The sequence below is a fragment of the Clarias gariepinus genome, chromosome 11 (assembly GCF_024256425.1).
Source record: "Clarias gariepinus isolate MV-2021 ecotype Netherlands chromosome 11, CGAR_prim_01v2, whole genome shotgun sequence".
Lineage (NCBI taxonomy): Eukaryota > Metazoa > Chordata > Actinopteri > Siluriformes > Clariidae > Clarias > Clarias gariepinus.
Genome location: NC_071110.1, coordinates 810,001 through 868,144, shown reverse-complemented (window position 1 = coordinate 868,144; position 58,144 = coordinate 810,001). Strand labels below are relative to the sequence as shown.

Genomic DNA, 58,144 nt, shown 5'->3' with positions numbered 1-58,144 from the left:
GTTCCAGCACCTTGCACTTTAATCTTTTATGAGCTGCCATGCTTGTGTTCTTGATCAGGAACCAAAACAATGACTATGTCTATGTGTACAAAAACAAGACATTTTATACACAAATTTGGTCAAATTGTGTTCTTTTGTTTATAACAAGTTTATCTTTAATAATAATAATAATAATAATAATAATAATAATAATAATACATACTATGATGACATACAAAAACAAAAAGTAGGAATTTTTCATTGGGAATTTTTTTTTGGCCCCAATTTTGGTCACCTGCTACTGTAAGTCCCACCCACCAGCCAGCTTTCACTCCCGAATGCCTCAGACCAACAGGTCAGTCCTGCAGGCATTCTGATGTTTACAGGTCAGTGTAACTCATGTACACAAATGTACAGACAAACACTCAGACACTCAGACAGCAGAGACACATTTGCTCCTTATATGTGTTCCTTATATAGCTTGTATCCAGCTACAGATGAGATTTAATAATTTGAACACTTTGAACATTACACAGTCAAACCCAATAACCACCTGGACAACAGCAAGCACCTGTCAGTCATGCTCTACCTACAAATTTGTTGATCTGCTTTCAGAATTGAAATTGTTTAACAAAAAACCAAAGCGGAAATTTGGTTCTGCTGTCTCGTATTCATCTTTGATTTTGACCTTTTCTCAGTAGTATGATTGAGCCAAAATGAAAGAACTGCTCACGTGAGTGACAAGATCATAAAGCAGAACCACCAGCAGGAGGTGAGAGTCAAACCCCGACGGACAGGAGGTGAGAGTCGGACCCCCACCTGCACGAGGCGAGACTCGAACCCCCACCAGCAGGAGGTAAGAGTCGGACCCCCACCTGCACGAGGCGAGACTCGAACCCCCACCAGCAGGAGGTGAGAGTCGGACCCCCACCTGCACGAGGCGAGACTCGAACCCCCACCAGCAGGAGGTGAGAGTCGGACCCCCACCTGCACGAGGCGAGACTCGAACCCCCACCAGCAGGAGGTGAGAGTCGGACCCCCACCTGCACGAGGCGAGACTCGAACCCCCACCAGCAGGAGGCGAATATGTAACTCGTTTACTTATCAACACCCAAGGAAACAGCTCTTAAACAATTCATAAACATTGTATGTTTTGTGAGATATTACCATGACCTGCTCCGGTAGAATATATAAGGCACTGTGTGATGGGGTGGGGGTGGGGGGGGGTTGTTACCTCTCCCTTGCAGATCCTTTCTCAGTGTGTGTAACAAAGATGTTCAGTGCTGTTTAAATAAACCTCTACTCTTGTTGTGATACCATTTGAAGTCTCCAGAGTTGTTAATCTAATTTTCACCACAAGGAAAGAATGGATTCCACGAAATACCAGCAAATTCTGGAAGAAAACATCACACCATCTGTAAAATAGCTGAAGCTGAAAAGATGCCAAGATGGCGCTGGTGAGGTCGGCTGCTGTCATGACTCCTCCGACTTACTTTTCTTTATTTTTCTTTTTTAAGGTATTTTCCAGTAACTTTAAACTGTCACGTCAACACCGTGGTGAAAAAGGCCCGGCAGCGTCTTTACCACCTCGGGCGCTTGAGAGACTTCAGACGGCCCTCCAAGGAGCTCAGGAACTTTTACTCCTGCACCATAGAGAACATCCTGACGGGAAACATCTCAACCTGGTTGGGGAACAGCACCATGCAGGACAGACGAGCTCTACAGAGGGTGGTGTGATCAGCTGAGCGCATCATCCGCACCGAGCTCCCTGACCTGCACTCGATCTACAGCAAGCGGTGCTGGACCAAGGCCAGGAAGATGGTGAAGGACCTCAGCCACCCCAACAATGGACTGTTCACTTTGTTGCGGTCAGGAAATCGCTTCCGCTCCCTGAAGGCCAACACAGAGAGACTGAGGAGGAGCTTCTTCCCGCAGGTGATATGGTCTCTCAATCACAATCACACCACAATACAGGACTAATCTTTTTTTTTTTTTGCAACATTGCACAGAAATAGACACTCATGGACATTATTCATCTGTGAACACACACCAATACACTGTAGACCAGACAATCATGAACATAACACATTTGCATATTGCAACATTTGCCCACACGATGCTCATTTGCACACTTCTGGACATTTTTCATTCATTCCACTTTTTATTTGCATTTAAATTAATTTAGCCTTGTACAGATTATTACCTATAATAAGTTTTATATTTCTTATATATTTTTGTTTTATATTTCTTATATATTTAAAAAAATATATATTTTGGTCTACCTTCTTATAGTTAAGATATTTATTTATTTATTGCTTCTTTTCTATTTCTCTCTTATTTCTTGTTAATTGTTGTTTTTTTTTTTTTAAGGTCACCGGCGGTCTTATAAGCATTTCACTACATATCGTACTGTGTAAGTGATAAATAAAATTTGAATTTGAATTTAAAAGAGAATGGCTTCTACAACAGGACAAGAATCCCAAACATACGTCAAAATCCACTATGGGATACCCTTAAGAGACGTAAGCTAAAGGTTTTGGAACAAATATCATTGAAAATTTAAGGGGAAGATTTTAAAAGAGCTGTGCATGCAAGACGGCCAAAGAATATTACAGAACTAGAAGTCTTTTGTAAGGAAGAATGGAAGAAAATCCCAACTACAAATTTTGAAAGACTTTTAGCTGGATATAAAAAGCATTTGCAAGCTGCGATATCTGCCTGAGGAATCTGAGTTCAGAGGAAAGCTGTCAGGGACAAGAGAAACCAGTTTTGTCTATTTCCTTTAAGGAGAACTTTTCATTATTTTTTTTTTATTAGCTCATTACACTCTTTTTCCACACTCTCTTTTGTGTACGTCCTTGAACATTCCTTTAGAGTTAAAGTAAATCTAATAATAGCATATGTCTCACCAGCAGGGGAGTCAAACCCCAACCAGCAGGAGGTGAGAGTCGAACCCCAATCAGCGGGGGATGAGAGTCCAGTAGGAGGCGAGAGTCAAACCCCAACCAGTAGGAGGTAAGAGTCGAACACCCACCAGCAGGAGGCGAGAGTCCAGTAGGAGGTGAGAGTCATACCCCAACCAGTAGGAGGTGAGAGTCCAGTAGGAGGTGAGAGTCATACCCCAACCAGCAGGAGGCGAGAGTCCAGTAGGAGGTGAGAGTCATACCCCAACCAGTAGGAGGTGAGAGTCCAGTAGGAGGCGAGAGTCAAACCCCAACCAGCAGAAGGTAAGAGTCGAACACCCACCAGCAGGAGGTGAGAGTCCAGTAGGAGGTAAGAGTCATACCCCAACCAGTAGGAGGTGAGAGTCATACCCCAACCAGTAGGAGGTGAGAGTCCAGTAGGAGGTGAGAGTCATACCCCAACCAGCAGGAGGCGAGAGTCCAGTAGGAGGTGAGAGTCATACCCCAACCAGTAGGAGGTGAGAGTCCAGTAGGAGGCGAGAGTCAAACCCCAACCAGCAGAAGGTAAGAGTCGAACACCCACCAGCAGGAGGTGAGAGTCCAGTAGGAGGTAAGAGTCATACCCCAACCAGTAGGAGGTGAGAGTCATACCCCAACCAGTAGGAGGTGAGAGTCCAGTAGGAGGTGAGAGTCATACCCCAACCAGTAGGAGGTGAGAGTCGAACACCCACCAGCAGGAGGTGAGAGTCCAGTAGGAGGTGAGAGTCATACCCCAACCAGTAGGAGGTGAGAGTCCAGTAGCACTCGTGAAGGTTCAAGTTTAAGTAGTTCAAGTCGGCTTTATTGTTACTTCAACCATATACAGTTAGTACACAGGGAAACGAAACAACGTTCCTCCAGGACCAAGGTGCTACATGCAACATAAACTGACAACATAAATTAACAGAAACACTGAAATAGCTAACTAAGAGGCCTAGTTAGCTGGCTAGCGGAGACAAGACAGATTGACCTGACAACATAAATTAACAGCATACTAACTAACTCAGAGAGGAAGACTATCTAGGTTTTTTTTTTTTTACAGACAACGTTAAGTGCTTGTGCAAATGTGAAAACAAGAGCAACAAAGGTGAGATGTGACGGAGCTAACCACTACGCCAACATGTCACATGGTGCGATCGCTTTAAAAAAAAAAAAACTTTCCTCAATCATTAAATCTAGACTGAACATGTACTTGATTGAGGTTTTATTAGACTCTCTTTTAGATAAAACTCTGTGGAATTGAGGGTCATAAAGTTATATAATCTTGACGTTATCACACCTGACAATTTAAAATAATCTTTTTACACTTATACAGAAGTTTGATTTATTTTATTATTCCTAAATGATTTGAGGTGGTTTGGACATGTTCAGAGGAGAGATGGTGAATATATCTGTAGAAGGATGCTGAGGTTGGAACTGCCAGGCAGGAGGTCTAGAGGAAGACCAAAGAGGAGATTTATGGATGCAGTGAGAGAGGACATGAAGTTAGTTGGTGTGAGAGAAGAGGATGCAGAGGATAGGGTTAGATGGAGGCAGATGATTCAAAGATTCAGGCAGAAGACAAAGAAGAAGAATTAATTCTTTTTTTATCCGTCCACGCTAATAGTCCAGGCTTCAGTAATGTACAGTGGGTTTGTGCTTCCTGGTAAAAGTAAGTCATTGTTTTGACTATATGTTTAAAAGGATTTCATTGTGCTGTAGAAAAAGAGGCGGTGACTGGCTTCAGGTGAATTTCCCTCAGTTCAGAGGAAAGCTGGCAGAGAGAAAATCAGATTTGCCTTTTTGTTTAAACAGAATATGATTTTTGTTTAATCAGTCAGACGTCCATTACACTTTTTCCATAATTTTTTTTTTTGTTTTGTGGACGTAATTGAACATTCCTAAAGTTAATCTGATAACAGCACACTCAATACTTTTTGGATCTTTACTCCACTTAAAGCACGTGCCTTACTGTATATACTGTACAGCAAATTCATTTTTTCACCCATTTTGCTGGCTAATAAATGTACGCCTCTTCAATATGAACTGTACATGTAAAACAAAAATTATAATGTGTTTGTTTATGACATCAGTGTAGGCGCTTCTTATTGACGCTGTTTTCCTTCTCTCATGGGTAATCATTAATTAATACATCAGGTATATCTTTGTTTTTACAGTTAATCAAGATGCTAATGATTATTAATAGATTAATGTTTATCACAGTCTTGAGACTCAGATATGTTTAATAAGGTAGGAGGGGCTCCACAGATCAGTCTCTTGACTACCGATCAATAGTTCCCATTTGAGCGAGGCCCTTAACCCTCTACGAGGTGCTGTATCATCTGACCACTGTACAAAAGACAATTAAAGATAATAAGGACAATAATAAGATAATAAGGATGTGATCTGAGTGTTAAAAACAGATGTGCAGGTTAACCTGGTCAGTCAGGTATTCTGATACAGGATTATAACAACACGTTCCACCTGTAGAGTCATACATTTCTTTATATTAATCATCTGAACCCAATACTGCAACGTATGTTAATAAAAGGTACTTTCACACAAAGGTCCAGGATTTCATCACGTGCACATGTGATAGCATGAGTAAAAATGTCGGCACCCATAAATCAAAGTTTAAATAGGATTTTATAGAAATTTTCTTTCATTCCATAGAACTCAAATTAAAATTTTATTTGTCACATACACAGTCATACAGTCCAAAGTACGACATGCAGTGAAATGCTTTAAGTTCTGATGATACTGTTTAAACATCTTTATGGCTGAAACACATGTTCAGGCACCAGGTGGCTTATTTATATAACGTGGTGTGTGTGTGTGTGTGTGTGTGTGTGTGTATTCACGTACACAAAAACCAAGTAGACAAACAGAAGCGGTCTCTCACCTGAAGTCCTGAGGGGTCGGCCCTCCTGATGCACTGTACAGGACAAAACCTTTAGGTGCCCGTGTTTTTTCAGGGTTTTTGTTTTTTAATGACCTTTTGTTATACATGTTTATTTTATAAGTTCATTATGAAGTCAGTACAAAAAAAACTGATATTTAAACATCAGGAGTCCTGGAGGTGAGAAATAGACTGATATCACACACTGGTGTCTCTGTACCTGGGATTATATCAGCACAAACTTCTAACAGAAATCTAAATGAGCTCATTAGCCAGACGTCATGGCAACGGTCCTGTTCAGTTGGATTGTTCTTCTAACACGATAAGGTTGAGTGCCTGAGCGGTATATTCCTGCTCTCTGGTTGGTTCCTTCACGTCATATTACATCTCAGTAATCTCTTATTTCTGTGTTTTTGATTTTGAAAGTAAAGTTGTTACAATTTCAACAGAAGCAACAACATGAATGTTTACATGGATGCCACAAAATCGCTTTGTCTCGGATATATTAAAGACAACTCAATTCGAATTAAAGACATTTGTTTTCCTGCTGCTTTAAACATCACTACATTCTCTGAAACGTCATGTTGTGGAGTTCTAATTAAAAAAACAAACACTTCCATTTAAAATTAAATGGCCTGCAACGTAAACAATTCTTGTTATTTTTTTTTTATCAAAAACTGAGGATAACAAACAGGCTTGCTTGCTAGCACACATTCAGCGGTTATCTGATCATCTTTGCTGTGCGTGTCCTGGCTTGTGTTCGCTAATCTCGACAAACAAGAACTCTCTTCTCGTAACCCCACCGAGTTTATGAATGTAAAACACATAGCAGCACAGGAACTGGGACTGATCACTAAAGCACAGCGAACAACAACAGCAAGTGAGCGCATTAAACATCACAGATCCGAACAAAGACTGAGTGAAACCCCAGAAACACACAGGGGGTGTAATGTATAAAATAAGCAGCGGGGGCTGATGGGACGTACATCATGGATCGGTGTACACGCCGGTCTCAACACCCGGGACCCTTCACTTGTTTTATACTTGATTTACACTTTTGTTTATTAAACGATCAGTGGCTAAAACATACACAAACCTTTTATTATTCTCATAGCGCTCCACAAATAAAATAAACATCTTTATACACATTTTAACTTATTGGCTTTTTTGTATTCTAGTTTATTTAAAAAAAAAAAAAATTATATTTATTATTTTATTATTTATTTATTTTACACCTATATTATTTTTACTTGCAATGCATTTTTGTATTTTTTTTAAAACATATATCATGTGTGTTATATCTTTTTGTTTTAAATGTTGTGTAGCACTTTGGTCAACTTTTGTAGCTGTTTTATGTCCTTTAATAAAGTTTCAGTTTTACAATGACTCTGTGGCGTAACCCACCTCGTGCGCATTACTGTACCTTATTCAGTTTCTGTTTGAGGGAGTTGTTGGGTCATTTTGTTTTGGCTTTTTTTACATGATGTAATCGTGACTGCATCTCTAAGCTAATTCTAACCAGCACAACTCTTCATCCAGACAGAAGAGAACTCATTAATGACCTCATCTGTTCTGTGCAGCAGGAGAACTATGGTACATGGTATAATCTGTCCGAATACTTTTGGCCAACATTGTCTTCTCTCTCAATCTGTCATTTGTCTTTTTCCTAATACTGTAAAATATGTGAATAAAAGGTACTTTTACAAAAAGGTCTAGGATTTCATCAGATGCACATGTGATAGCATGAGTAATAATGTCGACACCAATAAATCAGAGATTTAAGTAGATTTAAGAAACGTTTAATTCATTCCATAGAACTAATGATGCTGTTTGAAGATCTTCGTGACTGAAACACCAGCTCAGGCATGAAGAGGCACATTTATACAACTTGGTGTGAAAAGTGTGTGTGTGTGTGTGTGTGTGTGCGCGTGCAGCCCTGAAGCAGCACAACTTTTAGGCGCCGTGTGTTTCTGTGTGTTTTTGTACAACCTTCATTATACATGTTGAGTTTATGACCTTATTATTAGGTTCATTATTAATAGAAAATATTTTTAAACATTAATATTCCGGCAAAAAATTCTTTGTGCAGCGGGTTAGCAATTAACGCACCAAATCTCTGTAATGTTTCACTACGGGATGGGGACGGTCAGTATAGTTACTGTTCAAATAGACTTTATGACACTACTGTTCCCATAACTCAAGATAAGTTCCAAGTGCAATATCTGATCAGCAGTACATTTGTGCAATATTCTTTCTTTTTATTTACACAACATTTCAAGTGCAGTCCTCTCCTTGGTCTTTCGGCTGTTCCCTTTCAGGGGTCGCCACAGCGAATGGTGGGAATCTTCAATCAGTTGAAGTAATAATATCTTAAACATATCAAGTATCAGCTTTTTTTTACAATTTTAAAGCTAACGTTGTTACAATTTCACCAGAAGCAACAACATGACTTTTTACATGGATGCCATAAAAACATTTTTCTTAGACGGATTAAAGAAAACTCAATAAAAAAATCAAGAAAAATAAAGTTGACTGTCGCTTTAAACACCAACACATCCTCAGAAACATCATGTTTTGGAGTTCTAATTTATTATTTTAAAAAAAAGTTTAATTAAAATAATTTTAAACATTTAAAACAACATACGTGATTTAATGGATTGCAACATTAACACTTTTCTTTTTTGTAAAGAGTCCTGGCGTGTGTTCACTAATCTAATCCCGACATGTCTAATTAAGAAATGTGATTATATATATACAGTATATATATATATATATATATATATATATATATATATATATTATATATATTTTAAAAAACAAGACCAAAAAAAAAAAAAACACCTGTGTTGCTCACGGTGAGGTAATAAAGCAGATGAAAGCTTGACATTAATAAGCTTCTTGTTTTTTTTTGTTTTTTTATGTAAATCACATAGCTTTCCAGAAACTAGGACTAATCACCAGCGTACAGCGAACAACAACAGCACGCGCAGTAAACATGACTAATCTAGAAGAGAGACTGAGTGAATAAATGGGGGTGTAATGAGCTGTAAACAGGAGACAGGTGAGAGACCATGAATCAAAGCTGTTTTAATAAACCATCAGTGACGAACCTTTTATTCTCTTTTATTCTCTTTTATCTTGTGTGCATTGTGTGTCTTTCTTGTAGGTGATTTTCAATATCTTTTACTTTTTTCCCCTTTCATAAACTCAGAATTCTGCACAATGAATGGTTTTTTGATGGACTCTCTCAGTAATTCTGATGAATGATTGTGAAATAAAATGATGTTGAACAATAAGGTAAAGTTAGAGCGTGCTCATTCCTGAACTTGAATCCTTTAGTTTGTTGACGGTGAGGTGGCTTTGCTTCCCATCGAGCCATCCAGGTGTCCCTGAGTTATCAGTGAGATCATCTGCCCTCCAGACCTGCTCATTAGCGAGAAATTCACAAATGTTTATATTTGCAGTGAATAGATTTCTTTAAAGCTGCTTTGTGATCATGTTCATACAATACAAATAAAATACACATCTTTATACACATTTTAACTTTTTATGAATTTTTTTTTTTACAAATATATTGATTTATTTTACAACTATATTATTTTTGCTTGCTCTGCATTTTTGTGATTTTTCTTTTGATATTATTTTCCTCTTGTTTTAATTGTTGTACAGCATTTTGGTCAACTTTTGTAGCTTTTCTTTATGTCCTTTAATAAAGTTCATCATAAAAATTTAATTGAGTTGAGAACTTTTAGTTTCACAATGAAGAATGAATAAAATTTCTCTGTCACACACACCGTTATTACTTTATGCAAAGTTATTTTTTACAATACAGTCAGAAATCATAACATGACATAAAGAACAGCTTTTACTAACCAAAAGTCCAGATGCCATCATTAGGTTGTTAACATTAGGCAGATATTTTTTAGCTAATCAGGTTATTTATGTAACATTTTATTAACACTGTGTTGATCTCAGTACAATATTTATTCTTAATTATCCAGCAATGCTACCGAAGTTACTTGAGTTTCAAATTCACGAGTTAAAAAGTGACTAATCAGGCTGCCGGTAAAATAATGGAGTTAATCAATTTTTCTTTTTTGTACAGTAGGAAGTTCAGCATCAGTAGGTGGTTGAGGTAATGTCTACCTTTCATGATCAATAAATACAATAATGTACAAAAGTATTGAGACAAAAGAAATTTAATATTTTTATTTAATGACATTGTTTTTTTAAATGTATTACAACCATTTAATATAAATCGCTTAAAGCTCAGAGCATTTTAGCTCTGATTTGTTTTGCTGTTTTTTTTAATTAACATGTATAGAGCTCAGGATTGTGTGTGTATGGAGTGTAATATCCTTTTTTCAGCAAAACCTGGGCAATATGATGAACTGAGTTTTAGTTTATTTTAACTAACTATACAAACATGACTGGGCAAAAAAATTAAGAAATTGCACAGATAAACATAATGAGTTTTTATGGTTGTTTTCAGTTCTTTCTATTATCTAATAATAATAATAATAATAATAATAATAATATGCTAATTTTGTGAGTTCTACATGTTTGAGACATTATTCCTATATTGCTCTAGTAAACTTTACACATTTCTGTGTCATTACTGAGCACAGGTGAACGCCCAAACTGCCACATATATTTATTACATCCATTAACTAAACCAGCTGATTCTAATTGCCACAACATTCAGACAGGAGAGAATTAAACATGTAATGCATGTTATATTCTGTCTGAATACTTTTGTTCACCACTGTCTTCTCTCGCTCTCTCTCTCTCTCTCTCTCTCTCTCTTTATATATATATATATATATATATATATATATATATAGGCTATAAATTGTTATATATATATATATATATATATATATATATATATATATATAGGCTATAAATTGTTATATATATATATATATATATATATATATATATATATATATATATATATATTCAATTTTATTTGTATAGCACGTTTAGCAATTTTCATTGCTGCAAAGCAGCTTTACACAATCAAAAGAATTATTTAAATTGTTATATATATATATATATATGTTTTTATTGTCATCATTATTGTATTTATCTTGAAATAACCCAGAAGGACATACCAGTTTTTATAATTATAGGTTTTCTTCATGTCTATCCCACGTGTCTTCCAGCTTTGTGGCAATGCTGAATTCCTTCCCCTCCCCTTCCTCCAACACAATTGCACATAAAATTCCACTCTGTAATTCCACTCTGTCTAAACCCATCTGATCTTTCCTTATTTAGGAATAACAGGAGTAGCTCACTGGGTAAAGTATTTGACTAAGGGTTAAACCCCTCCTGACCTCAATCTAATAGAACACCTTTGGGATTAATTAGGGGCGGAGACTGCGAGCCATGCCTTCTCTTCCAACATCAGTCTTTGACCTCACAAATGCGCTTCTAGAAGAACAGTCAAAAATTCCCATAAACACACTCCTAAACTTTTTTTTTCAACTTAATTAAATTTATTATATATATATAGTGCTTTTAACAATGGTCATTGTCTCAAAGCAGCTTCTTTAAAGAAAATTTATGTAAGTGTGTATAAGTGAGAAACAATGTGTTTAGATAATAATGAGATTGTGAGATGGTCCCTGATGAACGAGCCGAGGGTGACGGTGCTGAGGGAAAAACTCCCTGAGATGGTAATAGGAAGAAACCTTGAGAGGAACCAGACTCAACAGGGGCCACTAGAAGCTTGGTGGATTTTGAAAAAACACCTTGTAGAAAGCCTTCCCAGAAGAGTGGAGCTGTTAGAGCTGCAAAGGGGGCCGGGCAAACATCTTATTAAACCCTATGGATTAGAAATGGAATTTTTCTCAAGAAAGATTTTTAAGTCAGGTCTGTCTTAAGAGGAACACCTCTATACCTGTACTGTACTGTACATTCACGACACAGCTTTACATCAAACTGAGGATAAACTCTGATCTCTGTGACTCCATGACATGGATCTTAGTGCCAAACAGGCTGGTTTGAGTTGTTCTGGTGATCTTCTGGGATTTTCACATTAAAGGGCTAACTTTAATAAATAAATGAATATAAAAATATATCTACATATAAATCCTAGTATTATATCCTTCGTGGCAGCTCAAAGCCATCCGTTTGTGTACCTCTGAGAAAAAGAGGCTTGTGTAAAAATTCCTGCAGCAGATCAACAGTTTCTGAAATACACAACCAGCTCATCTGATACTAAGATCCATGCCGTGGGTAAAGTCAGAAAGATCACAGTTTATCGTCCTATCAGCAACACGTACAGTAATGCGTCGCACATCTACCACGTGATTAGCGGATTGGAGACTTGAGAATGTCTCCTTAATGAAGTGGAGGTGAGGATATGGATAACAAGAGCATGTGTTCTACAACACATTTAATAGCTGTCTAGAGCGCCATCTAGAGGAGGTCACAGAGTTTATTCCTTAATTGTCACATGATTTTACCTTGTTAGCTTATCAAAACTGTGACTCGTCTCAGAGTTATGGAAATGACGCAATTTCATAACTGAGCACATATGCCCGTTTGCTTTTTTTTTAACGTAGAGGAAACAGAATTCATTTGAATAGCGTGTGATGTTTCTGTGAAAATAGAAATTTCCTTACAATTTTCATGATAAACACACCTGATGAGGAAATAGTCCGAAAAACTATGGGTTGGATCACTGAAAGGTAATAGTGACAAGAGAAAGAGATGACAAAACATTACTGGATTAGAATACCAGAATTGTTTATAAGCTATATTGGTTAAATTAAATAGTTATTTAAAAATACCGGATAAGTAAAAAACTAACGAATAAGCCACTACAGTCCTGTAAATGCTGTAATCTTATTGAAATAGTCAGAAATAGTTAATTAAGTAATAAGCATTGTGTGTGGCGCTCCAACAGGAAAATCTATCTATCTATCTATCTATCTATCTATCTATCTATCTATCTAATCAGTAATATTGTGGTGGGATGACTTGGCCTACATGTAACTAATAAACCATGAATATGTGATAAATATGATCACATTGGGAAGCGTGAGTAATCATCCCACACATTCTCAGTTGCTCATGCTTGTTCATGGTCATTTTTACACAAACATCCCCAGGCTTCTTTTTACAACCTTCCCTTTGAAAAGTCCAGTCCTGAAGTGTGGCAAATGTCCAAGAGGATGAACTTAACAGACAATTATGTAGGGAAAAAATTACATTTTCCGCTATTTCTGTATTTTTTAAGATAATTCAGATGTTTTAATTTGTTGCTAATAGATGGTTTGCTGGGCAAATACAGACAACATGGCTACTTTTGTAAGACATCACGTATCTGAGTGATTGACAATAGCGGTGATAATGATTTATTCTAATATTGCTTAAAATTACACATAATACAACAATTTCCCACGAAAATCTATTCCTCCTGTTTAAATTACAAAGACAATGTTTTTAAAACATTTCTTCTCGCTGTATTACCTTTGCTTCAGGTACACATTGGATTTCAGACATCCCTGATACTTCCACAGCCAGCAGGGAAGGGGAAACTAATTTTTTTGATGTCCAGAAATGTTCTCCATAATTAATCTTAAAAACATTGTCTCTCAGAAGATTTTATAGGATCTAGTTTTCTATTTGTGTCATGCAGGCCCAAGACCCTGCTCTTTCTTCTGTGTTATTTTGTCTCTTGTTGTTTGTGTGTGTGTGTATATATATATATATCTTTGTCCTAAATACCTGGTCCTGGATTTTAAGAGCAGAAGTAATGATTTCTTCCTCCAAAACTTGCTCCACTGTTTAATTTATTTTTGCAATAATAACATTGAATAAAATTACTACTGTAATTCATCATCTGACATAATAATCAGATTATTATAAAAATAAAGATTATCATTCTCTCTAAATTTTAATGTAAATTGAAAATAGGAGACAATGTTCTAAAAAATATAAGTTGGATATACAGTGGAACCTTGGATTACGAACATAATTTGTTAGCATAATAAGTTCTGGAAGTGGGCTCGTATTCCAAAACACTCATAAACCAAATTACATTTTTCCATAAGAAATAATGTAAACTCAAATTATTCGTTCCACAGCCCCAAAAAATCAATACGTAAAAATAATTAACATGAAATATAAAGTAAAAATAAAACAAATTACCCCAGCACTTTACCTTTTAAAAAAAGTATGGGAATATACAGTAAAAATAAATCCTGACAGATTAGTGTTTCCGTTTATGCGCGCAGGCGCTGTGTGTGTGTGTGTGTTTGAAGCCCCTCCCACCCCGAGAGAGAGTGTGTGAACCGGCACTGTGTAAAATTTTGCGCATGCACGCATAAGAAAGGCTTAGGGAGAAAATGGATAAACACAAATTAACGGAAACACTTTTGTCGGAAAAATGTAGGAACATCGCTAATGAAACTCGAGTGAGCGCATACTAACGGAATCACCGCTGTAAGAAAAAAACACACACATGAACCTGCACTAAAGCAGTGTTTCTGTGAGGAGCAGAGAGTGTGTTTGTGTGTGAAGCAGAGAGGGGGTGCTTCACACACACAAACACACAAACACACACACACTCTAAAGCCAAAAGAGTGTGTAACCTGCAAGGTATCAAATTATGCGCGCACACACACAATAGAGACGAAGAAATTGTTTGTTTTTTTTTACTTCTAATGAGACTTTATTTTGCTTTACACGCGCACACGTGTGTTATAAGAAACAGTACACGCACAGTGTACACACGCACTTAAAAACGAAATAAATTATGTTTTACACACACATAAACGTGGTCACAGTGTTATAGTAAACAGTACACGCGTGCACGAATGTTGATTATACCAGTAAGAGACTACTGGTCCCAGCACTAAGACCCAGCAGGGGAGACCATTACCCCCAATTCCGCAGCGCAAGAGAAAGAAAAACTGTTGACTTAGTTGTGATCATGTGACGCTCGGCGTCAAAACAAGAAGCGCATGCATGATACATGATACTCGGTATTTGTAAATAAAGACTTGTTTGTTTTTTTTAAGTCAAAATTCATTAAAAATCTTTGCTTGTCTCGCGTTAACCACGTTACTCGCAATCCGAGGTTTCATTGTACTTTTAAGCATAAGAATGTACAGATTTTGGACAGAGATCATAAAAGCTCTTTTATCTATTCCCAGGAAGATCAAGAGCTCTCTAAAGGTCCACCAAGAAAGCCTGTGATCAGTTGGATCATTTCTTATGGAACTGTCCATTAAAAGGCCAGGCCACTCTGTAATTTTGGGGCCCCCAGATGTTAAAACGTCCCCAAACATCGATTCTGTTTCTCAGTGTGACGGCAGGCTTAAATCTAGTGTAACACACAAACCAATAGCTTTCAGCTCTAAGGGAAGAAAGCCCACTTGACCGTGGCTAGCAGCAAATATTCAACTTACCTCCTGGATTGGGAGAAAGTGCTGTGGTCAGATAAAACACATCAACTCAACGTGCCGTGCTTAAAGGAGGAATATTGTTGAATATAAACCTAAGGACACCATTCCTACAGTCAAGCACAGAGGTGGAAACATCATCTGTAGTGCATAATGTCAATAGATTCAGGAAACCGGACAAACCTCTGTGCATAAGGGACAAGGCCGAAGACCTTTGTTGGATGCCGGTGGTATTCTGGCACTCGGACGACACTGCATCACTCATCTGTATGATTGTGACAACCAAAACTCTTTAGCAGCTGGAAACCTATGGGACCAGATTTTAATGTCTTTAATCTGTTTTGAAAAGAAGAGGAGATGCTACACCATGGTTAACATGTCCCCGTCCCAATTATTTTGAGACCTGTAGCAAGCAGCCATTTGAAATAAGCTCATTTTTTGCATACCATTGTAAAATTTCTCAGTTTAAACATTTGTTATCTATGATCTATACTCTATTGTGAATAAAATATTGGCTCATGTGATTTTAAATTCTTTTGGTTTTTATTTTATTAAAATTTAAAAAACATCACATTAATAGAGCATTGTCCCCTAACACCTCCAGGGTCCCGGTTCGATTCCCACCTTGGGGTCAGTGTGCTAGGAGTTTGCATGTTCTCACCGTGCTTGGTGGGTTTCCTCCCATAGTCTAAAGACAGACAGATAGGCTGATTGGTTTATCCAAATTGCCCATATTGTGAGAATGGGCATGTGTATGTATGCACCCTGTGATGGATTGGCACCCTGTCAGCGCACAAATATTTACGCACAAATATTTTTGACAGTGATCTTATTTCATAATAACATGCAGAAAGTAGTGAAGAAGGCTACAAGAGGAAATTAGAGTTACGACTCCAACAGAGTGACTCTAGGAGCCTGTGGCAGAGACTGAGGACAATAACGGACTATAAAGCACCAACATCCGGTATGATGAACGCAGACGTGTCTTAAGCAGAAAAGCTGAACACCTTCTATGCTCACTTCGAGGCCGCAGCTAAAGACACTGGCGATGCTAATGCTAGCGGTGCTTGCGGCGCTAAAGGCTGCAGGCAGACACTGCCAGCACCGGAAATGCATTTATCATCTCCAAGCAGGATGTGAGGAGAGCCTTCAGGAGAGTGAACACCAGGAAAGCAGCAGGACCAGACGGCATCTCAGGTCGAGTCCTCAGAGCCTGCGCAGACCAGCTAGCACCTGTGTTCACTGAGATATTCAACATCTCTTTATCTCAGTCGGTGATCCCCACATGCTTCAAAGAGTCCATCATTGTTCCTGTTCCAAAAAACAACTCATCCTGCTTCCCTCAATGACTATCGCCCTGTAGCCCTCACCTCAGTAGTGATGAAGTGCTTTGAATGGCTGATCAGAGCCTTCATCATCTCTTCACTACCCAAAACACTGGACCCATTACAGTTTGTTTACCGTTCAAACCCGTTCTACAGATCTCCGTGCTAGTGGATCTCCAATTTCCTGACGGGCAGACCACAGGCAGTAAGGATTGGTTGACATGTCTTATCCTCCCTCACTCTCAGCAGTGAAGCCCCCAGGATTGTGCTCTGAGCCCCCTGCTGTACTTATTGTACACAAAGCTGGTGAGGAACTACCAGACCCTCGTCATAAACGGGATCCCAGTTGAACAAGTGGACAGCTTCAGATACCTCGGTGTCCACATCACGCAGGACCTGACAGGGTCCTGTCACATCAACACCGTGGTGAATAAGGCCCGGCAGCGTCTGTACCACCTCAGACGCTTGAGAGACTTGAGACTGTCCTCCAAGGTGCTCAGGAATTTCTACTCCTGCACCATAGAGAGCATCCTGACGGGAAATATCACGACCTGGTTCGGGAACAGCACCATGCAGGACAGACGAGCTCTACAGAGGGTGGTGAGATCAGCTGAGTGCATCATCCACACCGAGCTCCCTGACCTGCACTCAATCTACAGCAAGCGGTGCTGGACCAAGGCCAGGAAGATCGTGAAGGACCTCAGCCACTCCAATAACGGACTGTTTACTCTGTTGAGGTCAGGAAAGTGATTCTGCTCCCTGAAGGCCAACACAGAGAGACTGAAGAGGAGCTTCTACCCGCAGGCAATACTGTCTCTTAATCAGTACACCACACATCCATTTTGCACATTCACACATATCGTTATTCAATTCAATTCAATTTTATTTGTATAGCGCTTTTAACGATTTACATCATCACAAAGCAGCTTTACACAATCAAAAGAATTAAGTTTGTATGAAATGTGAATGTGTATGAATCAAAATTATATGATTGTTATTGCACTCACTCTGAACATTCATTGACACTCACTCTCTTATATTGTATATTGTGTACTGTACAGTTATTCTACGCTTTCTATTTTCGTTTTCTTTTTGCTTTAAAAAAAAAGTGCTTGCACACACTACACACACACAATGCGGTTCTTGAAGACAAAAAGACCTGAGGATGTTTCTGGTTTAGTCCTATTTATAACCTGCAGGTGCACCTTATCAGATGACGTCACCTGACCGAGGTTATATAAGTCAAAGTTTTGGTGTGTTCGACACACACGTGCTTCACAACCGGGCAACAAAGAGACATTCCCATAGAGTTTTCACGCAGCATCGAGTGTAGCTTTTGAAAGGGAACTGCGTTTAACACCATTGTTCCTCAGACACTGGCCAATAAACTGCTGTTGCTGGAGTTGAAGCCTTATCCCTGTAACTGTTTATTGAACTTCTTGAACAATAGAACCAATAGGACAAGATCCATGGTGTTTCATCCCTCCCCCCCCCCCCCCCCCATCATACTCAGCATTGGCTCCTCACAGAACATTTAAACTTGAAAAGTCCTAAGTCCCTACAAGGTACCCTGAAAATTATATTGTAAAGTTTGCAGATGACATGGTCGTGGTTAGATTGGTCTCCCTCAACGATGAGTCAGCACACAGGTGGGAGGTGCAAGAGCTGGTGGACCAACAAAAGAAGATGGGGAGAAGCTGTGAGCAGGTGGAGGTGGTGACCAGGTATAGATACCTGGGTCTGCATATCTTTACTGTAGCAACCTCACGTGGGCACCAAACACAGCCAGCATCATTAAGAAGGCTCACCAAAAGCCTTTATTTCTTGAGGAGGGTTAAGGAGGCTGGCCTCAGCTCAACAGTGCTGACTTTGTTTTATCGATGTGTAGTGGAGAGCGTCCTGACATCCTCAATTACTGTCTGGTATAGAAACTGCTGTGTGTCTGACAAGAATGTGTTGAAAAGAGTAGTTAAATCTGCTCATAAAATAACCAGCAACAGCTTTCTTTCCCTGGAGAATATTTACACCAGCTGAAGATATCATGCTAGAGCTCATTTTTCATATTCTATACACATTTCCATAGAACTTCTGTAAATCTGCTTTGCAACAATCACCATTGTTAAATGTGCCATACAAATAAAATAAAATTGAATTGAATAGACCTCACCCACCCAGCACACTATTCCTGTGAAGTCTTAAAACCAAAACAACAAAACTAAGGTGCAGCTTTTCCCCTGAGGTTGTGGGGTTGTGTAATGGACTCAATGAACTCAATAACTTAAGTACCTTTTGCACTCAAAATGACTAATGTAACTCGGATCATGTTTTTTTTTTAACATTCTATGTGTTTATTTACTTATTATTCCTAATTATTATATGTTTAGATTTTATGTGTGCGTAGCTTTCTGTAGAATTAAACCAGACTCAACAGGGAACCCATCCTCATCTGGGTGATAACGGACAGTAGGGATTGATCTGCACTCATACTGTGTGTTAGGAGGCTGGAGGTTCAGTAGAACAGGAGATGTGGAGAAGTTCATATGGAGTCCAGTTGGTTGTTGGAGACTCAGGTAGACTGTAGGAAACTCCAGTCCTGAACTATCGAGTGACTGCAGTCACGAGTCCTCAGAGAACATCTGTCTGTATCAGCCGAGGACAGGACCGTCTTCATGGTGAAGTGGAACCGTCCCCAGTAACCAAACGCATCCCAGACAGACCACACGGGGCGTCCATGTGACGAGATCTCCAACCAAGTTCAAGTTCAAGTAGGCTTTATTGTCATTACACCCATATACAGTTAGTACACAGTGAAACGTAACGACGTTCCTCCGGGACCAAGGTGCTACATGCAACATAAATTTACAACATAAATTAACAGAGACACTAAACTAGCTAACCAAGAGGCCTAGTTAACTGGCTAGCAGAGACAGGACAGAGAGACCTAACATAAATTACAACATAAATGAACAAAAACTAACTAACTAAGTAACATTTTTATAGACAACATAAAGTGCACGTGCAAATGTGCAAACAAGAGCAACAACAAAGTGACAGTGCGCAACCACGACATAACAGAACATAAAATATGGTGTTGAGGTAGTGGGTAAACATAAACATTCCTTAAAACAGCAGCAAGAATTGAGGAATTAGTGCAAAAATTAGTCCAGTAATGATCATTGTGCAAAAGATAAACAGTGAAGCATTTACAGGTTGGTGTGTACGATAGTTTGGTGGTGTAGGTCAGTGTGTCTGCACTTAGAGGGACACCATGACGAGTCAGACAGGTCCAGAGGGCAGAGGGGGTCTGGATCACCGGCGGTTCAGGAGTGGTTATGCTTTGAGGAAGAACGTGTCTAAACATACCAGTTTATCATAATACTCTACGTCCATGAGTCCCCCAGATCTGCTCCTTTACCCAAGGCAAATTTATTTACAATCTATTATTCTTGGCTAAATAAATAGGTTTTTAGCCTAGACTTAACCTGTGTATAATTTCAGTGTTCCAGTTTTTTATGCCGTGATATTAGCAAAGTCAAGGTTTTTTTTCGTCCTTTCTTTTCAAGACATGAGATCGCCCAGGGTGTCATACACACTAGAGCCCTGCCCCACGGGGTAAGATCAGGTGGCACAGCATCAGGGCAAAAATTACAGCATTTATGTATTTATATTAGATTTATGTATTCTGTTTAATGATTCCAAACAGGTGCTTGTTAGTTGTATTCATATTGCTAAAAAAAATAAATTAAGGGAATTTCCCATTTGGGGGCATTTTAAAGTATTTTTCCCACCAAAAAAGGTTAATTACTTTTATAAATTGCTAGAAGATAATCGGAGGGTTTTTTTACTCTGACTTGATTTTTCAAATATTCAGATGATGGTTATGTGCACAGAGGTTTCCTTTGCATTAGAGAAAATCTGTCCACTAGATGGCAGTACAATGAGCTCATAAATGAAGCTTCATAAAATAAACCTTTTGCTGTAACTATTGGCTGGAAAGTCTCGACACATAAATCAGGCCTTATCTCACCATCAGTACTATAACTATAGCTAAAAGCTAATGCTAATGCTAACCAAGACAAACAGTAAACAAAACCAATAACCTAAACAGTACAGGGGACAGAACAGATGCAAGACAAAGACCTGCCTTCCACACAGGCTGGATATGTACAGTACAGGCAACGGCAATATAGAAGGCTCACAAAACACGGGTTACAAACAAACAAACAAACAAACAAGGTAAGAAATACAGGAGGATCATGACAATGAATTAATTACATTTATGAATTGAGAACAGAAAATAATAATAAAAAAAAAAAAGTTTAAATAGTGTAAGGAAATCTATATAAATCAAACTCCCTGAGATGGTAATAGGAAGAAACCTTGAGAGGAACCGGACTCAACAGGGAACCCATCCTCATCTGTCCCCACACACACACATGCTCACAGTGTTCTAGTAGACAGTATACTGGACTGTATGTGCGCACAGATGCTGCTGCTCAAGTTTCTTCTCATCAGCTCTTGTGTTCCACTGGTTCATGTTTGTTCTTTGGTTCTGAAGTAAAGTCCACAGATGGATTGTGCACTTTGAGACTTGCATGAGGCCAATGGTTTTAGCTACACAGTGTTATACACTATATCTTCTGTGGGTTAAGTATTTGAAATCATTTGTCACTGTGTGTAAGGTTCTGTGCCATTTTTCTGGGTGGCGTTTCATCTGTGTTTTTTGTTGGTCGTTAATAAAAGGAAGGGACTATATTAAGAAGCGTACAACCCAGACTGTTACATGGAGGTGGATCAGTGATGACTTGGGCTGTAATATCATAGCATTCCCTAAAGGCCCAATACTTGTGCTAGATGGGCGTGTCACTGCCAAGGACTACTGAACCATTCTGGAGCACCCAATGGTTCAAACATTGTATCCTGAAGGCGACGGTGCCGTGTATCAGTATGAAAATGCACAATACACACAGCAAGACTGGTGACAGAGTGGTTTGATGAACATGAAGTATATATATATATATATATAAAGTATATTAAAGTATATGAAGTATATATATATATATATATATATATATATATATATATATATATAAAGTATATTAAAGTATATAAAGTATATATATATATATATATATATATAAAGTATATTAAAGTATATGAAGTATATATATATATATAAAGTATATTAAAGTATATGAAGTATATATATCGTATATATAAAGTATATTAAAGTATATGAAGTATATATATATATATAAAGTATATTAAAGTATATGAAGTATATATATCGTATATATAAAGTATATTAAAGTATATGAAGTATATATATATATATATATATATATATATATATATAAAGTATATTAAAGTATATGAAGTATATATATATATATAAAGTATATTAAAGTATATGAAGTATATATATCGTATATATAAAGTATATTAAAGTATATGAAGTATATATATATATATAAAGTATATTAAAGTATATGAAGTATATATATCGTATATATAAAGTATATTAAAGTATATGAAGTATATATATATATATAAAGTATATTAAAGTATATGAAGTATATATATCGTATATATAAAGTATATTAAAGTATATGAAGTATATATATATATATATATATATATATATATATATATAAAGTATATTAAAGTATATAAAGTATATATATATATATATATATATATATATATATATATATATAAAGTATATTAAAGTATATGAAGTATATATATATATATAAAGTATATTAAAGTATATGAAGTATATATATCGTATATATAAAGTATATTAAAGTATATGAAGTATATATATCGTATATATATATAAAGTATATTAAAGTATATGAAGTATATATATGGTATATATATATATATATATATATATATATATATATATATATCGTATATATATATATATATATATCGTCCCTTGTAAAATATATATTGTGATATATATATATTGTAAAAGAATTTAAAAGAATTTACATAAATATCCTAGACAAATCAGACATGTAATAAGTGTGCAGATGATGCTGCCACCTACTGCTGGAGAAAAATATAAACAAAGATTTATTTGGATTTCCTCATACTTTTTAATTTGAACTTATTTTCATTTTTTTTTTGTTGAATTTAATTAATTGAAATTCTAAATATAATTCATATGAATAGTTATTTGAATTATTTTAAAACAAATGTTCTCAGCTGTCTAACAATACAAATTGCTACAATATTTTTCTTCCTTTTTAAACAGTGAAATATATTTTTTAAAGGTGGACGAAAAAAAAATCACTGACATTTTACCCTCTATAAGAGCTCTAAGAATAAATACGTAAATTCAACCATAAACTCTTCACCATATTGTGTTAGTAACTGGTTTACACTGGCCTCCAGTTCATGATGCAACAACATTCCCCTGTTTTTCCTCTGAGTCAGATTTACCAGTTTATTGCAGTGTGTCATTTTAAATGAAAATCAACAGAACCAAAGAATTTGATTTGATGATTATTTTATTAGTAAAAAAAGCTATTTATCTATTATGTTATCTATTAAGTTATTAACTTTAGTCTATATGGTAAATTAGTGACAAATGTATTCCTATGTATTAGTTTTAGGTGTATACACGTCTCAGCCAGTAGGGGGCACTCACACAACAATAATCAGGTGTGTGCATGCTCTCCATCAGACTCTCTCTCTGATTGGCTGAGAGCTTTCCCCCTCTCTCTGATTGGCTGAAAGTAGAGTACGACTGTTAACTATATAAATCCAGACCCTAAAGTATTTTCCCTCCTTCGAACCTGCAGCACCGAGGGAAGCTCACACACACACACACACACACACAGGACTGATTCTGCGCTCAACCATTCAGCTCATCAAAATACAAGATTGGTTTATGATCATTTATGCTGCACTTTTTTATTTTCTTTCTTTTTTTTTAACACAAATGTTTTTTTTTCTGTAGAACTTTTTTCTTAATTCTTAATTTTCTTGTTTGATTATTTAATTTAAAATTTTCTAGTCTAAATTACTTAGAAATAGTTTTTTTAGCTTATTGTTTACATTTTTTATATATATATATTTTTTTTTCTGTAACTTAAATATTCACTAACAGACGGGATTGTTTTATCTATTTGTTTATTTTGCATTTTGTTGTTTGATTTGATTATTTTTTTTATAATAATAAGTAGCAGTGAATCTTTTCTATATATATATATATAATTGATGAAATTATAATCGGGCACGATGGCGAGCGCGTGTCTGCAGCTGACCGGCTTTCTCCTGAGCTTTGTGGGGTGGATCTGCGTGATCATCGCCACCTCCACCAGTGACTGGGTGATCCGCTGTAAGTACGGCATGAACACGTGCAGGAAGATGGACGAGCTCGAGACTAAAGGCCTGTGGGAGCAGTGTGTGATCTCCACCGCACTCTACCACTGTTACTCCCTCAACCAGATCCTCGAGCTGCCTGGTGAGTCTCATTACCACACACACACACACACACACACACACACACACACACACACAGAGTACACCATTATCTTCAATACCGAAATCTCATTATTTATTGAATAATTTATTAATTTATCTACTTACTTTTCATGATTTTTCAATGTTCAGCATGGAATATTTGCATTTTGTAATTAAACAGTTACAATTGTAATTTATTAAATATCAAAATATTTCAAAAATATTTCCATAAAAATAAATAGCAATAAGTAATAAAAATGTAAATATATATAGTGGAACCTTGCATTGCGAGTGTTTCACAAGACGAGCAGATGTGTGTGTGTGTGTGTGTGTGTGTGTGAAAGTTATCCTACACAGTAGCTCCCCCCCCCCCCAACCCTTCCGCCTTTCTCTGGTCTCAATTGTAACGCCCTGATTCTTTTTAAAAGTAAAATGCAGGTTAATTTGTTTTATTTTTTTCTTTATATTCTGTATTCATTATTTTTATATTAATATTTTTGGGTTGTGGAATGAACCGTCAGAGTTTCCATTATTTCTTATAAGGGAAATTTGGGTTAGGGTGTTTTGATATACAAGCACACTTCAGTATATGTACAGATAATACACCAGGACACAAACATGCTAACCTTTTTAAATATATTGTTTGCATTGTTTTATGGTCTTTTTAAACTGTAGTCTATATGGTGTGTGTGTGTGTGTGTGTGTGTTATCTATACAGTCTATGTAGTGTTAAGTTTATATTATTCCCTGTAGAGGGTGTGATGTCTGTACTGAGTGTAATAGTAAAGACTTTTACTCTATCCAGGGAATTACTTTCCTCAGTCACGCACTCTTCCTTAATGAAATCAGACATATTGTTCTTAAATACTGATGTATAGATTTTTTTTCTTTAAGTTTTTCTTACATTTTCTTTCATTAAAACGTGTGACGAGTGACTGCTTGCATTCCACTGCAAAATACAATATGTTATATTTGTAATTGAAGTTTTTGTGTGAAACAAAACTCAGAAATGTTTTCCTTCTTGCAATTTGCTGTGAGTGACTTTTTAAAATCAAAGCATGAGTTTGCTGTAATTTTATTATTATTTATTATTATAATATTATTTTATTTATTATATGAAAATCTATTTCATGGCAATATCGTGTATTTGATGATTTCTTTGAACACTGTTAGTACACACGTTGTAAACAGACGAAAAAAAAAAAAAGTAATTTGGAGCACAAGGTTACACTTAATTTGGCTTTTCCGAAATTACAGAATCATACCCACAGCACACCTAGACAGTTTCCCCTTAAACAGGGCAGGAGCAAGGGTGCTGGACTACTTCCAGGAAGGTCCTATAAGGTGTGGGCTTCTTTCTTGGACGGCAGCCTTTCAGTCTATGGTGATGTAAAACTGGCTTTACTGGAGACAGACTCTGGTGTTCCAGCAGCTTCCAGTTCATTGCTTTGATGGTTTAGTATTGCATTGTTGCTGACCATCAAAACCAGTGTCCTCTCTGGTAAGAGAGACTGTTTGGGTCTTTTTCCAGACCTTGGCACAGCGGCTCGACCTTACAATAACTTACAGTGCGGACAGCAGTTTAAACTGATCTTGGAAATCTGTGGATGTTCAGAAATGGCTGGGAGAGATGTTCCTGTGTAAATCTACCATCCTGAGCTCCTTGGATTTGTCCATTGGACTGTGTGTTGCTCGAGCCAATGAATGCTATCACACACATGCTTTTTATGAGATCCCTGAGCTCAAAGACATTTTGGGACTTTTAGCACTACTGAAGTAATAATCTAAATGTCTGTGTATGATTTTGACCCTGTGTTGATTTCAGAAAATGCAGAATAAATTAAAAACTGTCAGCTGTTCTGGATCAGTTCCTACAAGAACAGTATCGTGTCGAGTCTGTTTGTAAAACCCATCAAGCTCCATGATGATGAAACTGTCTCTCATGAAGACCTTCCCAGGAGAACAAGACCAAAACTGAGCTCTGCTGCAGAGGAGAAGTTCATTTAGAGTCACCAGCCTCAGAAATCACCAATTAACAACCAGCACCTCAGATTAGAGCCGTTATGAAGCTTTACAGAGCAGAAGGAGCAGATATACATCTCAATATCAACTGTTCAGAGGAGATTATTGTGTGTTTTGGACGCTAAGTTAATGGCAACTTTATTGATTGTCTATGTGTGTGTTGCAGTGTACATCCAGACATGTCGCGCGCTAATGGTCACAGCATCCATTCTCGGGTTACCCGCTGTGGCACTCCTGCTCTCCGCCATGCCATGCTTCCATCTTGGAGACGAATCAGTGAATGACAAGAACAGACGCTCAGCTGTTGGAGGAGTGATGGTGCTCATAGGGGGTATGCAAAACACACACACACACACACACACACACACACACACACACACACACACAGTCAGGTTTATCACTCTGTTTACCCCACATTCTCACAGTTCAGGTCAGAAAAGGGCTAACCCTAACCCTAACCCCAACCCAGTGCTGTGTGATACTGTGTAGTGAAATTTGTCATTTGTCAATACGTCTAACAAAGTAATTTTTAATTATTTACCAGCACATCTGAGAGAAATCTTGATGTTCTGTATGATTCTGTCTCTCTTCCTCTGTCACTCTGCCAATGCAAAAGGCTTAATTTCTACATCCTTGCTACCTTCAACACTAGCTAATTAGCAGAGGTGGGCAATAGTGATGCGCTGGTCGTCTGGTAACCCGCAGACCCCGCGGGTCAGGTTGGGGCGGGTCATTAAAAACAAAATTAAATAAAAAATCCATGTATGTTGCGTGCAATTCCCTATAGCTTATATTAAATTTTTGTGAATATCTATTTTCATATTTTATTAAGTTCTTTGATAAGATTACGTCACGTGACAAGTCACGAAAGCGCCAAGCAGCTACCGCCGCCAGTCACATCAAAAACAAAGAAATAAAAGTGAAGATGGAAGATGAGGTGCGGGAAAAATTGAGGTCGGGGGGTGCGGGGCGGGGCGGGCTGTAAAATTAGATACAGTGGTGCGGGGCGGGCTGGGGCGGGCCGAATAATCTCATAAAAGCGGGACCCGCGGGTTGGAAAAATACCCGACCCGCGCATCACTAGTGGGCAAGTATGGACATCCCATAATTAAGTAAAAGTAAAGATACTGTACATTAAATATTACTTCAAGTAAAAGTAAAAGCCTTACATTCACATTTCAACTTAAGCAAAGGTACTACAAAAGTACAAACCTTCAAATTTACCTGTAGTAGTCTTAAAGTCTAATAATAGCCAGCAGGTGGTGATATTACTACTTCAAGTCCTACGCACCATTGTGGTTATGGAACACAACACCGTGCATGAAATGTGGTGGAGTAGAAAGTACAGATATTTGTTGTACTGTAGGATATAGTGGAGAAGTAAAAAGTTTTCACTAATAAAACTTCTTAAGTAAAGTACAGATACATGAAATATGTTCTTAAGTACAGTACCAAAGTTAATTCACTTAGTTAAACTCAACCCCTGCTAATTATAAGCTAATACTTTGATTGATCTGGCTGCACCACTACAGTATGTTACCTTCCTGACATACAGTACAGTAGTTTGTGTAATACAAACTTTCTCTTTCTCTTAACACAATGTGTTCTATTCCCCAATGCAGTGTTCAGTACCGTTTCCACCAACACTCTTCCATTCACAGCACACATTTTTAACACCTTCAGTGTTTAATAATCACTTACCAGGTGCAGTGTTCAGTCAATGTGCTGTAGTGCTCTGCTGTATCCTGCAGTACTACAGTATATGAGCACCTACAGTACAGTGTTGGTCTACTTCACTTTACACGTTCTGTGTTTAATAAAGACAAACTGTATTCAATTAACACCTCCAGTGTTTATTCACCATGCAGAGCGTATAATTAACACCTGTGGTGCTGGATGGTGTCGAGGTTGTTCAGTTAATACCAGTATTTGTTAACCGTGTGTGTGTGTGTGTGTGTGTGTGTTACCACAGCCATATTTGGTCTGGTGGCCACCGTCTGGTTCCCGGTTGGAGCTCATCAGGAGCTCGGGCTGATGTCGTTCGGGTTTTCTCTGTACTCCGGCTGGGTGGGCGTGGCTTTGTCTCTCCTGGGGGGCTGCATTCTCACCTGCTGCTCCATTGACTCCACCTCCTCACGCCACCAAAGTAACCGCCACTCCTACTACTCCAAACAAAGCACGCCCACCAACCAGACCCCGCCCCCTGGCAACCATGCCAAGACTGCACATGTCTAATGTGTCTACAGTACTATTCTACTCTCTCTCTCTCTCTCTCTCGCTCTTTCTCTGGTTTTCTCTCTGTTTTCAAAGGATATACAGTAATTGTAAATAGATTTTTATTATTGCGTCATTGGGATTTTAAAAATGTTGGTCAGTTTTTGATGATTTAAGCTAAATAACCTATTCAACATCCATTCATACATATTTTTTTCTAAACAAAGACTTGGTATATTAAAAGTTTTTATTAGAGTTTTTTTTAAGTTATTTTATTTTTTTTTTCATTTTGAACTGAAATAAAGGATACTGTTTATTTTGTAAAGTGCTTCCTGTTCATATGTACACTTTTTGCTTTGTCTGTGCAAATGAACAATCAGGGTTGCCAGATCTGTGTATCATCTCACAAGCTGTCATAACTAATTAAGTTTAGTAACTCATTGTTTTTTTTTGAGTAAAAACACACTATTCTGCTATTCCATGATATTGCCTAGTTATATCATAATCTTTAAACTCATGGAAATCTATAAACATATGGTATAACACCTCCCTAAACCTCAGTGTGTTTAAATAAATAAATTAATAATCCTTACACATATATTTGTTTTTATATATTACAGTTTAAAGAATGAACTTTATAAGATAAACAGTAATGTTGAGTAAAAGTAATAATAACTTGAAAAATATGTTGGAAGTTGATAATTGGAAATTAATAATAAAAATAAAATTAAAATAGTTATTAGTTAAGACATTGTAAGACATTACAATAAGACATTAATAAAAAAAAATTATAATTTTAAGCAACTTTTAGGGCTTCTTTACTTCCATTTATAAAATAGTTTAATCTAAAATATACACAGTGCCTTAGGTAACTTTCATTTATATAAAGTGAAATTAAATTTATCCAACCACAAATCTATAGACATAAAATATTAATAATAATAATAATAATAAGAGAACCCTGAAACCCTGCTGCAGTTTTGCTTAAAATTGTAAATATGTATCTTTATTATTTCTTTTTTTTTTTATACTTTATTCTACATTTCTTTTATATAAAACAAAACAACTGTAACTCAAATCAGCACCAGAACAGCCTCAGACTTGGCTATTTATTACAAAAAAACTTGTATGTTATTCTTTATTTGATAAATAAAATAAAAAGTGATTTGTTTTTCCAAATAAAAGTGTCATTTCTGAAGCTCAGGCCAGATGTAAACGACTGGTGCAGCCATCGCTATGATGCGACAAGGTTATGGAGGGGCAGCGAAGCGGCGTCCTCCTGTTGTTTTAGCCTCTGCAGAAGTTATCATTTAGTCTGGAACCTGTCTAATGTGGAAAAACATTTCCTTTTCCATGGGAAATGACATCCATCATGTTCTTTACCACATCTGGACTAAAATAAACTTCTAAAAAAAAAAATCTAGCAGCAGCCGATAGATTGACATAATCACAAATTAGCCTTGCATTAGCTGGTATGAAAAGAAAACAGACTTTACATCATCTCTACTCGAAAGAAACTCTAGAAATCTTTATCTTAAAATGTTTGTGTTACACCGTTAAGTTTAAAATATTAACACAACAAATAATTAATGTGCACAATGAATGTGCTAACTCTAAAATGCTAATGATCACTATGTTTGTGTCTGAATTTTGTTACTGTAGGTAATGCTAAACATTTTAGGGTAAGTTTTATAAAGAATTTAAAACTCCAAAAGAAATGGTCTAAAAAAAAAAAAAAAAAAATAGGACATGGATTAAACAGCAACAACCTCTTCTTATTTTTATTATTAGCACCAGTAAGATTTTTTGTGTTTTTAGGTAAAAAATTGCTAGCTGTGAAAAACATGTTATAAATGTTCTGATAAAATACTGTTACAAAAAAAATTTTTTACATTTGTTAATTAGGAGAAAAAGTGCTAAGTGCTGCTCCCTCTGCATAATGCTAGTCTGATCCATTACTAATTATATATACAGAGGAACCTCAGCATATGAATTTAATTAGTGTTGGAGGCGGATCCTTAAGGCATAAAAAATTATGTAAATGCTCCTAACTCCTCCAGCCACCAAAAAATATCACCTATATTTAAAAAAACGTGCAAAAGTTCATGAAGCTTTAGAGCGCACGCTGAAGGCAACGTTGGTATTGTGGATAGACTCTTTCAGTTTTTGTTTTTAACTGAAAAAAAATTATAAAATTTGTAAATTTGTCTTGTTTAAATTTCCACTAACGCAAAGAAGTTTTAAACTGCTCCCGGATGTACAGTATACACAACTTAGCCGGCATTCGGGTCGTTCGTTTGAATGCCAAAATTGCTTAGGATTCTGATGAAAATTTTGTGGAAGATTTTAATTCATAAGGCTCGTAAATTTGTAAGGGAGGATGTTCGTATGCCGAGGTTCCACTATACTAGGAGAATTACAAGAATTAAAAAGAAAAGTCATAATGATTATGTCTTGTTAACAAAACCCTTTTAATTTTAAAACTTATTAGATATGTATTATCTATTAGAAAAATAAATTTTTCCAAAAATTGTTTTCAAATGCTAACATGTGAAAGAGCAATTTAAACTTGCAGTAATCAATTAAGATAGATAGATAGATAGATAGATAGATATTATATAATGCTAAATGCAACAATACCTGTATAATGCTGAACAATATCGTAACTGCATATTACTAATTGTGAGCGATGCTAACTATATAAAATGGTAATCGCAAGGATAACTGCATATTGATAATCATGATAGCTACATAATGCTATTTGTGATGCTAACTACAAAAAGGCTAAGCTCAGTGATAACTGCATAGTGCTAATCAGTATGAAAACTGCATAATACGTAGCACAATTCTAACTGTACAATGTTAAATGTAATAACTGCATAGTAACAATCATCATGGCTATTGTATAATGCTAATTGTAATATTAACTGCACAGTGCTAATCATGATAGCTATATAATGCTATTTGCGATGCTAACCACATAAAATGCTAATCGCAATGCTAACTGCATAATGCTAATCTCCATGCTCACTGTATAAATAATTCTGTCAGCAGTAAAGTGTTATAGATCTAACTTTTTACAAGATCAATGTTGTGCAGGATTTAATCTCGAGTCCAGCAGGATACTTTCTCTGCTAAATCGACTAAAAAAGACATGTGGCAACAGGAAATAAGACATAAAATTAACGTAAACAAACCCTAACCAAAAGTAAATATTACATCTCTTTGACATTTTTTTTTTTTTTTTTACATTTTTTCGTTTCTTCTGATTTTCAGAAAAATTTACTTTTGTTGTTTGTTTATGCTAATGCTATGAGATAATGCTAATATTCGTAGCATTGAAAAACAACTGAAGATGAAAACTGGGTAATGGTGGGGTGTCATCTAATGAAGGACTTATAAAGCTGTAACAGTTTTGTTGAAGAGTGTTTACACACACACACACACACGCACACGCACACACTCTTCCTGAGGCTCGGTGTGTGTCAATGTCATTACATACAGTTAGCAGGTGAAATGAAACTGTATGACTCGTTCACTTCAGCAGCATGAATTTTACAAATTCATACTTGGACATTGACCACCATTTTAGCAATGATGATGAGACAAGTTTGTGTGTGTGTGTGTGTGTGTGTGTGCGTGTGTGTAAGCCAAAGTGCACTTAAATGAACTGGCTTTAATTAAATCAAGTGTCATTGATTTTCTCTTATTTTAACAATTTTACGTGACTCAAAATTCAGTTTTTCCTCCAGTGTGGGTTCCACTGTGACCTTAAGGTTCTTACTGAAGAGTGTTTCCTGTAGTGCTGAATGCTAATTAACACTCTCAGAATAGTTTTATGTTTTAAATTCAGTTAGACAATCAGAATGAAGTAGTTTTCATTTTTGTCCGCTATATGACATCAGCAAAAGTCCGCTAGCTAGCTATGTGGTATTAGCTACATGTTGTAACACTTTATTGTATAAACAGATCTTGTACACAAGCCTTTACTGTAGCTAGCTATAATGTTATTTGATGTTTAAACTAGCTTTTGATTTTTGCCATTGTTTTGCTACACTTTACATTGCGACTAGTTCAACCTGACGCATACATTTATCACTATAAGCATGAAGCCTAGGTTTAATTTATCTCAGTTTAATTAATGACTTAAGCAATTTCCCTCTTGGATTAATAAAGTTCTTTGAATCTTGAATCTTAGCTAGGAGATATTCCTAGCTCACTAGCTTGATGATGTAGCGTAAGCGGTTGGTTCAGTGCACTCAGGCTTTGGCTAATGTCAACCCTTCAGTATGTTTGTGTTTCAGATCAGGACTGCACTCAGATCAGTGTTTATTTCGGCAAAAGCAGGCAAATCAAGAGCGACGCTTCATCAGGTCTGCAATAAACAGCTTTCATTGTTGCCATGACAACATCATCACACAGTGTGACGTGGCAACAGAACCACAAATGGCGAGAAAAAAACAAACAAACAAATGAGATATATTTATATATTTACAAGTATAGATTTTTTAATATATATATTGTCTTTTTTCTTTTAAATCATTTAAAATCATACAATAATAACATCCAAAATGCACAAAAAGAACAAGTTCACATTGGGAAGCCGATCTTACCTGAACAACACACACACCGACACACACACACACACACACACACTCTGCACACAAACACAACAGTGCACAGAGTGTACCATCAACTGAAGATAGATAAAATAAATGCTAGCCAGTCTTAGCGCTAACAGTGGCAAATTTTTTTTTTAAATAGATCCGTATTAAAATATTCCATTACACATTTCCTGTTCTTGCTGTCTCAGGCCTCGAGTCTCCATCCAACTGCAGCTAAGAGTAAAACACAAACCTACTTAAAAAATCTATTAAAAAATAGATGCCTTTATTTTTAAATGTCCGATGCGCACTTCTAGAGCTTTTATTTTAATCAGTTATTAAAGACTAATCTGACGCTGCCTTCATCTGACACTGTTTATCCCGTCAGGCTGTTTCTATAGCGATGATAGCTGGAGCTAAACCACATATGGCCTTTCACGCCTGTGATTATATTACACTCTGCATTGCATTAGACTAAAATGTCTGCTTCCTGCTAGTATTGATATAGAGTCGCTAGAAACGCAGAAAAAGTTCCCAAACTGGTTTTATAACGACATGTGTTTTTACAAGACTAACACTTCTCACCATCATAGTTCAAAAACGCTTTCAGCCGATAAAAACACCCTCGACCGCTTTTAGCCAATCAGAACACACCATACAGCTCTCAGCCAATCAGAACACACTGTACTAAGAAAATGTCGCTGAATTTAGTTAGTGATTGGTAGCTAGAACCAGATGTTTGTGCACTTTTTTTTTTTGCACTCTGAAGTCAGACACCATTTTATTTTAGATTATAAAGAAAAAACAGCCATCAGCAGACTTTGGCTTTGTAAACAGGAGGAAGTCCAGCGTCACACACTCTGTGCCCTAAACTGCTTTTACTGTGCCCAGTCCTCGCGCACTCCTGAGTGCGACCCATGTATGCCACAGGAGTGTGCACTTCCAGCGGGCTGTGCTCTTTGCTTGCTAACTCACTGCTAACTTTCGAGAAGTAAATTGGTAAATTGGAACTAAAATTCATCAAATGTACGTCGATATCCGCTCATAAAAAAAAAACTGCATTTAACTAAGTAAAAAAAACTGTTGTGTGATTAAGCTAACTTAAGCTCCACCTCTTTTAGTAAGCAAAAACAGGGCCGGCATCAACACGATCCAATCAATTTTACAACCGATGAGACTTAGGACCAAAGGGAAGTCAGCAAGGGCGCATTCACAACTCATTTTAACATGGAGCCCTTGTGTGTGTCTCACTGTCGTCTTCAAGACATGCAATTACTCAGTGACGCAAGTTTTATTTCCACACTCCACATGCTGCACGATTGAAACAAATGCACATGGACGAGAAACTACACACAGCCACAAACACACACAAACTGCCCAAGACCTGAAATAAAGCTCAGAACATTACAGAAGACACAAACTAGCGTAGCAAATCCAAAACCCACAACCTTGTTCAATATAATAACCTTAGTTTAGATTTTTGGACAGGGTTTATGTTCTAAACTAAACATAAAAAAACATAAGGCCTCATACGGTGGAGTGAGCTTAGCTTTGGGCCGGGGATACGAATCCGTCACATTTGGTGTGTGAGAAGCTCAAAGGCTTAAAGCCCAAGTGAAAGAACTAACTTTTTAAACTCCAAACACATCCTCTCTGATCAACTACAAATGGAGGAAACCTTTTCTAACGATAAAACCCCAATCAGGAGAAAGACACAAACCATACCAGCGTGATCTCACGGCTGTGCATTCGCTGGCCAGCAGATGAGTGGTGAAGTTCTGGATGAGGGGTGGAGTTATGGATGAGGGGTGGAGTTATGGATGAGGGGTGGAGTTATGTGTCAGACACACTCGACTGGCTTGAACCTGCACGAATGCGGCGTGAGATCGGCGGGTTGAGCGTCATGCTAGCACACAGAGCCGGTGAGATAACGGTGGGAAACATGGCAGGCTCACAGGCACAAATGAATAAACGTGTGGAATGAACACACACACACACACACACACACACCCCTGGTCACAGCGCAGGTAAGCGTAAGCAGTCGTGATCGGAGACACCGTGACGCATGAAGGCACTAATTGCAAGCAAACTGGGGCTGTTGAGAGCGCCACCTCTTGGGCTAGATGCTGAAAAGAAAGAAAGTAAGAAAGAAAGAAAGTAAGAAAGGAAGTAAGTAAGGAAGGAAGTAAGACGATCCTGATACGAGGTTGTAAATAAACAGTTGGCAAGACAGAACAACATCTCGACACATGGCTGAGATTTGATGTTTTGGTTAAAGTGAAAACAGTAGAAAAGAACGAATAAAGTTCATCGTGGTCTAACGAGCTGTTTGTAGCAGATGTTTCATTTCCTCTGACGTTTTAATCAGTAAAATAAAAGCTCTGTTACGAATCTCTACATTCTCATGTAGTTACAGTTTACACACAGATATATTTTATCGTCACCGTTTTCTCTGATCTCAGGAGAGTTCAGTCTTAACTTTATAGAAACTGAAGGAAAGTGAGAATTAAAGGCGAATGTTGGACAAACCGGCAGCCGGCGTGTGATTGGCCAGAAACACTTTACTCGTCATGAGTTGTGTGAACTAGAGCACAGCTGTGTGTGTTGGTGTATTGGTGTGACCTCCACACTGCGACATGCTCTTCAGCAAACGCTAAATGTACTTATTTTTACAAAATGAAAATGGGAAAACAAGCAAATGTCTTTTTATTCTACAATTTCCTTCATTAAAATATCTATCTAGCTCTATTTATCATTAGATTTTGTTATTAATTGCACAAAAATAAGATTTTTTTTCATTAAACTTTTTTAAACGTGTACATTTTACAGTTACTGGAATATGAGAATGACATCGCAAAAATGTTGAACTCACAAAATGCGCTTCTTCTTCTTATTATTATTATTATTATTCTTTTCGGCCACAAAAACAACCATAAAAACCAATTGTGCAAGTGTGCAGCTGTGCTACTCCTGTGCCTGTGCCATTTTTACATTTCATCAGTGTATCACATTTCCTAGGTTGTTCTGAAAAAGAAAAGAATCTGTCACTCTATACTGTGCGATCCTGATCCCCATATAAATGTATTAAAACATAGTAATGCAAATAAAGGCTAAAAATGCTCTGGGTGTTAAGGGCTAATCAGGCGAAGAACCACATTTGGTAAAAAGCATCAGTACCTCAAGAAAAAATAAAGATATTTGTAAGTATTTTTCTATTTTCGCAAGTTTTAAGTTTAAATCTGTGTTTTTAATATATACACTTTTTTGCAAAAATAATTACCCTAGATTATTACTCCTATCAACTACTGTATGCTTTTGGACGATTGTTTTTATTTTCTTTTTTTTTTTATAAATCACATCAGCACAGGATTTTTTTCATCATCCCCCTTTGAACATCATCTTTTTAAATATTTGTGAAACGCAGATCCCAAGCTGGTTTGATTTTCTAGACAGTTATTATCTGCATAATAAAACAAAAGGAAAGAATTAAAAGTAACTTTTAATTTAGTTTTTTACAAATGAATGATTTAAAAAATATAGATTTTTCTGTTTTAGTGAATAACAAAGAACCATAAATAAAACTAAAACAGCTGTTTTCCCATTTTCATTTCAGAATGAGGACCAGGCGAGTGTGGCGTAGTGTAAACCCACCCACCGCGTTAAACCCCTTAAGGATCACTCAGGACGACTCCAGCCTCACACATCATTTGTTGCTGTTCTTTTTAAAGTTATATGAATATTGTTAACGCTATGAACACAATATTAACACTAACATAAAGTTTATCTGATTGTCTGTAGAATAAGTTGCACAAGATTGAGTTGCACATTATGTGAGGAGAGCGGTACACACTAGAACACCTTCCCTGCTGTCTGTGTTAAACCAGCTAATGCAGGTAAAGAAAGCCAATAAGTTGGGGATGCAAACCTCGCTCACAACGAGTTACAGACAAGGGGGCGTTGCATTACATTTAAACATGTGGTAGACGCCCTTATCCAGGGCCACTTACATTTTATTTTATTTTTCACACCTGAGCAGTTGACAGTTAACTCACTCAAGGGCTCAACATTGGCACAACACTGGGTGCTGGGGTTTAAACCTGAAACCTTCTGATCTGCAGTCCAATGCCTTAAACAATGCGCTACTCCTGCCCCAAGTGTTTATATTCAGCCCTTTGTAGAACCACCTTTCGCCACAATTCCAAGACTTTTGGGGAACGCATTTCAGCATTTGGCAGAAGCTCTTATGCAGAGCGACTCACATTCTCATCTCATACGTCTGAGCAGTTGAGGGTTAAGGGCCGCGCTCAAGGGCCCAACAGTGGCAACTTGGTGGTTGTGGGGTTTGAACCTGGGATCTTCTGAACCGTAGTCCAATGCCTTAACCACTGAGCTACCCCTGGCCCCTGCAGCAGTTGAGGGTTGTGGGCCTTACTCAAGGGCCTCACACTTAACCACTGAGCTACCCTTCACCTGTTGCATTACATTATAGATAGTTGCTGACATACCGTTATTGTGTACAGTATGTCAAACAACAATAATAATTAAAACTTAAATCTTCGAGTGCAAACCTTTTTTCTGTAGTTACTGTAAGCAGCTGTTTCTTAGTTAAAGAATCTTTAACTTTAATTCAAACACATTACACATTTTTAAAAGATGTCCATGACAACAGCGACGACCTTCGTTAAGATACAATCCCTTAAAATGCTCGTACACACTTTGGCTGGAGATTCCTGAAAGACTTCAGTGATCCTTAAGGGGTTAATTGTTGACGTTAATTGAGCAGAACGTTTTTAGGTTTTCTCTTCCACGTTTCTGCTACGTTGTGTCAGTCACTAGCAGCTCAACTGGAAACTAATCATCCCTGGATTTGAGCTTTTCAAATTTCATTCTGTGCCGTTCACATGTTTATGTGCAGAATATCAGAGATTTTTTAGCAGAACACCGCGAGCTGTCAGCGTCGATGAAACCGTCTTATAAAAGTTTCATTTTCATGTGTTTTTTTCTTTCTTTTTCCCAAGAAAAAGCCGTAAGATTTTGATAATTAGCTAGCTAGCGCACTACGTCAGTTACTGCTGTTCGAGAGACATCGAGATAAAAAAAAATACAATTCCTAAAAAGTAATGGAGAAGCTAACGGTCCATCTTTGGAGTGTGCGAACGCAAGCAAAGTGCGAAGAGATGCAGCAGGCTGATTTGAAAGAGAACATTTTCCTAGTCAGTAGTAGTTAAAGTTAAAAACACAAATTAGAAACAGATAAACAGGTCAGTAAGCGGAATAAAACTTTGGAGTGCAGGTTGAACCATCTAGCCCAAGAGTTTCTGTCCCCACGGACCAAAGATTTTAAGACTTTACACTTTTTTTCACTCCAGCGGCTCGTCCAAGTCCTCGTCCACCACCAGAGCCTCGAAGTTGGGTTTCACGCTCTTGGGTTTGGCTTTGCTGCGGGACGATGGGGACTTTTTCGGATCTGAAACCTCATCTGCGTTGCGCTTCTTGTTCTCGGTCCTGCTTTGGGGTTTCCAGTCTGACGGAGGGCAAGGGTCATCATCTACAGCGACGTTGTCGTCGACACCCATGTCGTAGCGCTGGTACGTGCTGGCATGAGCTTCCTCTTCCAGAGCCGTGATCTCCAGTGTGCTGTTCCACATCCCGTAGCCAAAATAAATCAACACACCTGAGCATGGAGAAGAAATAAAGTCAGGACGGCCTTTTCATCTTTCACACACCTTCCTGTTAATCAGAGTGAGAGGAGCCAATCACGTGCATCTCTTACACTCTGGGATAGAGTATAGGTGGTAAGTGTGTGTAGGTGTCTCCAGGTGAATCTGTACTGTAGGTGTGTCCAGTTGCGTGTGTGTATATATCCAGGTGTGTAATTGTGTATTATTGTTGTCATGTGCATGCAGGCAGGTGTGTCTTGGTGTGCATACAGATGTGTCCAGGTGTGTGTTTAGGTGAATCAGTGTGTAGGTATGTACAGATGTGTGCCTAGCTGTGTCCAAGACTTTAAGGTGGATTAATTTAGGATTCCCAGGTGAAAGAGACAGACTAGGTGTAACATGGTGTAGAACCAGAAGGAAGAGCACACAACAGTTGAGCACTCACCTATGAAGCACCAGACAGCGAACCGGATCCAGGTGATGCTGGACAGTTTGAGCATGAGATAAATGTTGACCAACATGGCTGAGACGGGGACGAACGGCACACACGGTGCCATGTAGGGTAGGCGCTTCGGGTTCTCCGGCTGTTGCACGATGATGAAGACGAGCAGCGAGATGGAGATCACGAGCAGCACGAGCAGCGTCACGGCCCACCACTGCCCCTCTGCGATGAAGCCTGTGCCGAATGTGATCAGGGAGCAGAAGGCGAAGACGAGGGCGAACAGCAGTAGAACGCAGCGAGTCACCGTCCGGCCAGTGGACTCTGTGGGACGATCCATCTTCCCCGGAAGACCCAAGCGGATCCGCAGGGTGTAATACCGAGGTCCCATTAGCCTCTTCAGCTTTTGCACGTAGGCGTTTTCCGTCTCATCAGACTCGATCCCGGTCGACTTGTCCACAGTACCGTAGTTCGGATGATTAGCCGTGTAGCTCGATTTGGTTTTGTCCGATTTTCCAATTAGCATCTCATTATCGCCTAGCGAAGGGAGATTCTTAGCGCCGCACGTGTTTGTTGAGATGCACCCACCACCGTCATCCACATTGTACTCATCACCTTCCTCATATTCGTCCTTCTCCTCATTTTCCCTCTTCCTGGCAACTTCCTGTTCAGACAGGAAGTTAACAAAGCCGTGGATGTCGCTTTCAGGTTGGTAGCGCAGCAGCAGCACACACACGGAGACAAGTGTGTAGGCCAACAGAGTGCCAATGGACATCATCTCGATCAAATCGCGCAGACTCACCAACAGGGCGAGGAGGGCGGCCAGGAAACCAGACACCACACACGCCACCGCCGGCGTCTCTGTGTACGAACTCACGTTCGCCAGGAACCTGCAACACGCATCAGGCACGTAAAAAAACATAACGTCACTGATGACACTTTATAATCGGGGGATATACCACACCATCGGGGAGCGGGTTCAGCAGCACGTCCTGGAAAGGACATGAAGTTTCCTCTAAATGTAATTTGTAATTCGCAAATGTTTCTGTCTAAAACTTTTCTACAATTAAAACTGCACTAAAAAAAGTACAGATATTAATGAATACAGTTGAAAAACCACTCGGCATCCATCCGCTATCTCTCATATCATATCTAAGTTAACAGATGGTGAGCTAATACCTCGCTAATGCATCTCCTAGTCAGCCCAAGAGTCCCGATTTACATCCTTATTATCTCTGTAAATTTAACAGCAAGAAAGCCTGTCCAGGTTTAACGTTACCTTGACAACCAACATTTAGCATTAGCTAGCTAACTTATGCTGTGGCTAAAGTTGTTTTTCTTTTTGTTGCCTATTTTGTGACAAACTCGGGAGACTCTGCATCGAATGTAGCTGATATCCTGAAAACTTTAATGATGTTAAGAAATGTCACTCCTCCAATAAAACTGAAATCGGTATTTGTTGTAAAAAGAAAGACTCTTTAACCTGAAGAGCAGGCCGTCCCCGGCCATGGCGTAGATGACGCGGGGCATGGGGAAGAGCGAGCCGAGCAGACTGACGGTGAGTCCGGCGATGGAGCCGAGGGCCACCACGTACTTGGCGGAGTAAAACCCGTTCTGAGAGAACATCTCCATCAGGGGGGCGTCGGCATCGATCATGGTGTAGGGCACCATCAGGGTGAGGATCACACTCACCTGCAGGACACAAACAAGACGGAGACCTGTGAAAAACCTTCTCACATGGAAAATTAATTAACGCTACTCTACAAATAGCCACAGTGGTTAATTAGCCACAACAGGCAGGTCTGAAGACGAGGAGCTGGTTTTGGGTTTCAGGTGTGAGGGAGAGAGTGAGTGAGGGGTAACACCTGCAGAATGATGTCTGATGAAACATCTTTATAACACACAGGCTGTACAGCTCACCTGGTCAATTATGTGCAGATGTGTGTGTGTGTGTGTGTGTGTGTGTGTTATAGTTGGGTGTACAGGTGTATTAACTGGTGCGTAGTTGTGTATATTCAGGCGTGTCCAGGTTTGTGCTGGTTGTTGTGATTTGTGTACAGGTGTGTCTTGGTGCAGGTGTGTAGCCAGATGTGTTGATGTGTGATGTTGTGGTGTGTACTCACAGAGACGTAGGCAGTGAGACAGGTGATGAGTGATGCTGTGATGGCGTAGGGGATGGAGGTGTTGGGACTCTTCGCCTCCTCTCCTGTCGTAGCGATGATGTCGAAGCCGATAAAGGCGTAGAAACACGTGGCCGCGCCCTGCATCACCTGCACATGTCACCGGTACACCTTTAATCACATCTCATCATCGTTAGGATTTACAAGCATCCCGTTCCATGCGAATAAAACTAAACATGAACCAGCAGAGGAGGGCGGAGCTCGTGATTTTCCAGAGGCCAGCTTTAACAATGTGTGCTACAGTTATGGTGCAGGTATGGTACAGGTGTGCTACAGGTATATTACACATATGTTACAGGTGTGTTACAAGTATATGTTACAGGACTGCTACAGTTACGTTACAGGTGTTCTTACCCCTGACCAGCCAAACGGCAGGAACCGTCCTGCGTCCCAGTTGGAACTGTCGACGAAAAAGAACCCTGCGATCATCATGAAGATCCAGACGAGCAGGTTTATGATGTTCAGGGCGTTGTTGAAGCCGACAGAGTTCTTCACTCCCAAAGCCACGATGGCGGTGACGAGGACGGCGATGACGAGAGCCAGGATGTCGGGGTACGCCTCCTCACCTTTACCTGATGACAACACAGACAGGTGGACTTGATGAAGCTCCTGCAGCTTCCAGGGTGTTACGGCTGCATTTACGACAGTTTGCGGTCTTCGGTATAACTGTCTTTCACACCCTAATTACTGCCACAGGTCTGACCTCAGATGACCTTTCTGAGTATCACTAGCTCGTGTCGATGGAGGAGTGCTGCTGTGGTGATGGTCAGGTGACCCTGTCTGAGAGGAGTGTGATGATGTAAGCAGTTTTATTGACTGAATGTTAAAGTGATTAATGGTATACTTGTTATAATTACTATACTCTATTAAAGTTCGATTAGAATAAAAACATTGTCTTTTATGTTACAGATTAAAAATGTTATTTCTTTCTTCGGTCTGCCTTTTCTGTCCCTGTTTTTTGTGGTTTTATGGCTGTTAAAACAGTTCTACTCTAGAAGAATCTGGCAACCTTTAAGAGCTCAGACAATCCACTTAAGCAGCCGTGTAACCCGACTCTGAATCCCGGGAACTGCGTGAGTTCTGACTGGACTCGCCGAATCTGATGGGCTGAGATTCTGTTCGGGATCCTTTCTGCACAGATTTAGTGTTAGTGTGAAAAGAAATCATTCATGCCCATTAAAAATGATCCAGGCACACATACAGGGGAAAAGATTTCCAACTTTCACTGCAACTATTTATAATGTTTTACAGGAAGTGGGTGTGGTCTATCTACAGGAAGCAGATGTGCTGTTTCTCATACACAGCTCTGGAATATTCACTATTAATACACTGCAGAAAGAACATGTATCTCTTACGATCGTGGCTGATGGCGCACCACTCACGCTCACACAGACACACACACACACACTTACACTCACACACACACACACACTCTCACCGAGGCCATTGAGCGTGCCCACATGGCTGATCATGAAGGTGCTGATGGTGTGGTTGGCGAGCGAGTCGAACATGCTGCTGAGGGCGCTGGCTCCGGCCGCCGTGCCGATCAGATACTCCAGGATCAGGTTCCAGCCAATGAAGAAGGCCACACACTCGCCCACCGTCACGTAGCTGTATGTGTACGCAGAACCCGTCGTCTTTGGCACACGCACACCAAACTCAGCATAACACACACCTGCAGGAGAACAAGCAGAGTTTATAACACATAGACCCGAGACTCCTTCCATAAACGCCTGCTATCAGGAATAATAAAGCTAAGCCATGTGTGTGCGAGCGAACTGGGTCACGTGCGTCCGGATTCAGTTACGTTTAAATTCCTCTCTTGTGTAAATGAAGCTTTAAAGAATTTGATGATGTTTGAGTTAAAATGGGAAGTTAGACCTGAAATATAGTTCCAACAATTCAACATGTGGAAGGACAAGAAACAGGGAAGAATAAGAATAAAAAATAATAAAGAACATTCAATATTTATTTTCATATTTTTCTTTCAAAGTATATTTGTCATGTTTACTTGAACACCAGCAGGCTGTAAGTGTAAGCAGTGAGTGTGTCTGATATAAAGGAACAACAACATCATGCAGAATGAAACACTGTTTATTTATCACTTTATCACTCGCATTTCAGAATTATTCTCTTTTTATTGTATATTATTATACAATATCTCTATTCTCTTTCTCAGACCTCGCAGGTTACAGCAGGATAAATACATTTTTCTCTCTCTCTCTGTGTGTGTGTGGGTGTGGGTGTGTGTGGGTGTTTCCATGGGTGGATAAAACATTTCCCTGTAGTAAAAACATTCCCACTGTTTGTTTTTGTGTCGATTCTGAAATCTCTTTAACCATCATGTTCACTTTAATATCCTTTTATATCCACTGCAAAACTATCACACACTGTACTGCATCACACACACTGTTTCACTCTGTATCACACTCTGTATCACACTCTACATCACTCTACATATCACACTCTGTATCACACTCTACACAACACTCTACATTACACTCTACACCACACTCTACACCACACTCTACACCACACTCTGCATTACACTCTACACCACACTCTGTATCACACTCTACACCACACTCTACACCACACTCTGTATCACACTCTGCACAACACTCTACATTACACTCTACACCGCACTCTGTATCCCACTTTACACCACACTCTACACCACACTCTACACCACACTCTACACCACACTCTACACCACACTCTGCATTACACTCTACACCACACTCTGTATCACACTCTACACCACACTCTACACCACACTCTGTATCACACTCTACACAACACTCTACATTACACTCTACACCACACTCTGTATCCCACTCTACACCACACTCTACACCACACTCTACACCACACTCTACACCACACTCTGCATTACACTCTACACCACACTCTACACCACACTCTGTATCACACTCTACACCACACTCTGTATCACACTTTACACCACACTCTGTATTACACTCTACACCACACTCTGTATCACACTCTACATCACTCTACATATCACACTCTGTATCACACTCTACACCACACTTTGTATCACACTCTACACCACACTCTGTATCACACTCTACACCATACTCTGTATCACACTCTACACCACACTACATATCACACTACATATCACACTCTGTATCACACTCCACACCACACTCTGTATCACACTCTACATTACACTCTACACCACACTCTGTATCACACTCTACACCACACTCTGTATCACACTCTACACCACACTCTGTATCACACTCTGTATCACACTCTGTTTGTTTTTGTGTCGATTCTGAAATCTCTTTAACCATCATGATTAACTTTATTATCCTTTTATATCCACTGCAAAACTATCACACACTGTACTGCATCACACACACTGTTTCACGCTGTATCACACTCTGTATCACACTCTACATCACTCTACATATCACACTCTGTATCACACTCTACACCACACTCTACACCACACTCTACATTACACTCTACACCACACTCTACATTACACTCTACACCACACTCTGTATCCCACTCTACACCACACTCTGCATTACACTCTACACCACACTCTGTATCCCACTCTACACCACACTCTGCATTACACTCTACACCACACTCTGTATCACACTCTACACAACACTCTTTATCACACTCTACACAACACTCTTTATCACACTTTACACCACACTCTGTATCAAACTTTACACCACACTCTGTATCACACTCTACACCACACTCTACATCACTCTACATATCACACTCTGTATCACACTCTGCATTACACTCTACACCACACTCTACACCACACTACATATCACACTCTGTATTACACTCTACAACACACTCTGTATCACACTCTACACAACACTCTTTATCACACTCTACACCACACTCTGTATCACACTCTACACCACACTCTGTATCACACTCTACACCACACTCTGTATCACACTCTGTATCACACTCTACACCACACTCTGTATCACACTCTACACCACACTCTGTATCACACTCTACACCACACTCTGTATCACACTCTACACCACACTCTACACCACACTCTGCATTACACTCTGTATCACACTCTACACCACACTACATATCACACTTTGCATTACACTCTACACCACACTCTGTATCACACTCTACAGCACTCTACACCACACTCTGTATCACACTTTACACCACACTCTACATTACACTCTACACCACACTCTGTATCACACTCTACACAACACTCTGTATTACACTCTACACCACACTCTACACCACACTCTGCATTACACTCTACACCACACTCTACACCACACTACATATCACACTCTGTATCAAACTCTACACCACACTACATATCACACTCTGTATCACACTGCACACCACACTCTGTATCACACTCTACATCACTCTACATATCACACTCTACACCACACTTTGTATCACACTCTACACCACACTCTACACCACACTCTGTATCACACTCTACATCACACTCTGTATCACACTCTACACCACACTCTACATTACACTCTACACCACACTCTGTATCACACTCTACACCACACTCTGTATCACACTCTACACCACACTCTGCATTACACTCTACACCACACTTTGTATCACACTCTGTATCACACTACATATCACACTCTGTATCACACTCCACACCACACTTTGTATCACACTCTACACCACACTCTGTATCACAATTTACACCACACTCTGTATCACACTCTACACCACACTCTGTATCACACTCTACACCACACTCTGTATCCCACTCTACACCGCACTCTGTATCACACTCTACACCACACTCTGTATCACACTCTGTATTACACTCTACATCACTCTTCATATCACATTCTGTATCCCACTCTACACCACACTCTGTATCACACTCTACACCACACTCTGTATCACACTCTACACCACACTCTACACCATACTCTGTATCACATTCTACACCACACTCTGTATCACACTCTACACCACACTCTACACCACACTCTGCATTACACTCTACACCACACTCTACACCACACTACATATCACACTCTGTATCACACTCTACACCACACTACATATCACACTCTGTATCACACTCCACACCACACTCTGTATCACACTCTACACCACACTCTACACCACACTCTGCATTACACTCTACACCACACTCTACACCACACTACATATCACACTCTGTATCACACTCTACACCACACTACATATCACACTCTGTATCACACTCCACACCACACTCTGTATCACACTCTACACCACACTCTGTATCACACTCTACACCACACTCTACACCATACTCTGTATCACACTCTACACCACACTCTGTATCACACTCTACACCACACTACATATCACACTACATATCACACTCTGTATCACACTCCACACCACACTCTGTATCACACTCTACATCACTCTACATATCACACTCTGTATCACACTCTACACCACACTTTGTATCACACTCTACACCGCACTCTACACCACACTCTGTATCCCACTCTACACCACACTCTGTATCACTCTCTACATCACTTTACACCACACTCTGTATCACACGCTGTATCACACTTTACACCACACTCTGCATTACACTCTACATCACTCTACACCACACTCTGTATCACACTCTACATCACTCTACACCTCTACACCACACTACATAGCACACTCTGTATCACACCCTGTGACACACTCTGTATAACACTATATGTATATATATATATCACAGAACAAAACGTGGGTGTTGTCACCTGACAGGATGGAGGCTACAGCAGCGATGATGAAGGACACAATGACCCCAGGCCCAGCCATTTCCTTTGCAACAAGACCCGATACGACATACATTCCAGTTCCGACGCAGCTGCCGACACCCAGGGAGACGAGGTCAAAGGTCGTCAGGACACGTGCCAGTTTAGTGCTGCTCTCACTTTCCAACATGGACTCCACTGGCTTGGTGCGGAGAACTCGGGAGCCAAATGCCCCCCACTGGACACGCCTGGGGTCCAACTTAGACAGGAAACGACTCATTTTGCAAGAGAGAGAGAGGGACAGAGAAAGAGAGAGAGAGACTCAGCAGAGCAGCATGGTGGGAGAGGACAGAGTGATTATAGGGACAGAGCTAATTAAGAAAAGAAGAGTTGAAATAGATTTAGTAGTGACAGTAAAAGTAGAAGCCAAAAAAAGAGACAGAGGAAAAAAATAAATAAAAAAGAAGAAATAATGTGCATGAAAAACATGGATAAAAGTAATGAGAAAGAAAAGAAGGAGGAGGGGACAGAGAGGAAAGAGAGACAAAAGAAAAAGGACATTGTTAGTAAAACCACATACACACTCTCTCTCACACACACACACACGCATACATGAGTTCTTTATTTTGTCCCAGTTCGGAACCATTAACAATAATCATTAAGCACTGGACAACACAGATTTATTAAAGTGTTTCTATCTGTCTAATCCGTGGTGATTTAATAAGATTAGTGTAAAATGATACTGGTGGTTGCCATGGCAACAGCTGCTCTGATTCTCTCCGTCCTGGCTCTGTGACTTCACCAGTATTTATTCATCTTATTTTCTTTTATGTACTATGTTCATGTTTCCATGTTTTTAGAAAGTGTGACTAGCTCACTCTCCATTGCACTAGTGTGTGTGTGCGTGTGTGTGTGCGTGTGTGTGTGTGTTTGTTTGTGCGTTTGACACCCACTAATATTTCACTACCACCTACTAGAACACTGTTAAAAAAAGCATTTTATACACCACTGTTAATGTTCTTCTGTTTGCTTATTTAAAGGAACTTTTAAAGGTTCTATGCAGAACTCTGTGGTAGAGGGTTAGAACCCAACACCAATAGATCCAAACACACACCATCACACAGCAACAGAAAGTAACACACACTCAGACATACTCATTCATATTATACAACAGTCAGTACCAGGCTAGTAATCATCTGCTTGGTTCAATAAAGAAACAAATCATAATTAAATAATCTAATCATAACCTGTCGATAATAAATGGTGTTTGTGGAACTGCGGTCGGTGATGTACACCAGTACACACCATTAGATGACAATAATAAACAGCATTACACACTGGTATACACCACTGCATGCCAATCATAACCAGTACAAATGATTTAATGGTGTTAATGGACACTAAGACGCGTCAGTACGTTTTCTCTTCCTGGTTAATTGGGACGAAACACCAGTGCAAATGCATTGTGGGTATTGTGTCTGGTATAAATCGTGCGCTCGTGGCATCAGTATGTTTTCAGTACGACTTCACGTCACAAACTTTTTGATGGATTCGGTGTAAACAGCTCTTCATTTCCCTCGCTGTAGTCCTGATGAATTATTTAGAGGCTCAGCTCAGTCACGCTCTTCCATTTAATCATCACACGGCACTTTTTACACGCGCTCCGAGTGTGTAATATTCCCATCGCTACAGTCTTTTACGTCCGTCTTCATTAAATCACGGGTTTTTATGGCTGTGAGTGACTGAGTGCTGGGCTGGAAGTAATAATCACGCAGGCTGTATTTAGCGTCTCGCTGCTGATTATAAAGGTGCAGGAGGCGGTCAGGAGCAGGTCTTTATTCTCACAGCCACTCAACATCTCGGTGTCAGCACGGACATGAGGCTGTACTTCACCTAAAACATTCTAGGAATTCTAGCAATAGCAATTCACACAGTAAGAACCCAACGTTATGCCATTCTGACGTTGATTATTGTCCTACACCAGCACGGCCCTCAGCACTTTATTCCTTTTATAGGACAGCAATTTCGCCTTCATTACCTTTTTAATCAATTTTACATCAACGCTGCCATGGGATCCGTCCGAGAGAGGCATGACCGCCACCAACTACACCATACAATATAACAGCCATCACTCACACACTCTGTCACATTCCTACTGATCATACACACCTGACAAAATACGCAGACGAGATCACAACGTTCCCTTCAAAAATATTACAAAAGAGAAAGAAAAGGGAAAGTGATGAGGAGGACTTTTAGGATTTTAGGGACACTGTGTGGAATATCGAAAATAGTCCAAACTCTAAACAGTCATGAGCGACTCAAAGTTCTCATCTTCCTCCTTTATTCCTCGGAGACCACGCCCCCTTCTACTAAAACTCAGCACATCAAGATAAATACATCTGAAAGCCGTTTTTCTTTTTTCTGCAGCTCTTTATTCCGGCGCTGAGTCGAGACGCCTCTTCATAACTTAACAAACCCGGCTCAGATAGCAAATGTAATTAACAGTCCATTTCCTAAAAGAAAAACTGCAGCTCAATACACAAACGTGAACAAACGCTTCGGCTTCCAAACCGTCACGTCTGCTAATGCTGCGTTTGGGAACGGCCTGTTTTTGGTCTTTTATTGTTTTAAACACAACGTCCTTGAATTATTATAATATTGAACAATTATTAAACCACAACAAATGAGATTATTAAACTTTATATACTGTATAGATATTTTTGTTTTTCTATTTCATGTTAAATTTTGAGAAATTAAGCTTTTAAGCAATTTGAGCAGAAAGTCTCCTAACTGAGAATGGGGCGGTGCTATGGGCGGGGCCTGAGTGATGATTGACAGCCATATGGTATTGTAAAGTCGGCATGGTGGAGTGATGGCCTCAGAGGAGACTGAAACAGAGCGCTCCACGGATCCCAAGGCTTTCCTTAATCCGGACACGTGACGAGTCGCGAGTCACTTTTAATTATTTGATTCTTTTGAATCATTCATCTAAAGTGAATCATATTTCGATTCGTTCTCACTGGACCAGGACACAATGTGGACTCGTGGATCTTATGAAGAGAACTGTCCACTCCTCAGAGCTCCAGAGGAGGTTCTACAGACCTGTCTCAGAAAATAACCATCAGTTGGTGATTATTTATATATTGTTGTTATATAAATAACGTTATATTGGAACGTTTCAGTTCATGATTATTTCGTAGCACCAGCAAAAATGGCAGTCAATCAAACGGTTTCTCCATTAAAATCAAAGTGGTCCCTCTGAGACCACCATCCGTGAGTTAAATTCTCAGAGCTCACAAGAATCACACAAAGTTCAATTCACTTAAAGGGATGATTTATACAAATCGATTCACTGAAGTGAATCACGACTCGCTGTGCATTCATCAGCTGCATAAATCCTTTAAATGCATTAGTGTGTGTGTGTGTGTGTGTGTGTGTGTGTGGACACAGTGTCAGTGACGTGCATCTCCCTGTGGGTGACTCACACCTGATTATGCATCAGCTTTCAACAGCGACCCAAACAGCTATCCCTTTTATCTATTCTGGGTCAATCTGGGCTAAACGCTACGCTAATCACCGCTTCCTGTTGTGCAGAAGCTCCTCAGTGACCCCAGTCGCGTACTGACGCTTTAATACTGGCTGAAATAACGGAGATACATCCTGACTCACGGCGAGAGCAGAGCGACTGTGCGGCTAGTTTATCACGAGCATTCGATTAGCGTTTATGAAGAAAAATAATACTGCTCTGGAGTTTAGTGCAAATCCAGTCTCTGGTGCATGTGAGGCGTTCTAAACCGCTAACTCACTCAGCATGCTAGCTTATTATGGACAGCGTGTGGGCGTGTCATATTGATGCACAGTTACAGTATAAAACTATTTTACATACTGTATAATTACTTTACAATATAGGTGCAGGTATAAAGATGCCTAACACTGCCTTACATTCCTGATATATTTAGTTTTGCTAACAAACATTGTTCCTAATATTTTAATAAATTTTTATTTTAATTGCTTTAAATGTTTTTTTTATTATATTGAAAACATTTTACTGATATTGTTGTTATTTTTGTTTCAGTTTAATGTTACATTTTTGAAGTTGCAAAATTATTTATGGTACAGGTCTCACACACACACACACAGAAACACACAAACGCATACACACACACACACACACACACACACACACACAAACTTTCACTGAAGCATCAAAAGAGGACATGTGCGTGTGTGGAATCTTGTGCATGAATAATTTAGAGATGATATTTCACTCTCTGATGATGAACACACACTCATTAACACACGCCGACGGCTCGCAATGCCACACACACACACACACACACACACATGCAGAAACATTACAATAAACAGTCCTTTTGCTGGTCTCTATTCTACACCATCTCTATGGTTAGTGTGTATATTTAAATATTTAAATCATTTAAGGCACTTGAGTAGATTTTAAGAACCATTCTATCGTTTCATTAATTAGTCAATTCTAATCAAACACAAATTCTATGTACTATGTAAATTAAAAAAAATTTTTTTAATAAAAGCAATATAACAAAAATTTGAAAAAATTTAGGCTGGACATTTACAATATTTACAAAATTTACCAAAATAAAAAGAATTAAAATAGAATTCAATTAGAATGGTATAAAGAAAAAACTTTTAGGTGTACACTACATAAAAATAAAAATTAAATAAAAAGTAAATAGTTGTATCATCAGCTGCATGGGCTTAAGGGATGAAAGCCGCCGTGCGTCATGAGGGAGTGTGAGGTTTACACCCATACACACAGCTGAGATTAGACACGAGTGGCCACGTGCTGCACGTCTTACACCGTGGGACAGCTCGCGTGACGTGAGTAACGTTTCTACAGCATGGACGTCTGGACACCAGGATCGGATTTAGTACGTCCTTAATTAATGACGTCATTACCGAATGCATCTAAACAACAACAACAACAACCAGGCCAGAAAACAGCAGGTAAAGAATCAGACCAGTGACGTCTTAATTCTGTGTTCGTGTTATTTACCATAGAAATCTTATTGTTAATTAATAAACAAATAAACAAATTAATGCTTGTTTTGTCTGCCTATTCAGCGCATGCTGGGGTTACATTAGATCACACACAACTGGGAAATAACTCCTGCAGCTCTAATCCGACACACACACACACACACACACACAGTCCCGAGAGACTTTCCCCTTAAAGCAGAAGTCACGGTTTTTCTACATGAGCCGCCTCTTTAATCTGGAAAATATTACATGTAAAAGATAAACACACACACACACACACACACACACACACACCAATGTTATTGTCTCACTAACCCCCCTCCCACACACACACCAATGTTAGAGTCTCACTAAACCACACACACACTAAGAGAAACATCTGCATCCTTCTTGCAAACATCAAAGCAAAACATCTGTATTATTGTATCTCTCACCCTGTGTGTGTGTGTGTGTGTGTGTGTGTGTTGTGTTTTGGAGGTGTCTGAGCTTACCTCTGTGGGTGTTGGTGCTCTAACGCAGCTCAGAGAGACACAGACAGAGAGAGAGAGAGAGGGAGAGAGAGAGAGAGAGAGGGAGCAGGTGACACTCAGGTCAGGATCATTTCCGCTTACGCATCATGGAGTAATAAATAACACACACACACACACTCACACACACACACACACAGACTTGAACATGAGCTGCTGTCCTATAGCGCAGAGAGATGCTGCGTCCAGGGTGAGGATGGTGAGGATGAGGATGGTGAGGATGAAGCTGCTGGTGCTGATGATGCAGTGACGCGCAGCGCCGTGTTGCCAGATTGCGCTGAAATCCCTCTTGGTTTCACCCGGACGGAGGACAAATAAGGGGGGAAAACCCACTAAATAAGTCGCGCGCTGAAAAGAAATTAAATACTAAAGGAGCGCACAGCGCTCTGCACGTGCTCAGGCGGCCCGGTTGCCATGGAAACAACGAGACGCTTTTACACGGACTGTCACACAGCAGATTAGTTTAATTACACTCACATCATCTGGTGTGTGTGTGTGTGTGTGTGTGCAGGCTTTGTGTGTAGGGGGAGGGGGAGGGGGAGTATCAATTATAAACAATATTTAAAAAATAAGTTACAAAGGAAAGAAAGAAAGAAAAGGAAAAAATATCGTAAGCAAGTAAGAAAATATTACAAAAAAGAAAAAAGAAAGAAAATGAAAAAAATATATTAAAAGGGAAGTAAGAAAGAATGAAAGAAAGGGAAAATATTAAAACTATTAAATAATATAAAAGGTAAGAAAGAAAGATGAGTGTGTGGGGCAGAACATTAATTCCAGAAGCTTTGAGGAGTTTCATTCAGTCAAATAAATAAGACAAATAATAAAATATAAAGCAGCTCTTCACAGTGTAAAATGTCTTCGCTCTAAAATAAAAGAGAAACTTTAAATTTGTTAGAAAAATAATTGCGGATATAAAAGAGGTTGTAAACAACCCTGAAGGCTGAGAGTGTTAGGAAACTGAAGCTACACGTTTCTCTAATAAATAAATAAAGTTTATATTTAATACAACATCATAGTTTTATTAATAATAAAAATGTTGCATAAAAGTTTCGTTTTAAACCGTTTCTGTCTGAAAGCTTCTGATTGTCAGGTTTTTGACGCTGATGTGTTCTGTGAACGCTCCGGGGCTGAAGATCAGGTGGTCTCATCCTAATTAGTGGTAATGATTTCCACTAACACACACACACACACACACACTCCCCCTCACACTCCAACACTCCCCCCTCAGACGCTGCGCTTTGATGACCTCCTGCGCAGCTCGTTAGCGTGACTGCTAACAGAGCGTGACTGCTAACGTGTCATTTCTTGATGCTAAGGCGTTGTGTGCACGAGGACGAGGACGAGTCACGTTACACAATGCAAAGACTTCTAAGAAATGAATTTGATCTGTTCATTTACTGCAAGTGTTTTTGAGACACTTTCAGGAATAAAAAAAAGTGCGACCTAGCATACTGACTAGCATAGCTTTGGACTGCAGCGTGTTTAGCAGGGGCGTGTCATCAGATGTTTGTAGTCCATTAGTGATTCAGCGTGTTACTCCTGCAAAACTGTAATCTATTGTTTCCCGAACCAGGCTATTGTTAAAAAGAGAATCCGAGTTGGAGTTGAGGCGTAGGAGGCCACACCCCTTTTATTTGGAATGACAGGAACCTGGGGAAAGGTTTCCACATGTCAGCCCGGTTTTTAACAATGGGAAGTGGGCGACATTTCCCCAAACAGCACAAAGGAATAAGAAACATTCTGGTGCGTGGAGCGCTAACTCTGTAACGGCTATAAACAGATTCTGTGCACACAGCGATCCTCAGCGCGTCACCGCCGTGTTCCTGCAGCAACAACACCAGACTGTTGTAAAGAAGATCCCTGTGTATCACTGAAGAGTAAAGCTAACCAGCTCCTGAACTAGTGTAGATAAACTCAATGCCCCGCCTCCTCAATGTAGGTCCTGAGAGGCGGGGCTTCATGTGCATTGGCATGGATGGAAGGCGGGCCTTCATGTGCATTGCCGTGGATAGGAGGAGGGGTTTTATATAAATGGCCATGTATGGGCTTTATAAACATCAGCATGAAAGGGAGGCGTGGCTTTGTATACATATCCATGGATGTAAGAAGGAGCTTTATGTACTTTGGGTGAGACTTGGAGGAGGGGCTTTGTGTGCACTTGCATGAACAGGGCGGGTTGTGTATGTATGGGCGTGGCGGGGAGTGAGGCTCAGTGCATGCACACACAGTATGATTTCAGTATTATTACAGCCAGATTTTCCCCAGTGCAGTTTTAATGTACAGGTGGAACGTTTTTGGAGAACCCTCCACAGAACCCTTGGGAGCTTGGGACTGGCCATTTTAAGAGATCACATTAAGAGAGAGAAAATAATAAAACGTCAGAGAGAGAGAGAGAGAGAGAGAGAGGAGAAAACATCAGAGTGTACGAGGAGTCTCCATTTCATTATTTATCTTCTTTCATCGAGCTATAAATCCTGATAACCATCTGGGTTCATGCTGGAGGTGCTGGGTAGTTGCTATAGTAACTCTGGCCTCTCACGTGTGTGTGTGTGTGTGTGTGTGTGTGTGTGTTTATAGTTCTAAAGGGATAGAAGGCATCATCAAACACCACACGGTTGTTATGAGCATGAGACTGCTGGCCTTTTATTGAGGGCTAGCACACACACACACACACACACACACACATTTTTTTCATTCTCTCTCTCTCTCACATGCAGAGACACACAGCATGAAACAGTGCACTGCTGTATTTTTATGTGAAAAGAACAGAAGTCGAAATGATTTTATTTTAAAGCGGCAGTCTGTAATCCCTACAATGTTTAGAGACCTGAAACAATCAAATCAGCACTAACGTCAGCAACATCTGGGGGTGGGTGGAGGGTGGAGGGGGTGGGGTGGGGTGTCATTTAAATGATGTTGTGCCACAAACCTAACCATTTTTCATGTAACTCATTCTTATTCTTCTAGGGTTCTTAAAAAGCGTACTTGTTTTAAAATGCGATGCCAAAATCACACTGACTAATCATGCTAACTGCTAACAAACTGCCACAGTACAGCAGGACACGCATCTTTAAGGGCGGAGCAGATACCTTTTCAGTCTAGATTTTTTAGGAATGCAATAAAAAATGTGAATTTCTCCACAACTCTATAACTTCATGGTAGATGATTTTAATTTCTCGGTGGTACTGTACAGTAGGGCTGTAGCTATTGAGTATTTTAGCAATTGAGCATTCTACCAAAAATGTAATCGAGTAATCGAAGAAAATGTACTTTTGCTTAATTAAACAGCAATGTAAAATATATAAAAGAAACAAAGATTATTTGGTTTTCTTTTTAGAAAAATCAACATCTATTTTTTAAATGCATACAGCATTTTATCAAAAATAAACATTTATTTGTCATTAATGTCATTATTCACAATAAAAGTAATAGCTTATACCCCTATCTCACCTATGCGGTTTAACTCACAGTGAGATGTGGGGTTAGGCACCGTGAGCCGCCGCGATTGTCTGCCGACGTTCCACGAAGGTCCGCGAAAAAATGACATGTTTAAACATGATTTTAAGGCGGCTTATACCTGATTAATTTTTCGCACGGAAAGATGGAAACGTAATCGCAGCGCCAAAACTTGCAGTGAATCATGACGCATGGTACTTCCAGCCACCGCGTGAAACCGCTAGGTGAGATAGGGGTATTAAAGTTGACTGAGATAAATTAAGTGCATTACAGTAAAATCCATTCCTATTTTAAAGCCTTTTCTCAGATGCAAAAACTAAATAAAAAAAAACTGGTATTTCAAATGACTTCAAAGATCAAAAAAACTAAGGCACACATTGAAGTAAATAATTACACTTAAACACTACGTTGTGCAACAAAACTTCCAAAAATAAAGTTTTAAAATCAGAACATATAAGCCTTTATTGACAATTTCTGTCGTTTTCTCTGGCTGGTTTCTTCTCCTCTTGACTCGCTAATATTTTTATCGCTCCTTTCCATTTTGCAGCCGCAACAGAACGCTCCATCAAATCAATACACAGCTAACTGTTTGCGCCTTCTTCCGCTTTGTGGGTGACGTAAGCGCTTCTTTGTCGTTGGTGTTTAGTGACGGCTTGCATCCGGAAGCACACATTGTCAAAAGCACACCGTCAACAAATAATTGTGCAAAAACATAACGCATTACTCGAGTTACTCGGGGAATCGTTTCAGCCCTACTGTACAAGCGTCTGTTTTTAATCTCCACTGAGGATGTTGGTTTACTGTATGTAGCGATGTAACACAAACTGTACTCTATCTGATTATTAGACAGCAGTACTGTAGCTAAACACATCAGGAAGACTTTTATTTATTTCTTGTTGACCGTCCATCACTGTTAGCATAGCATAGGTAGTTAGCATCTGAGACATACTTGTGTGCGATTTGCAGAAAGAGATTTCTTAAACACAGACAGACGGAGTGGGGTAAAGAGTCTACACACACGCACACACACACTCATCCTGTTTAATGTCAGCGCTATTAAGGATCCATTTAACTCCACAACAATCCATTATCCTGAGTGCGGGTTTAAATGTGAAGTCGTTATGCTTGGAGTGATGGATCGTCCAATTAAACACCTACTGAAATACGAGTCTGCGACCAGGGGTGCCAATACTTATCATTTATTAATCAGTTTGCATGAACTCGGTTCGATCGTTTCCCGCACAGAGCTTCTCTTATGATTCAGTCGCTGTAGATCAGGCGCTAGTGCTAATGAGAGCTACAGCACATGAAATCTGAGATGGAGGTAATGAGATTTCCGTTTCTGTCTGTTAGCATGTTGTGGAAATGGACACGGCCGCTGCGGCTGTCCCCCAGTTTTAGCATTGTAACAGCACACAGGACAGCATCTGAAACAGCTGAAGCGTTTCCTAGCAGCACCACAGCAGCTGCAGTTTTATTCCAGCGATAAACAATCCGTGTGAAAATCAGATACGGCCTTTAGAGAGAGTCTGAAAGCGAAGTTGTGATGTAAGCTAGAGTTTCACAAAGTGTATGCACCTAGTGGACAGTAAATGTACTACAGGTAAGCCATAGAGGTGATTTACAATGAATAAATAAAAAGGCCTTGCACCTTCAGGGTCGGGGTTCGATTCCCGTCACTGTGTGCATGGAGTTTGCATGTTCTCCCCCTGCTTGCTGGGTTTCCGCAGCAGTGGACCAGCTCATGCGGTTATTTATGATAAAAAGGGAAACAAAAATGACAAGGACAGTAAGTACCAGGACAACATGTGAGACAGATCCTGTGTGTCAAATGTTTAGATTTTTTTTTCTGTGTTGCTCATTGAGAGGTCCTATTCCTATTTCTAGGTTTCTTGATTCAACGGGTTTGGCAGTAATCAGACGTGGGTGTGGCAAGTGAAATGTAACCCATCTTTCAAAGTTCATTCATGATTTAGTGTTGGGAGGGAATGAGGGGCACTTTATTATTATTATTATTATTATTATTATTACATAGACCCAGGTCGGTTTGTTCAGCTTTTTTACCCTTAATAAATGAAATCATCAGTTAAAAAATAAATTTTGTATTAATTCGGGTTATCTTTGTGTAATATAGAAAAACTAGTTTAATTGTCTGAATCAATAAAGTGTGACAAATATGCAAAAAAAAAATAATTTAGGAAGTGAACAAACTTTACCT

General features: G+C 39.1%; 2 protein-coding genes across 2 annotated transcripts; one reads left to right on the top strand and one right to left on the bottom strand.

The window, feature by feature from the left end:
- The first annotated feature begins 23,513 nt into the window (after positions 1–23,513).
- cldn11a (claudin 11a) lies at positions 23,514–28,536 on the top strand. The gene is made up of 3 exons (XM_053507654.1): positions 23,514–24,023; positions 26,211–26,375; positions 28,017–28,536. The coding sequence occupies exons 1-3, from the start codon at positions 23,798–23,800 to the stop codon at positions 28,277–28,279; spliced, it is 654 nt and encodes a 217-aa protein (XP_053363629.1). The 5' UTR covers positions 23,514–23,797; the 3' UTR covers positions 28,280–28,536.
- Positions 28,537–32,060: 3,524 nt separating this feature from the next.
- On the bottom strand, positions 32,061–52,689 carry slc7a14a (solute carrier family 7 member 14a). Its single transcript, XM_053507668.1, has 8 exons — positions 52,435–52,689; positions 46,928–47,295; positions 42,580–42,816; positions 41,496–41,713; positions 41,085–41,231; positions 40,445–40,653; positions 38,968–39,851; positions 32,061–38,536 (listed from the first exon to the last, which is right to left on the bottom strand). The coding sequence occupies exons 2-8, from the start codon at positions 47,202–47,204 to the stop codon at positions 38,223–38,225; spliced, it is 2,286 nt and encodes a 761-aa protein (XP_053363643.1). The 5' UTR covers positions 47,205–47,295; positions 52,435–52,689; the 3' UTR covers positions 32,061–38,222.
- Between the last annotated feature and the right edge of the window lie 5,455 nt (positions 52,690–58,144).

Bases quoted from the DNA above. Each gene is read 5' to 3' on its own strand.
- cldn11a (XM_053507654.1), top strand. From the start codon at position 23,798: ATGGCGAGCGCGTGTCTGCAGCTGACCGGCTTTCTCCTGAGCTTTGTG. The intron at 24,024-26,210 runs GTGAGTCTCATT...TGTGTGTTGCAG, and splicing joins CCAGATCCTCGAGCTGCCTG to TGTACATCCAGACATGTCGC. The intron at 26,376-28,016 runs GTATGCAAAACA...GTGTTACCACAG, and splicing joins AGTGATGGTGCTCATAGGGG to CCATATTTGGTCTGGTGGCC.
- slc7a14a (XM_053507668.1), bottom strand. From the start codon at position 47,204: ATGAGTCGTTTCCTGTCTAAGTTGGACCCCAGGCGTGTCCAGTGGGGG. The intron at 41,714-42,579 runs GTGAGAGTGTGT...TGTTGTCATCAG, and splicing joins GGGCACGCTCAATGGCCTCG to GTAAAGGTGAGGAGGCGTAC. The intron at 41,232-41,495 runs GTAAGAACACCT...TGACATGTGCAG, and splicing joins TGCCGTTTGGCTGGTCAGGG to GTGATGCAGGGCGCGGCCAC.